General features: G+C 39.9%; 1 protein-coding gene and 1 pseudogene across 2 annotated transcripts; one reads left to right on the top strand and one right to left on the bottom strand.

Moving 5' to 3' along the window:
- The first annotated feature begins 5,138 nt into the window (after positions 1-5,138).
- On the top strand, positions 5,139-5,942 carry LOC148037655 (uncharacterized; annotated as a pseudogene).
- Positions 5,943-11,697: 5,755 nt separating this feature from the next.
- LOC148037654 (serine/threonine-protein phosphatase PP2A-2 catalytic subunit) lies at positions 11,698-27,297 on the bottom strand. Of its 2 annotated transcripts, none has more exons than XM_087676599.1 (12): positions 26,922-27,297; positions 24,972-25,038; positions 24,522-24,605; positions 17,622-17,693; positions 17,163-17,234; positions 17,029-17,069; positions 14,248-14,314; positions 13,475-13,666; positions 13,286-13,375; positions 12,676-12,727; positions 12,240-12,295; positions 11,698-12,155 (listed from the first exon to the last, which is right to left on the bottom strand). In XM_087676599.1, the coding sequence occupies exons 1-12, from the start codon at positions 26,981-26,983 to the stop codon at positions 12,090-12,092; spliced, it is 921 nt and encodes a 306-aa protein (XP_087532725.1). In that variant the 5' UTR covers positions 26,984-27,297; the 3' UTR covers positions 11,698-12,089. The 2 variants fall into 2 exon arrangements, with proteins under 2 accessions (XP_087532725.1, XP_087532724.1); XM_087676598.1 differs by having other exon boundaries at positions 24,972-25,028; positions 26,922-27,294.
- Between the last annotated feature and the right edge of the window lie 34,817 nt (positions 27,298-62,114).

The raw sequence follows: 62,114 nt of genomic DNA, 5'->3' as shown, positions 1-62,114 counted from the left end.
CACTTTGCTTCCATGATCATTTTTTGTTCTTTCAAAGTCCTCTTTGCAAATAGTGCCTTCCCCTCTTGTAGTCTTTGAGGATTTCAAGGGGCATTTATGCAAACATATAAGAGAAGTTGCCAATCTTCAGTTATGGTTACCATTGTCTCTTGTAACCAAATTGGCTTAGCCTCATCTTGATTATGCTTGCTTGTTGTGCCTTGTGGCTCCCATGATTCTTATGCATTTGGTTCCACGTCAATCCAACTAGTAAAACCACTTCTTTTCTATTGCCTTGAACCTCTTCTAGTCCTTATGCATGGGTGCCACTCCATCTTGATGGGGAGAGCCAAATACTTTGGACTAAAGAGGAGTTGCCATCTCTCGTTGGCTTAGGTAACCACTTGAATTCCTTCGAGGTACTCTACTAGCTCTTTAGGAGCGTCTTGATTGTAGGTGAGGTATGTTTAGTATCCAATATTCGCCACAAGCACATCTTCCCACTTTAGACCGTCACTTTTACACTTTAATTTGATGTGCTTTAGTCATTCGATATCTTTAAAACATTTCAATTGCCTTCTCCTTCATTGCTCTACTTTTAATCTTACATTTTTCACAAGCAGCCCTAAGAGATAATGTGCCATTTTGAGGTATTAGTGTATCTACAAACTTCACATTTCTTTTCCAACATCTCCCAATTGGATTTTAGTCAAGGTATTGTGACATGATGTTGTGTATTGTGATTGCACTTAACTTTACAATCCTCTCATGCAAGCTAACAAGGAGCTTTTGTTAGGAAGCAATTTTAGCCTCCACGTTTCCAAGTAGCTAGTTGAACTTTTGTTTGTTGGCAAGCACTATCCCATGGGGCATCCAAGGTAGCAAAAAACTTGGCCAATTGATTGAACTTGAAGTTGTATTGCATGCTGCAACAATCTTTATTATGGAGGGAGAGATAGAAGAGCTTTATTTTCTTTGTGTTGATAGATGAACTTGAAACAAAACAAAATTTTATCATAGATTTTTAGAAGACTATCTAGATTCTTTTTGCTAGCTTCAAGTTTGCATTTCATTTGTTAATGTTTGCATATAGAATGTTGATCCATTTGGCATCGACAAGCCTTTCAAAGATTCATGCTACACTTTAAAGTCAGTTATCCTAAGAAGTGGATATGCAGTTAATGCCAACAATAAATGATTCTTTTTGCTAGCTTCAAGTAAGTTTGCATTTCATTTGTTAATGTTTGCATGTACAAACCTAATCCATTTGGCATAGGCAAGCCTTCCAAAGATCCGTGCTAGACTTTAAAGTCAATCATCCTAAGAAGTGGATATGCAATTATTGCCAACAATAAATGTTAGTGAACACCCTTACCTTATTGATCTTCTGAGTTAGAAGCTTTGTAATGTGAAGCCATTAAATTAAAACTAGCACTATGGTGCTGGTCAATAGCCTTGTAATCATATTGGCACATGTTGACTAGATTTTACTTAATGGACAATGAGTCCTAGGATGTTCATTCTTTTGTTGCACATGATTTTCACTAAATGAGAGCAACCTCCCTCACATTGATCAAATTTATGTGTTCTTAATATCACATTGACCAACCTTGCTCATCCTTGCACTTGACCTTAGGCCATTATGCATCTTTGATCAGCATTAGGCCCCCCCTTTTCCTCTTCAGTATGTTGTTATGAAGCATGAAATTTAGGAAATACCTTTTGCTTTCAATCATCTTACTAAATTTTGATTTCTTGCAAGGCCATAACGTATGGCTCTCTCCTCCGTAACCTTTTGCATGTTGACTTCTTTGTGTTTGAGCATACACCACACACATTCCATGAGATCATGGACAACTTCACAATATTATTCATAGGAAAACCTATTAGTATCTTCAAATTCATCATCACCATGGAGCACAACATAGCATTTCAATCCATAAGAGGTAGTCTAGCCATGTTTTTTAGGGATGATTTCCCATTACCTTTTCTACAATGTGGGGGGGATTTTTCCTTCCATTTCTTCTCTTTTGTACTAGACATCTGCGGTTTTGGGGACTTCTCATTGGGCTCCTTACACTTCTCATGTTTGTTAGAGGATGCAGATCCATCTAGTCTGCCATGTTTGTCCCCTTGAGAAATATTATTCTCATCACTTGTAGCTTCATTGAGGTCCACGCTACTTGTTCTCTCTCTCTCTCTCTCTCTCCCCCCCATTTTGTGCCTCATGTTATTCGAGCTTCTTTTTGAATATCCATCGTGGATAGTCATTGGTGAAACGCCCCTCCTCATGGGAGAGGTAGCACAAATCACAGAAGAAGGAAAACTTGACTTTGAGCATGACCTCCATACCATGGGGATTACATACTTTAAGAAACATTGGGGTATCTTTGCGTTTCTTCCATAGGATACAACTTTGATGATGTTGTGGGAGGGGACTTGTGCCAAGGCCCAAGTTCTTTATCTATCCAATCAGGCAAGCCTAGGAATGAGATCCTAACTAGGCAACCATGGGCCAAAGTGTCTATAGGAGAGAAAAGAGGAGACCACAGTAATAAATACAAGCATAGGAATGAGAACCAAATTGGACACTCATGGTCTAGAGTGTCTAATGAGACCATGATAATACATACACGAAGCTACCTCTATACCCCATTGTAGATGTTAAAATCCAATCCAAGTAAAGGCCCCACTCAATAAAAAAACATGGTTGTAGAGAGGCTCTCACACTATAGGTCGATAGAAACCATTTTCCAAATTCATCGTCGGTGGGGATTCTCCCCATAAAAGGAAGAAGATGCTTGCAAATGAAATATTTTTGTACATTTGTTTAAGATGTTGAAGAGAGAATGCCACTAGTGCTTGGATAACCTTCTTTTGATATTGGACTTGGCTTTTCCTCTTCAAAGAGAAAGCCTTGATCTCTCCTCTAACCTCTCTCTCAATTTCCTCCATGTTGATCATGTCACACTTCAGAATAGAGAGATAATCCAATTCCATTGGTTGTCCATGCTTGCATACCTTTCTAGCGGCCTGCTCATCTTGCTACTTGCCATCTCCCATCACTCTCTTTGCACCATTGAAGGCTTGCATGGGAAGGTATCCACGTGGCACCTCTCCCAATCTTGGGTATCAAAACTCTTAATGACTTAAAATATATTAATTATGTTATTGGTAGTCACAATTTTAATGGGCCCTTAAATTCTCTCTCTTTGTGTCTTCTCTATTCCTGAAGGAATTTTAACTTGCAGTAAAGAGCCCTTTCTTTATCAAGGGTAGGGCACAATAATTTCCTATAAAATTCAATTTGATCAAAGAAATCCATTTTGATAATACACTCGATCAAAGAAACCTATGATGATGATATGGTTTGAAAGCCACAATTGGATAAGGATTAAGTAGGTACAATATACTTGGGATGATTTCTATGAGTCATTGGAATTTCATAATCTTTTTTGTATTTAGCAATTCAGAACTTGTGCAAAACATATAAATTTGTGAGCTTATCCACTTAATGATAATGGATGTGTGGAAACAACATATAAGAGGGTGGTAAATTGACCACCTACACAAATTCTTAATTTCCAAGGTGATAAAAGCTCCTTGGCACTAACACATTGAGGGCTTGCAATCAAATTGCTCAAGTTGTAACAAGAGCCATCTTATGTAATAATCCCATTACATTGTGATAAGTTTTCTTGCCACATCCATTTGCATCATAAAAAAGAACCTATTTTAAAACATATTGAATAGCAATGAGAAATGTGGTATGATATCAATTACCCATCATTCAAATAAACCCCTCTTTATGTTGTAGATGAATGAGCCTAAGATGAATGCATAAACATGTGGAGGTGCTACATGAAGATACAATAGTGTGTAATTCTACCTAAAATGAAAATGTAGCTGGGAGTATCTTACTCTACCTTAGGAAGCTATTCTCCTTAAGAATTCTTCCACAAGAATGCAAGGTTAGAGCGAGACATCAAATACATGAAAATGTGGCATGTTTTATAGTTCAAGCATATTTAACAATGTGTTGGATAGAGGACATTGGAGTAACAAAAAGTGAATGGAATGTTCAAAAGATGCTATCCACAAATAATTTTTAAAATCTACATCCATCTATGGTGGAGATGGTGGCCATAACTTTGTCCAAAAATGTTATAGGGTGAACAACTACTTTCTTTTATCATATTTAATTGTAACCGTAATCTTGCAATTTTATTAGTTATGAGCAAATGTACTTTCAACTCCATGCAGATGCAAGGAATGTTAGTCTACATTATTGTGGCAGTTGTACAAGATGCCATGAAGTTGCAATGCAAAAAAAGTAAAGTTTTCATGCTCCCATACACCAACTATGTGCCCTTCACTTCTTCTTTCCCCATGCATTAAAGTTGAACATTAGTATTTTTCTCTCCTCTTTTCTCTCTCCCCCAACACACACACACACACACATACACACACTCTCCCCCAACATTAGAGTTGAACATTAGTATTTTCTCTCCTCTTTTCTCTCTCCCCCAACACACACACACACTCTCTCTTTCTCTCTCTCTCTCTCTCACGCTAGAGTAACGAACTCTCTGACGTTGGCGTGACGAACTCTCTGATGCTGGCGTGATGAATGTTTTTGGCGTGACGAAGCTCTCTAATTTTGGCATCCGACCTGCCTCGTCTCTCGCCCCGTCACTGCCTCGTCACCCCCCGTCACTGCCCCGTCTGACCTACCGGTCTGCCCCCTCTCTCTCTCTTGTCACTGCTAGCCAGCCCCATCACGTGCGCCCAGCCCCGTCACTGCCGGCCATCCCTGTCACTGCCGGCCAACCCCGTCACGTCAAACATGCGCCTAGCCCCGTCACTGCCGACCAGCCCCGTCACTATCCCGTTGATCACTACGCATGCCGCCTATTACTGCTGTCACTGCCCTGTCACGGTCTCCCCACCCACCACCTCTGCAGCCCCAGTTCCCTGCTGCCATCTCCTAGTCCCACAATCCCTCCTGTTGCAGACACTAAGCTTGTCATGAAATGGCTATTCCTCACATACATTGAAATGGTTATCCTCTGTTCTCTACTTTGCATTGAGCTCCCCCACAGGCCCAACACAACAAGACGGAGTTTGCCCCTAAAATGGAGAAGGTCTAGATAGAGCAGATGATTACCAATGCCATCAACAAAGTCAAGGAGTATGACAACAGACTGAGCATAGTGAACAAGCAGCTGAACGATAAGATTAAAAAATTGGAATTGAATATAGAAGCCCAAGATGGGGAGATTCAATCACTTAGGTAGCTATTGACTAACATTCAACTCAACCCCAAGCTAGAGGAAGGAGAAATTCAACCTAGCATGACCGAGGAGCTTACCCACATCAAAGAGGAAGTAGAACAATTCCAAAAAAAGGAGGAGATGACGAAGGAGGCTGTTTCTTAGGCAAAGATGCTCAAGAAAACCCAACAGCAAATAGAGGAGGCGGAGCAATGGATTCAAATTGCAAAGAAGGGAAAACACCTAGCACACGCACCTACAACAACCATAATCAATGACACATTGGAGGAGGAACAAAAAAGGAAAATGAGAGCACTCCATGTTCGGGTAATGGGGCTGAAGATGCATGAAAAAGTGGATGAGGACACCAAGGTGCTATACACGTTAATGAATATTAAGAAAGACACGTATGTCTCCACTTGGAGAGTGGGCAAGAAAAGCACAGAAGGGGAGAGCTCAAAAGAGCGTGCACTCATTCTCTGCTTCCCCACCATGGAGGCTAGGAGAGACTTCCTAGCTCAACGTCGTACATTGAAGGGGACCGGTGTGTTTTTAGGTGACGATCTCACACCAACCCAACTAGCCCACATGAGAGAGTGCATGCCAAAAATTAAGGCAGCCAGGGAGGAGGGCAAACTCGCCTTCTACAGAGGAGGGAAAGTGGTAATCATGGAGAGGTGCCACAAATGACGGTGTGAGACCTATGGGATCAGCCTTGTAGTGGAAGTTTGGAATTGTAATGGAGCCCTCCGATTGGATGTGGGAGCTTTTGAGGAGACATTCAGAGGGAGAGATATAGTGTTCTTCTCCAAGACACATCAGGGACCACATACTACACTTCCACAAGTGACATGCTCTAGGTGGGAGTCAGCTTGCAGAAAGGAGACACACACTATTGTGCCTATCCTCAAGTCAGGGGCCCCTAGTTGGGCATACATTGGCTAAGTTATATGTTTCCATCCTTGAGCATGAGTTAAGTAGGTGGGCAGAGATGTGGGGTCTTAGAGCACAGGGACAGGCTGGCTTTAGGAGAGGCTTATCCACATTGGATCACATCCTCACACTCCGAGCGATCATTGAGAAGGGAAGGGCCCATGGTTGACGGACCTACTGCTGCTTTGTGAACCTACGCAAAGCCTTTAACACAATACCGAGCGACATGCCGATACATAGATTACATGACATGGGAGTACCGAAAGAGCTCAGTTGGGGTATTTTGGCACTGTATGAGAGAGTTGTGGGCAGAGTCTGGACACCTGAGGGCCTTTCAACACCTACTTACTCCACCATTGGCGTGAAGTAGGGATGCCCCCCCTCTCTGACATTATTTGGCCTATACATTTCACAAGAAGAAGATAGAGGAGCTCCACTAGTTGGCTCTTGGATACCTCTCCTATTTTATGCGGATGACATTGTATTGATAGCTGACTCTCCTGAGGGTTTACAAAGACACTTGGATGCATTACACTCCTATACTTTGGACAATGGGCTTTTAGTGAACCTTGGTAAAACCAAGGTGATGGTATATTTAATACTACACCACAATGGGTTAGGAGATCAGCACTTAAATTCACATATGGATCTAAGGAGCTGGAGCATGTGGATTCTTATAGATACCTGAGAGTCTTATTCATAGGGCCCACCTTTTCTATGTGAGAGGCAGCAGACTAGACTGACTCGCGGGTACACAACACTAGGTGGTTTGGAGAGGATGTGCTCACAGGTGCAATTCCAAGAACCCCGCACCAAGCTATGGCTCTTCGATACACTGGTCACATCCACACTACTTTATGGAGTATAGATATGGAGGCCCAGTCTTGACCACCGTAGTAAATCAGGGCGCACTTATGACAGATGGAGGTCGATGGAGAAACCCCTAGCGTCCATGATATCTAGGATGATCAGATGTAAGGCCTTAGTGCCACATGAGATCATCAGAGCCGAGCTAGCAACTACACCGATTGTGGTAGAGGCCCTCACTTGATCGGTCGCATACATACATAGCCTATGGGACTTACCCAGACACAGATATGCACGGTTGGCCCTTGAGTCCTCCAGGCAGCTTGCCAGATAAGGGGATACTTCATGTTGGTATGCATAGATGTCGGCCTGGTTTGAGCTGCATGGCTTTAGCATGGACAAGTTACCCCCCTTCCGGTACTTCCTTGATGCACCATCTCTTGATCTGAGCAGGCTACAAATTCGCAAGATCATCAAGATGGATCTTACCCAGTTGGATATTAGGTAGACATGGTTGATGCCAGAGTAGAAGCTAGGGACAAAGATGGCTTTCTACCGCGAGCATTTCCTTCATACCGCAGATGATGGATTTATTGTTCGCCCGAGATACATGGACACCCATCTTTCCCATGGGATCAGATATACTATTGGCCAGTTGCGCACCTCCTCACATCAGCTAGAAATTGTGACTTGCAAATATAGATCCATCCCACCAAAGGAGCGCGTATGCCAAATATGCCAATTAGAGCCAGAGATAGAGGAGCATTATATCTAGCATTGCCCAGCATATTATGAGGTCCATGGTCGTTTCCACTGTCTCTTTAGAGACGGATTTGGAACCACTATCCAGAGTCATGGATTTTACCGATCAGCGATGCCTTGGCCTCTTTCTTCTCGAGATACGACAGCTTCATGACATGCACCTTAGGAGTACAGCTGCTCCAAGACACCGAGGCCCTTCATAGAGGCAGCTCATAGACTTCTTTGCAAAGGAGACTCAAAAGACTTCAATACAGTTACAACCACAATCCACACGAGAGCCTCTCTCACCGCCACAGTCCACACACAAACAAGGAGTATTGAGTAATCGGGTCGTTCAGCTTAGCCGATCCAGACGTCCTGGGCCTTGACACAAACATCGACGACACCTTCATAGGCGGATACAGGGGATTATTGCTCAGGCTAGAGCTAGGCCCTCCATACCCACATGAAATTGTACCATTTTGGAGCTCATTGTTACTAGATAGAGCTCTATGTTTTACACATAGTCATAGTTAGTTTCCTTTCTTATTCTGCTTGTGCTACATATTTTGCCCAGACAGTTGTACCATCATACACATGATTGTAACTCGTTTAAGGAGACGAGGAAGCCAAAGATACTAAGAACCAAAAGCTAATTGAACAAGAGTCATAAAATTCTACTCCTATGTAAGTAAAACCCTTGTCAGATGTTTAGAAGTTAGTCTCAATGATGCCAACAGGGGGGGGGGGGGGGGGGGGGGGGGGGGGGCGGGATTTTTGCTCTATATGCAAATTACAACACCATAAAAAGGATTCTACTCCTATGCAAGTAAAACCTTTGTCATATGTTTAGAAGTTAGTCTCCATGATGCCAAACATCCAAGAAGAGGTGCTGCTCTATATGTACCATTCATTCAACTCCATAGAAGCTATTCAACCATGGGTTTCACTCCTATTGCCTCAAGCACGGGTGGAGGGGGGGACTTTCCCCATACAATGAAATTGATCAACACAAACTACCCTTGAGGGGAGTTTTGATAGTGATAAAGGGTGACTAGAACTTGCCATGTGTAGTTCAAAATCAATAGAATCTTAATTCAAGAGCACTATTGATTAGTAGACTAGTGGCACATGCAATGATGTAATATATAAGAGCAATTTAGTCTTGACAAGACTCCAAGAACCCACCAAGAGGTGGAAAATTTTAAGAGGTCCATTCATCCATTTAGAAGGTAAGCATTTGATTGTGTGTTGACCCATGGAAGTCTTCGATATACCTTAAACTATCATGTATCAAGCTTATTTAAAGGCATCTACCCCTAATGAGAAGAATGAATTACATCTCTCTCTCTCTCTCTCTCTCTCTCTCTCTCTCTCTCTCTCTCTCTCTCTCATATGGCTCATTTCTCTCATGGCACTCACTAAAATCCAATTATGCTCTTACTCTTGCAACAAAAAGGCGTTTTGTTTTATTTCATCACTATCCATGTGTTCGTATCATCTTCTTTTTTTTTCATTTATGTTTTCTTCTTGTGCATAAGTTCTTACTTTTCATAATTCACACTTTTACCTGAGCTATTTATTGCCAAATTTTACATTTTTTAATCTAGAGAACATGTCTAGATTGTACGCTTGGGTTTCAATTATGCCTACTTTTCAAGCTTCAACACCCTAATTCTCACATGTAAACCCTTTGAGTCCTTGCATTGGTTTGAAATAGTATTTCACTCGTGAAACTTGTCTTTTTCTCATCTAACATACAACATGCATGAATTAGCTGCTTCTAGGTGCTCTTGGCATCACTTCCTGCTCAATCTATAAGGATGCCACAAACACCATCATATTGCTTTGCATCAAGGTGCTTGACCTTTCAAATCAACTCTTAGAGGCACCAGTATCAACCTAATCTAAAAGCAAAACTCTTGAAGGCTTCTAAAAGTTAGAAGCACAAACATATCATTTTACATGCTTCATATAATGGACTTCATAATTCCTTATAATACAAGAGATTAGTTTTCACATCCACCTTAGCACATATATACATGCCTCATCCCTGATCATCATTGTTGTGGGAGTAATCACATCCATCAACATTTTACATTGCTTTTTTGCCTTATGCATGACAATTTCTTGAACTTAGCTTCTAGTTCACAACTCAAGATGGTCGAATCATGCGAGACTTTTACCCAAAAGAGAGGAGGTCCACAATACCATTGCTGTCTTCTATCATCCAATTTCGCAAGAGGGAAGCAACCATAGTTCAAACACTTGCTGATAAGGCTCTAGTGCGATGCTCATAAGGAGTACCCTTGGCTTTCACCCAAGTTGGCTATCTATCTCATGCCACTTGTAGTGATTATCCTTCTAGTAATTATAGTTGTTTGGTTTGTAATACCAACCCTAGATTTGGCAAGGCCATTTATGTAAATCTTGATCCAACCAATACTATCAAACATCGACTTAAAACACTAAACAAGTAATTGCAGCAACAATCAGAATAGCGACACTAAACAAGTAATTGCAGCAACAATCAGAATAGCACCATGCATTGGCAATAGCATCATAAACACACCATGCAATGCATGCAAGAGCACACACAAGCCCATACTAGACTATTCACCATAACCTACTAATCCATTAAGTTAAAATTGTACATCCTAAACCACAAAATAGCTCTATTTTTTCTCAACTTAATCATAGAGGATATATAGGATGAGTGGAGACGTCTTAAGAAAGAAATGAGATGAAACTGATTTAAGGATTTAAAGTTAAACTTGTTAGGTGTTGAAAGGCTAGGATTTCAAATGCATTGGACTACATGTGGATATTCCCAAAATTGGTTTTGCCCTTTAGCAAGAGGCTAGAGCCTCAAGAGTGAGCTGTGATTGAAACAGCTAACTTAGCTACAGTCTAAATAACTTTTCACACCTTTGAGAGCAACCTTTTTCTTTCAGTTTATGTTTGTATGATCACAACCTAATTACATGTTAAGAACATCCTTTGGCCATTCAACATTCTTGATATATCCCAAATGACCGCACATGATACTACATAGTTCACCTTATCAGAATTGCAAGTCAAGTTTGCTCATATCCGGGTCCATGTGTTCAACTCATAGAACAAAACACCAGGAACCAGTATTTGCTGTGATATTAGGCCCCTCATTTGCGTCCTTTTTAATCCTATGTCTTTTGTCCTTACACAACCTCAAGTTCTGTTTTTTTAAAGAACTGAATTTTTCTTTCTTTAGTTAACAATGGAGGTGCTTGTATGAGCCTCCCTTTTCAAAAAACCAAGAGGCTTGCTAATAACTGTTTTGCATGGGCTCTATAATGGACAGGGTACCGTGTAAGCTGCTGAAAAACTTACAACTCTCTCTCTCTCTCTCTCTCTCTCTCTCTCTCTCTCTCTCTCTCTCTGCCTCGTGTATTTCAATACCTCAAATTTAACGTTTAGCATCACATTAACTCAAAAAGATAAGTTGACAACAATAGTGACTAAATACCCTTTGGTAGCCAAAATAATGTGGCAAAGCTACCACATATATTACCGAGAAATTCTACCAAGAGCTGAGTTAACCAAAAGGTAGAATGCACCCTCCCTCCCTCCTCCAGTGGACCATCGAGATCTTTTAATAAAGAATGCTTGAATGGTAAGCCCCAAAATAGTGAATCAAAAATAAATGTAAAGAGCGTAGCATTTGAGATTTCTCCCCTTCAACCACAGCATATGAAATTAATATTCCTAGGGTACTCAAATCCAAACTCTGAAGATTATTCTCCTCGTACAACATTTAAAGCTATCAAGCGATAGCTAATCACAGTTCATAACTATTTATGGAACGAAAACCCATTGCAGAAGTTGCCTCTCAGCACCAGAAGTTGCACTCCATTGTCAGGAATGCAATGGTGGCAAACAATTCACAGATTAGGATGGGCTATCAGTGTAAAATTCTGCCTCCAAATGATACCGGCAAATAGAAACTGAATTTAAATAGAAAGTTTGGCATAAAGCTCTCTTATAGTCCAGTGATGTGAAACAAGAGAGATTGGACCGGAACCATCTATAGTACATTACTTGGAAAATGGAATTGTAAGCTAAGAGAATGCAAGATCAAGTGTTGCTACAAACCAGATTGTGAAAGGCTCTCTCTCTCTCCCTCTCCCTCTCCCTCCGCCCCCCCCCCCCCTCTCTCCGGACAGCCATTCAAACCAATTAAAGGTACCAGTTATCTGCTGGTAAATCATTTCATCAGGACTCATCGATTGCACAAGCACTTGATCTAGCAGGCATGCTGGAAAAACTGAAATCATCACTGATCAGCCATGCAAGTGTGCCAAGGAAACAGTACAATCACTACAAGAAATAATCAGGAGTTCTTCTTGTTACGTCAGGTTCTCCCCGTCTTGGAGCTGGTTCAAACTGTCCAACAAACAACACAGTATTTAAGTTCAACAATACAATTTTCTTTCAAAAATCTCCATGGTTTCTGAAACGACTTCCAACCTGTATAAATGTGTGCCCCATGTTGTCATCAACCTCTAAAATGGAAGCCATATTTCCTGTCAAAGTCAAGGATACAAACTAAGTCTATACGCACCCAAACAGAAAAATCCCAACACCAGATGTACATTTGTTGAAATCAAAGCATCCATGAAACTTAACTGCAATACATCATCTTTTTGCTATCCAAACAGAATATACACACACGCACAGGATGTCCAGAGTACAAACAGTGCAGATTACAGAAATTTCTAGTCATGAACAGTAATGGATCCAGTCACCATGAAAATGCCAACTCCAATGATATTTCACTGCCACTTGGTTTGACTAATCACGACATAATCATCATGACACATGACACAAAATGGCCTCAAAGAAAAAGAGTGCATACATGAAGGCACACTTTGTCACCATGTCCCAAATAACAGATGAGACTTACCACATCGATAACAGTAATTTGGTGCACTGAATATCGTGACCACCTTTTGTTCCTGTACCCAGAAAACATTATTAGTTATGATTTGGTTAAACAAATTCAAAAGCACTTCAAACCTCTGAAAAAACAGCTTTCTGTTGAGCCTCAAAGCAGTCTCATACTGGTGTCAATTACATGAGTAATTACAAGTTTTGAGACATGGTTGCCACTCACCAGCCCCTATTGCAGCACAAAGCAACCTACCTTAGCAACATCTACTTTCGCAACAATTTCCCTTATCTTTTTTTAGCTGAGTCACGTCTTTTTTGGGCAATTTCATTGAGAAATTAGTTTTTCAGATTTTGAAGAGTTCAAAGTTAATTGGATCTGAATTTCAGTGTTTATCAAGGTAGATACTACCTTGATAAACAAATTTCTAAAAAGTGTGCTGTGAAGAGCCTTTTGTATGTAAACACGAAAGACAAAAAGTGGCTTGTTTTCTACAAGACTATTGTCCAACCTCAAAAGTTGAAAGACAATGGAAATGAAAGGTACCTACAAAATTTTCAATGGTACAACACAGTAGCATTGGCAAAGGTACAATCTCGAGTAACAGTGCATCAGAAAGACTTACATGCCCCCAATTGAATCCTTCCATTACTAGTTGATGAGCTCTGGCTATGAGCTTCAAATTGTTAGTGTGGTTGAACTGTGCTGATATATCCTGCAATCAATGGCAAAGTACTCATGTAAGTTTCAGAGTTGAGTACAGAAATGAAACTTGGATTATAAACATGTACAAGACTGAAATAGGAAATAATACTTGTCCAAACGTATAGCCAGCACCACGAGGCGAAATACCCCATCCACAACGATCATCTGGATCAGACCACAGCAAGTCGCACATGGGCCCTTCATGTGGCACTTCTTGTACACGGTCGAGTTTCCGAACATTGTCAAGTGTATCTATAGATGGTGACAGGCCCCCATGTAGACAAAAAATCTCTGATTCAACCTACCGGAGATTCGGACAAAAAGAAGACAATTCAGAAGGTCAAAAAAGAGTACAGAGCAGAAAAGCCACAACTTTGCATTATGCAGGACAACATGTACATATTGTGGATAGATGCAAAACCCTCGAATATCAACATCATAGGACCAACCAGATAGTCTGACAACCACAAGTTAAGACCATTGTAATTTCAATTCTATGAGACTTCTATACTGACGACAGGCAGAATTGTTTTTGAAAGAAAACTATCACACAATCTAACTCACATCAAGTTTAGTAAGCTCTTAACTTCTCTGCAAGAAAGTGTCACTTGTAATTAAATTGCTAGTTCAGGCTCTATATTATACACATAGTTGTGCGAATCTTGGTCTCCTTTCTAGCTCACCAATAGGTAACATTAGAACAATACGATGGTATATCGAAGCATGCACATAAAAAGTACAACCATTTCCAATAAAACCAAAAATCTCATTAGCATATGCCCCCATTGAAACAAAGGAAAGGGAGCTATTGTACCTTTGAACTGTACACATCTGTCATATGCAACTTAAGGATATCAATGAAATTGAAGTTGAGAGACACACCAGTGCTGTTAATGGGAAGTAGTCAAACAAGTCTGTGAAGATTTTCCATACATTTGCATTCCCATACCTGCATTGAAAGATTTAAAAACTAGTTAGTTCCTTAGTAAGAAAATCAAATCAATTGCATGATTCTAATTTCTATCCTAGCAAAGTAAGCACATATAATCATGCATAAAGGTGTTCTAGTGTGTTCACTGCTGCTCAAAATAACAACAGTAGCATTTGTAAACTATAACAGAAGATGAAGAAACCAGTTCCTTGAGAAAGTATGACGACGGTCAGGCAGTAAAAAGAGAGAATCCTACTCACAAGGGAGGATAATGACAAGGAGTTCTTTAATGGAAACTTCCACACCTTTGGTGCCAAAATTAATGCTAGAGCCAACAATCCGGTTTGATAACCCAGATGCATCCATTTAAAAGACATGAGAAGAGGATGGGAGTGCCTAAACACCTTTGAGTAAGCTTTCTCATACGAATTGGCTCGTCTTAATATCAAGAATTCACCCCCATTACTCTCAGCATTGTCATTCTTACCAGCATCATGACCACAAGGAATTTTCATCTAAGAAAGTACACAACAAAATCAGCTTAACCTTTTTTAGAGAGCACACAATAAAAAGGTAGGAAGTATGATGTAATCAATAGATTTGATACTTTAGAAGTGATAACGAAAGCCTTCCACCATGTCCACAGGATGTCCAAAATAACTTTTGATCCCTAAGCTCAGAAAAAACCCCTTACGGATCTACAGACATGACCTCAAAAACATATGGTATAATTTATTACACACAAAATTTCCCTCCTCCTGTACACTGTCTTGAGAGGACAGCAACTGGCCAATTTTAACACACAAAATTAGCAAGCATTGGATAAATTTTCTCAATCAAATCTATTAGGCACAGTCAACACATGGAAGACATTATGCTAGCTCCCTTCCGGACAACAAGGAAACAGCGAACTAAGCTATGAAGATGCCTACTCTTCATCATTCATGTGGATATCATGATCTGGTCAGCAGCACCATAATCAAGCAAAGCACGTCCGAAGTACCATACAAATTTCGTCAAATCCACTGTAGGGACAGTCTTAACCATGGGACAAAAAATCTGTAAATGCTTGGGTTAAGAAGGTAAATGTGCAAAGACTCAGGCTCAAGCAGGAATTCAACCAGACCTAATACTCATTTTATTTGGATAGATTGGTTATACCACTGGTTTGAGTACACATGCTTAAACTGAACTAGAGTCTAGGATTGAATGGGGATGAGAATATCTTCAGCTTGAGTGGCTGTAGGTCTGTGAAGGGATGTGTTCTCAAAATGCCACTTGATATTTAAGCTTTTGAGTGTAGTTTCAAGATACACATGTTGCCTGAACTTCTTGTCAGCTTGAATCAAGACCAAGTGGCTCAAGAGTGTCCCTTAAACAGAGCCATGCATTCACATTTTCACTCTAGCATTTAACACAAATGCAAAAGCTGGTACAGGGTAGAAAAGTGAAGAAGGAAAAGGGAGAAACTTAAAACTGAAATTTCAAAGAAAAACACAGCCTTCCCTAATTATAAGGAGGATGCACGTCTTCAGTTGGAGCATCCTACTCCTGCCAGAAAGCCCCAAATGAATGCACGACTAGTGCTCTAATCTTTACATATGGAAGCCCTTAGTTCATAGCCCTGTGCTTGCTTTCTCGTTCTGATATCATCTGGGCCCAGTTTCACAAGGAAAAAACTGAGTTTTAGCTTTTTGGCCATTGACATCAAAAGCAAAGGCTGGGAAAGCAAACAGAAAGGGAAAAGTCAAGGGCAACACAAAAGAAACTCGTATGCTGAAATTAAGCAAAACCTGGCTTCTACTAGCCATAAAAAGCTCCCACTCCTTCCAAATTGTCGCCTTTACCTTCAAGTTCCCAAAGTTTTCCCGCTAACTCCTGCTGGCCCAAATGTCATCACAACCAATCTCTCCTTCCAGATTGGCATCACAATCAGCTCCATGTTCAACTGCAAAGCTTGTGTGAGGTGTTGGCAACAGAAGATTGAGTTGGCTGTACAAAGCCGACAGAATAACCACAACAATGTTATCTTGCTCTCATATGTGGGACTCCATGCTTGCAAGCCTAATGACTTGTATCACAGTTCCCTGGTCTCTAAGGGAGAAGGGCCTACGCCCTTTCACCACAAGGTATAGTGTATGTAGCCCCATTCCAATTTCTTTTTTAGAGTTGCTACTGTTTGAATCGTGAGACTTTTGTGAGCACAATCCGTTTCAGATCAAGCTATTCAAGCCTCAAGAGGGAACTATGTTGCAGACAGAGTCATCTTTCAAGCAAAGGAAATGGGCAAGCACCAGCACAAGGGTGATCATCGTAGGGGGTAATGGCCTTATTTATAGAAAGGAAACAACTAGAGCAGAGTTCCCAACTAAACTGATGTAATTTGAGCATATGCCAACCCTAGCCATGTGGATCAAGGAACAAGAGAGCTTCCTCAAATAACTCAAGCATACCAGTCCACAAATAAGAGTATCTATTGCAATATCCAACACATAATTCCAATTAGGACCTTCTGGGAAAAAGTTTTCCAAAATGGCATATTGTATTCAGAGATTGTGTGAAGCCAAACAAGAAGAAAGATCATCAACTCCTATAACTCCATCAGATAAAGTATATGTCAAGCAAGAACAAAAGTCTGCAGCCCATGTAGAAATTTAAGTTTCAACCGTGAGAAAGTCAAATAAAACGCCTGAAATACTATAACAGGACATGAAAAAGGTTAAGATACTTACTTCCTCAAACATTCATCATAGAAACCATATACCTGTGTAATCTGTTCAGACCCCAAAACAGGCCACATTTGTTAGAAAAAACAGTTTACAGTATCACAGGCAACCAATGCTCTATTCTCAACAAATTCACCAACCTGTCGACTTTCATGATTGCCCCGAAGTATTGTAATTCTATCTGGGTAGCGAACTTTCAAAGCAACCAAAAGCTGTCCATAAGAGAAGTCATTAAGCATCACGGACAACAAATGCAAAACCAACCAATGCAGTGATGACCTCATGAACTTTCACTTACAAGCAAACAATCATCAGTCCCAAATCAAAGGCCTTTGAAGCTTTTTGGTGTTTTCGCTAGCAAGAGATTTATCTAAAGATTCATATCAATGCCATCAGAACAGCACTGACACTAAGGTAATGCTCTCAGTAGTTCACTAACCTATAAGGTCCGATAGTACAATTTTTTGTGAGGAGTAAGCTCCTGTCAGAGGCTTCACATGAGCTTCTCCGAAAAGGAAACAGGATGTTACAAGGATCAAAACTAAGCCCTCTTTAGATGGCAACATCACGATGAATTACTACTTTGGGAGAAGACTTACTGTCGCTGTTTCCACTGAGTAATAACCCCGGTCCACATAGTCTCCCATGAATAGATAATTTGTATCTGGACACTGCAGCCCACCACACATTCCAACAGAATTATTCTGACAATTGTTTATAGAAGAGCAAACAGCAGTCAGACTGCAGCAAGAAACAAAAAGGTATCAAAAAGAAAGCAGACACCATAAGCACACACCTGAGCAGCTAATGAGCAGACTCAAACCAACACACCACAGAAAAATCAACCACATACAGCATGTCATTCATATTACAATCACTTCCAAAATTACTGCAGTTGCTTCCCAGAGAAATCAATCGTCATATGCAATTTTTTGGATCAAGTCCGGAAAAATTTTCTTGTGTGAGAGTGTCACACCTTATTTACACTGATCACTTGGACAACAACATGCTTCTCCTCTTTGAGAGGTCAAGGGAGTGCTCTATTGTAATTGAGAGTGCTCTTGAAATTTGCAGATTACAATTTGCTTATATCTCTTAGGAAAATATTACACTCTTACACTTGCACACCAAGGTAAACACCTAACATTTCACTCCAAAAACATTGTGTTTCACCCTGAAATGACTCACCCCTAGGGAAGGTTCCAAGTGGAATATGAAGCGAGAAGGCAAAATACCACATATGTGACAGTTTTTATAAACTGTGAGTTACATCTTACACATATTACAATCAAGTTGTGTCCATGGTTGCTCTAACTTAGGGATCCACAATAGGTCAATGATAAGGGACTATGACAAACTTTCCTAGGTCAAATGTATCGAGGATACACTCAACTTTGCATAACTAGAGCAAGAAATTCGACAATACTCAACCCAAATAGGAAAACCATAAAGAAAAGACAAATGTCAAGATACTTGTCAATCACAGAAGCTTCCAAATGTCCGACCACTTGTCACACCTCATAAAATATGGTTGGACACTTATCTTGAGCTACTCTGGATGCTGCAAATGGAAATCAAAATAGGAATTAATGGAATACAATGAGCTTAATGGGTTTGGTATCTGAGTGTGTGGGTGTATTGATTCAAGCCTTACGTATCCTCTCAAGACATCTTTCAAATTTCAAACCTTTCTCACAAAAATAAAATAATGACCATCATTCAAATATTAACAGCCATGGAAATATGAAAGTCATGGAGATAGATTGAGGGTTGAAGATGGACAAACCTTCTCGAAGGAATAAATAGACAACCCTTCTAGAAAAAATAAATTCTACTCAATCCAAGACATTTCACTTGTGAAAACAGTCAATACATCTTGCTAAAATTTGATAAAAGCAAGCTAAAACAAGGTTCCAATCAGAATTCCTCTTTTCCAAAGCTCTCCAACAAATACTTTGAACCCTTCAAAGTGATTGACAAAATAAATGATGACTTTTTTTAAATCAACATGAACTTCTTGCTTATTGAAAAATAGATAATGCTTTCTGTGTAAATTCGCTAAAGCCTTACACAAGAACAAAACCCAAAAAACCCATTATTGAACATCTGCAAAAAGTTGAAGAAATGTACTGGTCTTGGAGTGTGAATAGGTCTTATTTCAAAAGGATTTAACCACAAGAATTGACCTTGTGATACGAAAATTCTTATTGAGATTTAAAGGTTTACCCACAACAGATACATAATGGATAGATGAAAATTTATGAAGAATAAGCCAGACATTTTTCAGCCCTATGAAGAAACTTTTCAACTCATGCCAACTATAAAGACAAAAGGTCTATCACAACACAACAAAAAATGAATTTGTATCCTTTTGATTAATTTATATATTTATTTACTTATCAAATCTGTTTCATTTGTAATTACTAGATATCTAGAAAAGCGCATTAAAGCTAGCCATTGATAAGCAATCACAAGTTATGGTAAACCGATGTATTTGAGTAGAGAAAAGATAGTGCACACTTCCACGAGTATAATCTGATTCGGTACCTATAACCAAAACTCAAGCATATCAAAGTCCAACAAACCTAAAGTTGGCCCCATCCATCTCCATGATCATCCTCCACTCAATGATCATCAAGTATCTCCATATTTCCTCTTCTTTTGCTATTCTTTTACAAGATGATAAACCTATAAATTCATTATAGAATCTCCTTCTCAAGCTCAAAAGCAAGAGGCAAGCCATATCGATGTATTGCAAATCAACAACGGAGAACAATTGATTTTCCCTCTTTCTACTTTCATCTAGTAAAGAAATCAATTGTTTTTTTTCATCGAAAGTGATGCATGTGTGAACGTAATCCCTTACATGATCTTGCAAGAGTGAAAATTACTTCTTCACACTCTTAGATTAACTATAACAAAGCTTTTTCCTCAAGGACTTGGATTGAGCAAACATACATTACTTCTACGAGAAGAGGGTGTTAGCAAATATATCAACTCATGTGTGAGTCTGTATATGCTTTAGGGCTGGGCATTATTTAGGATATTTTAGGTATTTTTTATGGTCTTCATATAGGTCATATTTAGCATTTATTGCTAACCAACCAGCATTAAATGCTGGCCGACCTTATCATATTGAGTACATATTTTTGTCCTATTTATTCAAGCTCATCCTCCTCAGTCAGTCAGTCACTCATCATCACACTTGTGGATCTTTTGCTAGGGAGAGGAGCCAGTATTGATGCCCAAAGCCAACGAGTCACCATTGTATGCGACTGTCTCGTGTTGGATATATAGGTTCCATCTCCTGAGCATACATCTGAGTTATTATCTGTATTGTGTTCTTCAGTGTTCCTTCTTTCCTTTCTCTTTTGTCTTGTGTTCCAACAATTTATTACAGCACATGTTTATGCTTCCATTGCTGCATCCACTTCTAATAAAAGGGAGGAGAATTTTGCTCATCTTCCAACCCTCAATCTTATCTCCATTACTTTTACGTTTCCATGGCTATAAATTTTTAAATGATTGTTATATTCAATTTTAAGTTTTTTTTTATTTCTTAAAATGTTAAGTCTTAAAAACATGTGAATATTATAATTGTTGAATATACTATGTTGTTCAAGACACTTACATCTACCTTCTAAGTCTGTCAAAGAAAATCGTTGATGTTACTAGAGATGACTTGTACAATCATTAATTACTAGATATCTAGAAAAGTGTATTAGAGCTAACCACTAATAAGTAATCACAAGTTACAATAGACCCGCCCAGTAGATTAGAGAAAAGATAGTGCATACTTCCACCTATATGATCTGATTCAAACCCTATAATCAAAACTCAAGCATATCAAGGTCAAACTCACCTAAAGTTAGCCCTATCCATCTCCATCATCATTCTCCACTCTATTGTCATCGAGTACCTCCATATTTTTTCTTCTTTTGCTACTGTTTTACAAGACATGAAATCTATAAATTCATTACAACATCTCCTGTTTTAGCTCTTTTTTCATTTCCAAAACAAAAAGCAAGCCATAACAATGTATTGTAGATTAACAATGAAAAATGATTGATGCTATTGTAGATGACCTATATAGTAATGACATCAACCTACAATATGTTCTACCTACATGTTATACACAACAAATTTGATTATATTAGCAATCAAGACAAGAAGGAGATAGAGCAAATTGTCCAAACACTGTTGTTACGAGATGTCAAAAGCAAAAGCGAAAGCGATTGTCACTATATTTTGATATTGATGTGTGTGAACATACTCACGAACACCAAGACACTTTTTTCCCTCTTTAGGAGGTTTTTTTTTCACCTTGTATATATGTCTATTCACTTTTAGGGCATACTTAGTCTAGTAAATCTTCTTTATTGATACTTCTCAATACATTGAGTCGTACTCTCTGAAGCTTTTTTTTCTCCAAGCTATATACTTGCATTCCTGCAATCCTAAATCCAACAATTGGTATCAAAGTAGACTTCCACCACTATGGCAAAATCCTCAACCCTAAATTTGCACAATTGCCAATACTGCACAAGCTATTTCATCCTTTTGTGTAGAATTTTCAATATCAATCATAAGAGCCCTTACAGTCTCCTCTATATTGTGCTACATAGCACAGGTAGGCTTTGTGCATATTTTCCTTTGTGCATATTTTCCTTTATACAGGAAACTTTTGCATTAAGTACAATCAATGTCTATGGTTGAAAACAATGATGTATTCCGTATGTTTGTTGTTAAGGACAAGTTGAATAGAACCAACTATCAATTGTGGACTTACATGATGCTTGTCAACTGTGGACTTACATGATGCTTCATGTATTGGTTGCCAAGGGACTTTGGAACATTGTATATGGAGAGTAATTAACATCTACATTTCGTAGTCTTTTGTCACAAAATAACCTTGAAATTTTTCATGAACCAAAGAAAAGCTAAAAAGTAACCATCTTAAAAAGACGATTCTAAAAGAAGATAGCATAGCCCTTTTTTCTTCTCCAATTTTAGTGTTCGTGTAATGACTCTTCGAATCTATACTATAGCAAATTTTATAACTCCTTTTTTTGTAGGTATCATTGCAATAGCACCTTTATCTTGTGACTTGCCTCAATGTCAAGACTCTTTATCTATCATATTGCAAATTCTACATCATGTTATCTTAGTGTATTGCTAGCATCAAAGAACCTCACAAGGTAAGTAAATGTCCACTGTGTTAAAAAAATTCTTTCAAACCTTGAAGTGTAAAAGTCAACTCTCAAAAAAATTCTCTATCACACAATACAACTAGACATACATTTCCATTCAATGCCATCAATAGATGAATGCCAAAAAGCCAATCCCTAGCTAAGGTATCTAAGAAACATAGCATAGCATTTATTAAAGCTAAAAACTCCAAAATGAAAATATTAAAAGCGAGGATAATCAAGTGAATATAACTCCACAGCTAAACAATCACACCATGGATGGAGAATCTCGAAGGTTGGAAGCAATTAATAATTTAAAGTGATCAAGTGACAACCACCATGCTTGCTACCACCTTTGATGACAATAAGCAACAACAACTAATTCTTCTAAAAAAGGATGAAGGTGTTAAAACTTAAGGGAGCGTATAGCCATATCTACTCTACTAAATCGACGTTGTGCATTTCTGTCTTAAGTTAGCCAAGTTATGATAACCTCATAGGAAGTACCATGAGCTTGTAATTGGAAAACTAACATGATAACCTAAAAGAACCAGAAAGCGAGAACCTTCAAAAGCCTCAACTCTTTAGACCATCCAAGGGATTAAAATCGGATGTCTCAATGAAAGGTTCAAAATTAGCAATCTCCAACTCAAAGATCAATCTCTCTTCTGAAGGTGATAAGACACACATGAAAGCAATCTAGTTGGGATTATATTTTCCTTATAAATTCAAATAGAAGCAGCCCCAACTTTTGTTGCAATCTTAAAGAATGACTTGCATGCTGCTAAAAAAGAGTGATTATAGCAAAACGCGTCATGAATAAAAGTTCAAAATGCACTCCAATGAGCATTCAAGTAGGTATCATTCTAAGCTCTAGCATCAAGATATCTTCACATTTGCACCTTGCAAACCTTGGGATTTGTATTTCAATTGCAATTGAGGTCGTCTCAACATGTCAACTAACATGTCATATTTGTATTTGGCAAGTCCTCAATTTCAGCTATTACAACACCAACAAGCAATCCTTTCCAAAAAATCCATGTTTCACAACATGTACTGATGTTGTGGGCAAGGTAATCAAGAATATTTCACCCTCGAAACATCACCCCTAAAACATTGCATTTCACCCTAAGCTATCTCACCTCTGGGCAAGTCCCAAATGAAACATCAAGTAAATTGATAATACAACATATACAAGATGGATATCACAAACTATGAGTTACGGCTTACACATATGATACAATCCAAATCCTCTCATCTCAACAAATACATCTTTTTTCGAGTACATGCAAACATGCTACACGTGCACATTGAAATAGAGTAGAGACTACATATATGCATTAAGCATTAGAGTATAAGGTTCTTAAGGTTCAAAAATGTAAGGTTATAACAATTTTACTATTTTCTTGGCAATGTATCTACGAGAGTGAGGTTTCGCCTTTTATCTTTAATTTATATCAAAGGTTCCAATTCAAGCTGGTGGAATATCACCATTAATAAGGGTTGAAAAGGTTTAAAAACAAGGCAATATCGTACCCTCATAAATAACAAAAGATAAATAAGCATGACATGGTATAACTAGTATGCATGCAAATTCCACCAGAAATTTTGAACTTTTGAAATTTGTCATTTAACAATCATGTGTCAGCAAGCTGTTTCGCTCAGGGTTTTCATGTTTCAGTGAAACATTTCAGCCAGCCATTTCAGGGAGATGTTTCAGCCAACTGTTTCACTCAGGGCATTTCACGTTTCAATGAAATGTTTCAAGTGTTTTAGGCGTTCCACGTTTCAGGGCTAGCAACACATTTCAGGGTTACCTTGGTTATGGGTGTACCATCAACAACAAATGTGAGAAGGGAAGGCATCCCATGCACACCCTAATTTCTCAGCAAGTGGACATCCTAATCGGACAAAAGCCTGCCTTTAGACCCACCATGACATCCATAGACACTTGAACTATTTAAGCTGCACATGAATGTCTACTTTGGGATCTTGGATCTGTAAAATTCCGAGTAAGGAATCTTGATTAACCATAGAAATAGCTGTCCTACATAGTAAATACATGGTTCATGTTGTGTGGTACATACACGATTAAGCACCACGACACTTCACTTATAAATTTAAAGGAATAATTTTCATTTGCAACGAGGATCTAACACCATTCTCAATACACTCTTACATAATATAAAGGATGCATTCTCTTACACTAAAGGATACATCACAAAGAAAATTAAAATAGCACAAACGCACCCTGTTTGTCTAATCCTAATCACACACATGCACTTCCTTCTAGAGATAAAGAAGATATACCTTTCCACCTATCCGAAAAAGCTCTGCAAGGTCATGAAATTGTCCATGAATGTCACCACAAATTGTGACAGGGCATTTAACGGGCTGCACGCATTTCAAAAGATCGGTTGATCAGTCAGGAAACCAAAACCCTGGCAAAATCTGACTGGTTGCCAGTCAAAGCAGAACATTAAGCATCTCAAACCTTAAACAAACAGCAAATAGACCAAGATTTGGATACCCACAGCCAACTCACAGACAATTCTTGAAGAATGTGCAAGTGAATGGCAAAGAAATGAAGACTGAGCAATGATTTCTACATTCCCAATGTCGAAGAAATAAGAGAAGAAGCCAATACTGAGAAGAATCTCTATAAGGTCCAGTATAGTGCAGGTAAATAGGATAAGAAAAATGGGGTAATTTCACACTACTAAGAACATTTCCCATTCAACTCGTAGCTTCCAAACTTACCTGCACATTGTTCTCTTCCATCAAAATTTCTTTGGCCTTCTCACACAAATTCCGTACCTGCATTAACCTTCAGACAGTCAGAGTTGATGTTTATCAATATTTCAGCTACATATAAATATCCAAATGAAGCAGCCCGGTATGCACAAGAATATTATACACCTTTTTATGACACAAATATTAACCAGCAGAACAAGGTATGTATATGAAAAAAATGCCTGTACTAAACAGAGCCATCCTCTACAAATGAAAACCACTCTGCACTCCAAAAAGTTGCAGGGGAACTGATTGTTAGGGTACACCTTTCCAGGCACTAAGTGCATAAGGCGAGCAATTTAGTAAGCCTGCTCCACCTTGAAAATTATACATCCCCTCCGTACAAAAAGTGAAAATGGCTTATAATGCAGTACCTCATTTTTACATTTTCATAACCAAAATACATGCTTGATGGAGTTTGCACCATCTAAACATCCATTTTCTGCCAAAACTGTAAGCTTTATGTTTAACAGCGCATCAAAAATGTGTTGAGATGTTCTACTGTATACATGTTTGATCAAAGTACAAGCATCATGGTAAAATCAAAGGACTCATGAAGAAGGAAGTAAAAAGCAGGGAGAGCATCTGAAAGACAGCAAACTAAGCTTACAAGTTCCAAGTGTTAAAACCAATTCGCACATAGATGGAATGTATACTGAGTTCTAAAGACCAGACAAGGACAAACAAGGTCTAGATATGTTAAAGTCACCTCAACAACCAAACTTACTGCTCATTGCCCTTATAGCAGTAATGTACAAGCATAAGAGAGTATATGAAAAGGGAGCCAAAGAAAGTGGATGATAAACTATACACCTGATCCTTCTCGTGTTCACAGTTGAAACAACTAAAACCTGCCAGCTACGGTCACTCGACATCATGACATGTGATCCTGTGACAATGTCATTTCATACAGGCTTAGCTGTAACCTATGAGTACGCCAAGAAAACCAAAATACTATGAAGCTAACTCAAGAATGATGGATAGACAAGAGAGAAAGCATTACAGAATCCCTTTATAAGCCAAACAATAAAGTGTCAAATGTTGCCAAGTTTTGCTTGATCAAAGCTAATAATGAGCTTTGCAGAAGCAAACCAAGAACCTGCCAACTGTGGGACTTCAGTCTCCAATTGTTTTAGCATAGATCTGATTGGCATTGAGCCCATCAAGCAACTAAGTGTCATTGTCACAAAACATTCGCATTGACAAACAGGTCTGCAGAGAAATCTAATTGTGGTCACACAGTATCTACCACAATAATAGCTGTTTCTGAGCAACTCTTCCTATTGCAGGCTGTACAGCTCAGTATTTTGTTGAATCCGACAGCATTTATGGAGGCTGTTTTGCAAGCATCTCCATGTGCAATTGTCGCATGCACTGTATCTTTTTTAAAAAGCAAATTCAACAAATTGCCTTACGGCATATCAGCGACCTGCAAGACCATCCTGTGGTTAAAATCATTCAAATATGCGCTCCTCTAGTCCTTCTATCAATATGTCAATAACTCTCTGTCAAAAATCTTTGAAAGTACGCCTTAAGCAAAAGCGGGAGCAAATTTCACAAAGACTCGATTAGGTCTTTGCCCTATCTGATGCACAGATGCTCGTCTCATTCGTCAGAGTCGCTTCAAAATGTTAGATTCCCTCGATGGAATCTACAAGAGCTAAGATTTACGCTGATGTGACCAATCGAACACGTTGCTTCATGTTTAACGTTCTGGACTTCTGTCATCCACGCCTCCCTTAGAGGGAAATTTTTACGATGCGGACCGGGAGCACACACTATTCCGCAGCTAACGCTGTTTCTTCAAACACATCGAGATGGCAGGACCGTGATGCCGAAGGACGAGGCAGAAAACAGGCGGCCCTGGGTCAACACAAAGAACAGGAAAAAAAAAAGGGGGGCAAAGATTGCACAAACCTCGACTTCCTGGAGAGGCTTGCATTGCAGGAGCTGAGCGATCTGCGCGTCCAGTTGGCCATTCCTCTCCACGATGGCAGGTGCTACGCTCATGACTCCAGTGCTGGGAGATGCAATGCAGACGCAGGCGCTCGATTGGTTAGGGTTTGGAGATCTGCGACAGGGAGGAAGAAGAAAGGCACACACAGAGGAAAAGGAGAGATGCACAGAGAGAGAGAGAGAGAGAAGGGGGAGTGGAGATCACTACCCCTTGATCTAAGAAGAGAGGGGGGGCGATGGCAAATGGAAGAAGAGATCACTCTCACAATCCCCTAGGAGAGTTCAACCAAAAGGAAGAACTTCCTCCGGAGACCTCTCTCTCTATGCCAAAAGGAGTATCAACAAACACAATTTTACAACAAAGGTACAAAAAAGGAAAATATTTGCAAATTTCATTAGATGCCTCTACAAGGATCACATGGTGCACCTCTCACAACCCTTGTCCTTACTAAGCAAGTTCACAATGACCTTTCAATGAGATATTCAAGCTTCTCCACTCGGTCATCGCAAGACAAATTCTCACTCTAGTCTTATCATGATCTGTTCTTTGTGGTTGCACCTATAATGCTAACCTTATTGCCTTTGCTTATGAGTACTCCTATGATAATGGAACCATTGAGTGGATGTGGAACCTTATTAAGCAAGCTCACAATAACCTTTCTATGTGCTACTAGAGCTTCTCGACTTCTAGCAAGAAAAATTTCCAGGTTGGTCTTATGAATGTGCCTTTGCTTGTGATCATGGACAATGGGAAACTAAGTGGATGTAGGCATTCATTATGTTGTTTCAATGCTTATTCAATGAAGGATATATTGAATAAAGTAAAGTTTTACATTGCTACATAATCTACACCCATCGAGCTAGAAGCATCATCTTGTAAGTTTTGTGCAACATGGGGTGTATTTTTGTGTATCCTAAACTTCCCACCAACCACTTCAAGTTTTTAGGTCACATGATGTGTAAGTTGTTTGCTAGTAGAAGAAAGTTTGAGGATCTCAACAAATAGATGGACTAAGATGAACTAGAACATCAACCAAAGCCCCCATCCATGTAGGAGATTGTGCTTGTTCTCCTTTATACTCATATACATGATCAAATTGGCTTCTAAGTCAATCATATTTTGAAGATATTTTGATTTCCTCTCTCGTACAAATCTAATTTGCACTGTGTAGAGTAAAGACTAAAGACATTAAGATTGGCAATAAAGTGACCAATCTATAACTTCCATTATTACCATGTGCTACTTATTGTCATAAACAATTCACAATAAGCTTCAAAAAGGAGAGATCAGTAGTTGCACTTGTGTAGGCACATCAATTCTTATGTGGACAAATAATGACTTGCTCAACGATTGAAAATGTCATTGGAGTATAAGAGACACAAAAGATATGTGACTTTTTTACCAATATGAAAATGTATAGAAGCAACCATTGAATGCCTAAAATTGTAAAATAGATTTCCTTTTCCCAAATTAAAACTTTGTGCTCATAGATGTGAATTGTATTTGTCCCCTCTTTGAGTTAGAAATGAAGTTCCTAGAAACAGGGTTGTAATTATGAAGATCGTTTCCTCAACATAAATCAATTTTTGCAATCGATGAATGAGTTAAGGCCTTTCATTGAATTTTATAGTAGGAGCAAACTTCTTGAAGCACATATAACCTTGAGCTTTCATAAAGCACTTGGAGCACAATGTGTTAAAGCTTCTTTAACTTGTTTGTGACCTAACGTATTTGCTTTATCTAGCCTACTCTACAAAATCATTCATTGCATCATATGGCATGAAGACATGTCAAAAATTATGTCCTCCTTTTACCCTACCTTTTTGACACCTATTCCTCCCTAGTACGCTATTATTCCATACCTTATATAATTAAATAGTACAAGTAAGTTTGCTAAAATTTATTATCATCAATTCTTTGAAGGATTGTTTGCACTATAAGCAAGATGGGGCATAATGTTGCTCCAAAAGAATTGCTAAAGAGGCCAATATCTCAAAAGGTGTTCATCGTAATCTCTGACATGCAATATGTGAGAAATCATACATTGGAGTGAAAGTCCTATGGAATGTATTCCCATTTCCTTTTCTCGCACAATGTCTTGTTGCAATGAATCCACTTATGTCGAATGAACTAGAAAGTGAAAGAGAAGGGAGAGATGCAAGATGGACTTAAGCAAGTCTACCTTACACTCTCCCTAACTAGAAGCAACAAAGCATTACGATCCAATGGAGAACTGCCTATCTAATACCGTTCAAGCTTATCTATTGAAACAATTGAAAAGATAAGCTCTAACATACTACTTTAACACTAGTCTAAACTCACCCACGATCCTCTAGAGCCTTGTTATTGGTAGATCGTGTATCCATGTATAATAAAGGACTCTCAGTGAGTCAAATATTATTATCTTCACTCCATGTTGCTTTGTAAATGCTTTTAGAATCTTGATCTATTGGCATAGTGATTGTTTGGATTGCTTGAAAGGATTATGGTTATGCAAGTGCTCTCTTCTCACTTCTCTTGTGAAGTGAGCCTAATTATGTTGCTCTAATGCTTCCAAGGCCCAAAGTCACACCCGTCCAAATGCTAATATGCAACATATAGGTGGTAAGAACGGAAGAGACACGACAACTCAAATCAAGAAAATACAATACAAGGGAAGGGGATAATTCAGCAATGGTGTCAATTGCCTTTGATATTTGAAGTCATCACTTAGATAAAGTTCACCATGGCATATGCAATGCAATATTCAAACTTTTTAATTGTTAGAGTAGGGGTGGAGGGCAGGGAGCATCACTTAGGCAACAATTGGACCATCGTAGATTGTGTTGTTCAAGCAATAACTTTTTTACTATGGCTTATGCAATGCATATGTGTCACTTGAGCATCCACTTTTTTTGCATGGACTATGAGTCATATATGCATCATTTAAGCAAGAACTTCTTTAGCATGGCTCATGTAGTGCACGTGTTACTTATTGGCACTTGAGTCAGAATATGTTTAGTGTAGCTTATGCAATGCAGATAGCCATGTATGTGCTTGTGTCGTTTAAGCAGTGTTGAGATGTCAAGCTCGACACGTACTAACACTCACATACCTGGATGATCGTTTTTGCATTCATATCACTAACATGGTTGGTACCTATATTGGCATATCATCGATACTTTATAGTTGGACATCAATTAGTCCACTTACCTAAGGTACATGATATCTATCTAGTCATCTTTCTAATTAGCATTTTCACACTCTAGACCACTTGTATATTATGTATGTTGTACTCTCTCAAATTCTTGTTAGACTCGTATAGTGCAGAAGAAGATGAAGAAGAAAGACCAAGGGTTTCAACTTCCTATCTTGTGTGTGCATTCACATTGTGTATCTTGTGTCCTACAAGATCTCTCTCTCTCTCTCTCTCTCTCTCTCTCTCTCTCTCTCTCTCTCTCTCTCTCTCTCTCTCTCTCTCTCTCTCTCTCTCTCTCTCTCTCTCTCTCTCTCTCTCTCTCTCTCTCTCTCTCTCTCTCTCCCATGGTATTAGAGCATTGTTCAAGTAAGGAGCTGTGAGTGGCAAGCACAAGAGTCTACAATGAAATCCTACTATGGAGTATACCTATGGAGATTTATCTAATATGATCTCCAATTAACGAGTCATCTTTGCAAGCTTGAAGTGCTCAAGGGAGTGTTGTAGACCTTTTGTTTATGGTTGTATAGTTGGATTTGCGTTTTGGGCATGTTTCAGCATTTATTCAAGAGTTTGAGGTTGCTCATATACGAATCCAATAAGATTCACGAACTATGCAAGCCTCATCATTTCGCAAACAAGTTGCAGGTGTTAGGTGTGGCAAATATATTTGGACACTGTTAAACATTATAGGTATTGCTCAAGGTATGCTTATGTATTGAGTTCAGTATGAGAGACAATTTACATGAATTAGCATGTTGTTGTTTATAAAGGCAGATTTGTGGGTTTTGCTGCACAATGTCTGAGGAACTTAATCAAATTGTCTCAACGATGCTTGGAAGTTTCGATTGACCAATTTCCTTATAGGTAAAGGTTATTAGAACTACATCAAAGAAGATAATGCTAAGGCTCTGGAGTTACTGAAGGAAAATACCATGCTTGAGGAGACTAAGGCATTTAATGAATGGAACCAAGGTGCTCGAAAACTTATGTTTTGGCTTTCCATCAATGTTTCAAACAATAATTGGGCATATATAGGATGCAAGTAGTCCTACAAAAGCATAGAATAACCTAGTCAAACAGTTTGGTACAAATACCAAAGCTAGAAAGTTATAGTTGAAGTCTAAGTTAAGCAATATCAAGCATGGCAATCTGTCTATTAGTGACTATGCATTAAAGATTAAGAGCATTGTTGAAGCTCTTGGATCTATTAAAGTGCAAGTTGATGATGATGATATAGTGGCTGCATGTTTGGATGGCTTGGGCGAGGAGTACAAGCAGTTTTGAACCTTCATTAATATAAGAGACACCATATCTGATTTTGCAATTCTAAATCTATGTTGATACTAAAAGAGAAAATTTTGAGTCTTGCTACATCTTCGTCACAAAGCAAGAACAATTCAGAACAAGTGTTCTACTCTAACACAAGTAGAGGCAGAGGTCACAGTGGTAGAGGCTGTGATGGTGGCCCTTATATCAACAAAGTCAGGGGCAATCTCATGACTCATTGGAGTAGTCACGTATAGGTGGTAGAGGCTAGTCTCAAGGCAAGGGGAGCCATGGAGGACATGGTAGACAAAATTGTGGTAAAAAAGGTCATATTTCATATGACTGTTTGGAAAAGAGAAGAGGTGGAAATAACATAGATGGGAGAAGACAACATAATAATTATGCATCTACCAGTAATCAGGTTAATAATGAGAAGAGCCGGAAACAACACAGATGGGAGAAGACAGCATAATAATTATGCATCTACCAGTAATCAGGTTAATAATGAGAAGTTGTTTGTTATGTAGCATATGATGAATGTAGTAAGTCTAGATGCATCAGCAATAATGATTGATAATGTATGGTATGTGGATTCAAGTGCCTCTAACCATATGATATCTCATGGAGAATAGTTCAGAGAAATGAGAAGTCCTAAAATGCTTGGTTTTGTGGAAACATGTAACAATTTAGCATATCCTATTGCTCATGTTGGGAGTGTCACATTGGTTGTGCATGATGGACAAGTTAAGGATTTGATTGATGTACTACATGTGCCTAACATCACAAAGAACTTGGTTTCTATGAGGCAAATGGTTGAGTAGGGATTGCAAGTCAAAGTTCAATGAGAATAGCTGCTTTGTATAAGATTTCAAGAATGAATTTAAACTAGTTGCAAAAGGCAAGATGTGGGAAGGATGTTTACCTTGGATGCAAATGTACTGATCGAGCTGAAGGCTGCTATGTTTGCACAAGGTGCATGATTTGTGGCTGACATTGACATTTGACGTAAATGTATTGGCCATTGAAAAATATGCAATCACATGAATTTGTGACGAGCTTGCCGCCTCAATTCAAAGTGACTAATATGTAGAAAGTGTGTAGTTAACCTCAATTCGAGATAGCGAAAAAATAAAGGAAAAAGTGAAAAAAGGATCGAAAAAGAGCAAAGGCGGCCCCTAAAGCTATGATGAGGCAAAAAGTGCAATTTTAAATGAAAGGCGCCTCAAAAAACTCTAAACACTCTTGTAAAAGAGCTCTAGGCTCCCTCTTGTGCCATTTGTAAAAGAATAGATGGGTATAGGCTTAGGGCATGAAGCAAGAAGAGGGAATTAGAAAAAGGGACCTTGCCACAATGGCCGATCATGTAAAAAGGAATGGGTGCCCATGGGATTTTAGGGCTTGTATATAAAGTTCAAAAAGTAAATGGAAGCTCATTCTTTGGTGTGTGGCTAACAAGAGTCCTCTCTTCTTCTCTTCTGCTCTTCTCCTTGCTTGTGCGTGTGCTCTTGAGAGAGGGAGTGTGAGAGTGTGAGGGAGTGAGTGAGTGTGTGGGAGTGAGGGATGAAGAGGGTGAACCTCTTCACCATCTCCTCTTCTCTATTCTTCTCTCTTCTTCTCTCTTCTCTTCTCTTCTCTTTTCTCGTGCACGTGGCTATGGTGGATGGAGCTTGGATATGGAGGAGGCTTGAGGATGCTTGAGCTAGCATCTAGGATCGTGGAGCTACCGAGGTGTGCAAGAGAGCACGCAACTCATTTCGGCATCAAGGTAAGCTCACTACACCCCGAGAGGATCGGCCAGGTAAGAGATAGCCATGAGAGCTCACTTGAAACACTTGAAACAATAAGCGGTCCGTCGGTCTTGGTGGTTGAGGGTGAGCTCCCACTACATTTGGTTCCATTGCCAGGACCAACGAATTCAAGCTTGAGCACTTGCGCGCCTCATATCGAGCATCAAAGTAAGGGATTCATCCCCGAAACGGAGCTTGAGATAGGTAGGAAGTTTGGGTTTTTTGATATTCGAAACAAGTAAGTATTTTGGGTTTTTTTGTTGGTTTCATGATTGGAAAAGATGGAGAAATCATTTCACTTTTTTGCCTTCGATCTTTGTTGCATTTAGTGTAGGTTAGGATTAGAAAATTGGATCGAAAAAGCGTAGGGTTTGCTACTATAAAACAGGGAAAAACAAGGCACAAATCATGCAAAAATGGAAAAAAAGAGTGCTTGGAATGTTTAATGTCGGCAAATGAGTGATTGGAGACATCAAAACCTTACCCGAGAAGGGGGTTTAAGAGCAAAGAGGTCAAGGAAGAGCTCATTTCATACCTTGACATTGAGAGAGAGAGAGAGAGAGAGAGAGAGAGAGAGAGAGAGAGAGAGAGAGAGAGAGAGAGAGAGAGAGAGAGAGAGAGAGAGAGAGAGAGAGAGAGAGAGAGAGAGAGAGAGAGAGACTCTTGGAGATTCGACTCGATCTTGCCGCTAGGGAGTCTACTGCGCATTCCAGGTATATCAAGCCCTTCTCCTTATGCCTTAGTACTCATCTGGAAGCTCTTGTGTGATATGATTGCATGTGTCGCAAGATTTGAGCAAATTAGTGCCTTCACCGTCGTCGTCACGCACCGTTTGGCCCGTCCGAGTGGCTAGTTCCTGGGCCGTTCTTGGGCCGAGTCCCAAAATCAACCCTCGATCCACTTACTCTCGGCCAACTCAGCCCACTAGTCAATTTGGCCTGTCCAAGCATATCACTCAACCTACTCGCAACTTGACCCTCGGCCAATCTACCTCATTCGGCCCTCGGCCCATCTGAACGAACCAACTCGGCCAAAAGTTCACTTGGCCATATCGAAACTCGACCCTTGGCCCGCATGCCTCAGCCCATCCGAATAGACCCCCTTGACTAGTCCGAGTGAATCTCCTCAGCCCGTTCGAATCACCCTGTCCGAGCTTCCCATTCGGCCCTCGGCCACAACAACTCGGCCCACAATTTCCATTCGGCCCTTGACATCCGAATCCATCACTCAGCCCTTGCAATTCGAAATCCATCACTCTAGTCAAGATTTTTCCAAATTTTTAGAAAATTAGACCAGACTTGACTAGAGTTTCGGCCGCGTAAACCTTCGTGAGTCCTCTCGACGTGCAGAACTTGATTCTAGCGCTGGGAATAGGAAAATTCGTAGGACACAACCACTTAGCAGCTCGAGTAGACTATTGCGAGACCCAGAGTCCTAGCGACAGCCAGCTAAGCCAAAGACCCTGAACAAACCTAAAACGGGTAAGACACCGCATCGAGAAACCCTAAAACTTGACAAGATGGCTAGAAGTGGGTCAACAAGCCTATTAGGCCTAAAACGAAGCGAGAGTGCGTAAGCCACTTAGATACTTGTTTTCTGCACTCACCTTGAATTTACACACTTGAAGTACACTTAAGGACAACTGAAAGACTGATTGAGCACAAGTGCATGGGAAAGAACACACACACACTGAGTAGAGATAAATTGAGGATTGGATGCAATAAGTCAAGGAACTCGCTCAGATAAACATCTCAAGGAACCCACCAATAGGAGAAGATCCTAAGACATAGACGGACGACCAAAGCACAGAGTAGGACCAAGCAAGCGGCGCTAGAGAAGTGGATCTAACCAACTTGCTCAACCTGATCAACAGCTTGGTGGAGCACGTGAACGTGATCGTGATAAAGGAAAGCTCAGATTGCAGGCCGAACGAGAAACTCGACTTAGGAGTTTTTCCAAAGGCATGCGCATGCTCGATATGAGCACTGTGGCAAAACGATAGAGGCCATCATAAGAGACTTGGAAGAGGAACGAAAGCTAGCCCACAAGGCACTGCAAGGCCTAGTGAAATACAACTAAGACTAGCGTGCTAGGAGCTTAAGGCAAAACACAAAATTGCGTGAGGTACAGCGGGTGCTGAACCTAGCAAATGAGAATTGGATTGATCATGAGAGAGCCCTGGAAGGAGACTTGACATTGAGTGAGCTTCTCATGAAGTGACTGCTCAACAACACAACAGCAGAGTAGAGTGCTGCAGCACTAGCAACATCGTTACTAGCAGGATTAGGAGCAAACCAAGGCTTTAAGGGCAGTCTAAAATCCCAATTTTTACAAAGCAACTTGATAAGTACCAAACTCATGATGATCCATATAGCTTTGTAGAGCAATTCGAGCAAGTCTGCGAGGCCAACGACCTCACCGACTTGACTCAACGCTATCAAGCATTCGAGCTTTGGTTAGGCAACAAAGGTAGGACTTGGTACACGAGTCTAGATGCCAAAGAACGAGTGGACTTTAACGGCCTCAAAAACCACTTCTCATCAAGAGATTCTCCGAGCTCGAATACTCTAATAATTTGCTAGTAAGACCGATGAATGTCAAGCAGAAAGAGAAAGAGGACATCCATGACTATGTCACCCACATGAGGAGTCTCTTCAAGAGAATCTCCATGGGTGAATGATCTACCGAAAGAGCGGTGTCTACCGTGTTTATCAGTGGAATACGGAGTGGAGCTGTATAAGGCCTTGGCAGGCAACTCGAGCTTGTAGTGTGACTCGCTAGCTAGGGTGTTTGAAGAGGCCATTTGAGTAGATGACCAGCTGAAAGAGCGGAGCTCCAGGAGCTCAAATTCAGAAGAGACCAACTCGCAGAGTTCAGAGAGAGCGTTAGCCTCTAGTGAACGATCAGGTCCAATGGCCCAGGATAAAGGGAAAGCCATTGAGACAAACCAAGACTTGGTTGAGGTAAAAATGGAGATAGCCAAACTGCAGGATATGTTGAGACAACCAACATGCCCACACGTCCAATGCATATATTGTAGCAAAAACCACTTGTCGGCCAAGTGTCGAGACCCTAGGTCATGATCTTGCGCTAATTATGGTAGATTTGGTCATGAGGTCACACATTGCAGATTACCGAGAAGACTTTCGTACTCACAAACATACGGCCAGCCATATCTAGCAAGCAGACCCCAACAATTCTTCGAAAGGGGAGCCCCATTGGCCCTTCCTATGCCTAACAACATTAAATCGGTTGTTCCTAGAATGGACATAAACCCTAGACCGCCTGGTCCCTACGTGACCCATCCACCGAGTGACACCCTAGTCCACTACGTGGAGGAGCCAAATGAGGAAGAGACTTACGTATACCCATACGTCTCGCACGACGACGAGGGCAACACAGTCCTTATGGACTATCGACCAGTATCGGTGATGGCGTTAGGAAGAGGTCGAGGTAGAGGCCTAGGAGGACAGACGCAGGATCCAATCATATGTTGGACTTGTGGTCATCCACGGCACGTCTCATCACGTTGTCCTGAAAGGAAGCAACCAAATAGAGACAAGGCAGACCTAAGGTGCCCTGATTGCGAAATCACTCATCTCTTTATTGAGTGTCCCAAGCGAAAACCATCCTCAAGTTCAACCAATGTGCTATCTGTCCCATTGGGGTTGTTCAGTGTCGAGAACCTCGATGGGGAGGCCACACCTATCCCATTGCGTGTCATGACCCGAGCATAGATAAAGCAGGCTGGCATATCATTGCCAGGTCCTAGCAACCTCGATGCAGCCTCGATTGGGAAGAAGAGCCGTAGACGGAGAAAGAAGAAATGCGAAGCTAAGATCATGTTGAAAACTAAGAGTGCCACGACTCTGCCTGCTGGAAAGAAGGTCACTGACGCAGAGGCAGAAACTCAGCTCCTAAGACGGTTGAAAAGGGAAGTGCTAAGGTAGGGGAATACCCGCATCCAAAGCACCAACTAGAGGCTATCGAGAAAGTGAAGGAATGGGTAAAAGAGGCCTAAGAGCACCTAAAAGATGCTGAACCCATCCTAGAGGACTAGATCAAAGATCTCTCCAGCATAAGCATGCCAATCTCACCCCCTCGACCAAAATCGAGAGATGCGACTGCGCCGCAAGTGGTACCGCTTAGGCACAGGCTTGACACTACATGCCAGCAAATTAGTCATGGCCATTGGCTAGGACAATCTAGAATAAGAGAAAGACAAGCAGCCAACGACCTCCTTACCACGCTAGTGACCACCCCTGTGATGCTGAGCCTAGGACACATGCTTAGGCAGCATTCCACCCTATGGCAAGACCTGAAGTAGTGGGTTGAAGGATCACAAGAGTAAGCTGCTGTCTGCAGACCTGCACGACCATGATACAGAGACGCAAATACCGAGTCTGACGATGCACTCTGTGCCTAAGTCCTTGCACGTTAATGCTTTCTGGGAAGGCACCGAGATGCATGCAGTCTTACATGTCTTAGCCCTAGGCGACACAACGAGAAAGGGGATTGTAGACATAGGAGCGGGGGTTAGTGTATTGAGCCACCCAGTGCTTCAGACTTGGGGAAACCCACTTGTTGAGACCGCCAGGTTCAATGTCACACTAGCAAATGATATGAGAGTGAAACCATTCGAGGTACTTAAAAACTGGCCGATGAAAATCGCAGGTGTCCAATTCTTGATTGACTTTATAGTCATGAAGGAAGTGGACTAGGATATCCTATTAGGCCCACCCTGGATGCGCAATGCCAGAGTCATCGAAGATTGGGGTAACGGCTTAATCTTCATTGGCAATAGAACGGAAGCTGTGAGGATAGAGATGGACACTTGGAAGACCTCACCAGTCGACTTGGATGCCATCTCCGCGATGCTTAAAGGTAACGCTCAAGTCAAGAAGTCCTATGGGCCCTTGACCAAGTATATCCCATGCCCCAAGGATGAGCGAGACTAGATGCATGTCCTTGCTACAATCGACTTGCCATTCTCGAATCATGAGGCATACGAGCAAGCCATCAAGACAGTTGGCAAGTCAAAAGACACACCCTCCGTACTAGTCTGCATGATGGCAAGAACCCTTTGTGGGCGACCTAAACCTGTCACATTCCAAGTGCCAAATAACAAGAAGGAACTCCAAGGGATTTTGGAGTATTTGACTGGCAAGCTAGCTGGCAATCCAGTAGCAAACTTCAAGCCACTCCAAGATCTGTTAGACGAAGCAAGGTTGCAATGGACCAACGTGCATGACTTAAATCTCATGTATAATTGGGCCCTAGTCCCCGATCAGAGATAAGAGATAAACCAAAACCTAGGAGACGTCGGACGAAGATGACTCCAATGACGAGTACGAAGACTATCGTTCTTTCAATGAAGAAAATGAGGGTGAGATAGACACGGTGGAATATGACACCGAGAGACGAGAAATAGAACATATACGAGCGGACTCCAAGCCATAAAAAAAAGAGTGCCTTTAAGATAGAGCGAGGGGTCATGCACATGGATTGTGACCCCGCTTGGTTGGAACACATAAGAGCCATAGATTTCGAACAAGCAAGCCTAACCCAACCAAGTACAACACCTGTGCTTAGGACAGAGTCACCCTCTGAGCTACAATCGCCAAGAGAAACCACATCTTCTAGCGAAAACGGCGAGTTCGATTCTGAGTCTTAGATAGCGACTCAGAAATACCTAAACCATCCAAGACTAGACGCACCAAGGGGGACCTACCTGTCCACCTGAGGCACAGACAATTGAAGAAAGAAAGGGCAAAACAGCCTAGAGATGTGCAAATGAAAGAGCAAAGAAAGCCGCAGGATCTCCGAAGAGATTTACAAAATTCAAGAAGGGTGACAAGGTAGTAATCCTGTTGGGTGCCAAATGCTAAGGGCAAACGAGTGAACCCATCGAGGGACCAGCCAAGGTCAAGGAGGTGAACCTAGCACAGGAAGGGGAGATACCCCGACTAGTCTTTATTGCCGATGATTTGACTGAGGAAGAGGAGATGAGTCTTGTTTCTCTCTTGCGAGAGTATATAGACGTGTTTGCTTGGTCCTTGAAGAGCTTAAGGGGGTAGATCCGAGTGTAGTGACTCATAATATACCCATGACACCAGACGCAATGCCAGTGAAGCAGCAACCGTACCCGATGAATCCAAAACATGCTCATGCAATCAAAGAGGAGATTGACAAGTTGATGAGAGCAGGATTCATTTACGAAATTGAGCACACAGAGTGGGTGTCACCCATAGTCATAGTGATGAAGAAAAACGAAAAGATTAGAATCTGTATCAATTACAAGAAGGTGAACGCTGCCACTAAGAGAGACAACTATCCATTTCCGTACACCTAGCACATGCTTGAAAGAGTGGCGAGCAAAGAGGCCTACAGATTTTTGGACGGCTTCTCTGGATACAATTAGGTGCAAGTGCATCTTGTCGACAAGCATAAGACTATGTTCGCCACTGAGTGGGCATCTTTGCTTACATAGTCATGCCCTTCGGGTTGACTAATGCCCCAACCACCTTTCAATGCCTCATGTTCACCATATTTAAAGACATGCTTCGCAAGGAATTGGAAGTCTTCATGGATGACTTGTGTGTTCACTCAACCTGGAAAGAACGCTTAGACAAACTCCGAGCAGTCTTTGAGCGGTGTCGCCTATATTGTCTCTCCCTGAACCCCTTAAAGTGCCAGTTCTGGGTGAAACATGGATGTATCCTAGGGAACGTGGTGTCAAAGAACGACATTGCCATAGACTTCTTGAAAGTCAGGGTTATTGTTGATCTTCCGCCCCCAATCAACTATAAGGGAGTTCAATGCTTCTTAGGCCATACGGGATACTATCGACGGTTTGTGCTGAACTATGCATTGATTGCCAGACCTTTGTACAAGTTGTTGATCGTCTTTGAGTGGATTGAAGCATGCCAATGAGTGTATGAGAAATTGAAAAAGGCTTTGACTACTGCACTGATTCTACGAGCCCTAGATTGGACCATTACCTTCCACGTGCATATTGATGCTTCGAAATTTGTCGTGGGGGCAGTGTTGTGCCAACCTAGTGAACACAACCTCAACTATCCAGTGAGCTTTGCTAGCGGACAACTCACTGAGACTGAAATGAATTACTCGATGTCTGAGAGAGAGGGTTTAGCCATGGTATTTGTTGTAAAGAAGTTTCGACATTATTTGTTGGCTACGCCTTTTACTTTCTTTGTGGACCATCAAGCCTTGCTATATTTAGTAAACAAACCCTGCGCTACAGGACGTATAGCTCGATGGCTCCTTCTGCTTTTAGAATTTGACTTCTCCATTGTTGTATGGAAGGAAAAATAGCACTACATGGTTGACCACATGTCACGTATCCCCACGAGAGAGGCTGTTGAACAAGGCATTGCCAATGAATTGCCAGACGCCCATCTATTTAACCTTTCTAGTGAGAGAGATTTTTACAAGGCTGATCTAATGCCATATTGGGCAGATGATATCGTCCAAGTGCTAGAGCACGGACTGCCTAAGTGATTGATAGAAAAAGCTTAACTTAGGCGACTTATCCTCAAAATCCAACCCTATTAGTTGATAGCAACCCTATTAGTTGATAGCAGGCCAACTATATAGGCTAGGGCAAGAGGCTAGGGCAAGATGGGTTGTTGTGTAGATGCGTATGCAAGCATGAGATGCACAATGTGCTTGCAGAGGTGCATAGTGGAATTGCTGGAGGGCACTTTAGCAGAGACACAACAGCTCGCAAGGTAATGCAGTCTCAATTGTGGTGGCCCATGCTTTTTCGCGACGTAGCATGATTTGTCAAGCATTGTGACGAGTGTCAGTGGGACAAAGGTCCCGATTTGCAATGATAAAATGGAGTTGACCCCAATCATTGCACGACAACCCTTTGAAAAATGGGGGATCGACTTTATAGGACCCATTAATCATGAGGCACTATATTGGCATGCCAAATGTATCACTGTGGCCACAGACTACCTAATGAAATGGGCAGAAGCGAGAGCGACACGAAAGAATGATGCTAGAACGACTGCCAAGTTCTTATGGGAGTAGGTGATCTTACGATTCGACTGCCCCCTCGAACTAGTTAGTGACCAAGGCACGCACTTCATCAATGAAGTGATAGCGCATCTTCTATCCACCTTTCTAATTATCCATCGAAAATCCTCTCCATACTACCCTTAGGCAAACGGGCAGGTAGAATCCAAAAATAAGATCCTTGTAAACGTCCTGACCAAAGTAGTCTCTGCTTCATGCAGCGACTAGGATAACAAGTTGATGGCAGCCTTGTGGGCTTACCATACAGCTTATAAAACGGCTGTCGGCCAAACTCCCTTTAGGTTGACCTATGGGACTGAGGCAATTCTACCAGTAGAGTTCTTCGTACCTAGCCTGAGAATAGTGTTTCAAGAACGATGGGAAGGGAAGGATGCATGGATGCAATGCCTGGTTGAACTTGAATGCCTTTTGGAAACTCGCCTTCTAGCCACTCATGTGCTCATATGCGAGAAGGCACGACGTAAGAGCTGGTTTGACAAGAATGTCAAACAATACGACTTTGAACAGGGCGACTTAGTGCTCCTGTACTCAGTTAAAGGACACAAACAGAAAATGAAGTTTAGAGGTGTTGGGCTTTTCAAATTTCATGCAATCAGCCGAACTGGCAATGTTGAGCTCGAGACTCTAGACAGCGAGGGCATAGGCTTCTTCAATGGCAATCGCATTAAGAAGTACTACCCTTCCATGCATCCACTGTATGAGCCACCAATGTTAGAATCCCCTGTCAAAGTACGAGTCTCCTTGATGATGAGGATGAGGAAGCTGTAGAACTCGCATACCTTCACATCACGGTCATTGCCAGGCAAACATGCGCTTTCAATGCTTGATCGATGAGGGAGTAGACTTCAATGTCTTAACTCACGATCATTGGACCCAACTTGGTAAACCATCACTACAGCCCACTAATGCCAAATTAAGCCCATATGGGGTTGCTCAGATGCACTTCTCGACAAGTGCAAGGCCGCTATTGCTATTGAGTATGAGACTGTACCAATGATCTTTTACGTGTTGCGAAACACTAAAGATGCAGGCACGGAGTCGCTGTTAGGGTGAACCTTTAAGAAGCAAACTCACTGCAATGTCGATTATGAGTTGCAGCGCATCTACCTCGCCATAGGCAACGCCCGCATTGTTACAACCTTTAGCAAGGGCTGCACGACCTCATCAAAGTCCGCAAGGCCACCGGCAGAAATACTCACAGCCAAGTCTATGGAGGGGGGTAGTGCTTGGCCACCATCCACCGAATCTCACGAGCCGCCGCTCACAATAGCAAAAGCTAAGGTCCAACAGCCTAAGTTTCAATGGAAGCCTAAACAACTGTAACCCCGCCTAGGAGTAGACGCTCATGTCCTCGTAACACAAGAAACTCTAAACCTAGGAGACCAAGACACGGTTACAGAAATCGAAGCATGATCAAGCCAAGATGGGTTCCTAAAGCCCTCTTGCACGCACAAGGCTACTATGAGGAAAATGCTTGGATATGGATCCCTAAGGCCCGAATGGCCCAAGGCACTACTCACACGCCGCCCTCAAGCTTGATCACCTTGAGATCCATAGAACCTCAAAACCAAAAGCCGCAACTCTTCCAGGACTGGCCTCCCACAAGCTCAGCCACGCATAAGCCTAGAATAGTTGAGCAAGCCTATCGGTCCAAACCACAAAAGCCTTTACACACTTCAACCCCTGCTAGTGTCAATAAGACTTGCCAAACCCAATCCGAGTGTAGCATCCCATCCATAGTAGCTACTACTCCGATGCTCATTCATGAGGCTCAACCACTGCCTCATGGGCAACTGCCACCATCTGCCGCCAAGCCTTTTATTCCCATCAAACCCCAGCCACCTACAGGCCTTAAACCCTCCTACGAGCGAAAATCATTCTTAACTCTGGCCACAGACCTAGCCGAAGACACAGGGGATGATGTTATTGCTTGTCTTAGATGCTTAGATGCCATGTTCATGTCACTGGCTCTAAGTTATGACCGCTTGGACTTAGGCCTACTATTGCAAGAGCCTTTAGCAATTGAATTTCGCACGATGCATTGTTCCTAGGAAACATTCGAATTCGCATTTGTCAAAGCACCTCACTCAGCTTGTCGAGTTGCTACGCACTGAGATATTAAGAGAACAAGCCATCAAACAACGCCTCATTACGTCCTATGGTAAGCGCGTGGCTTCTTCCATCACTGACAAAGAAGTCGAGGAGTTGAAAGCGTTAGCTGACACTGACTTATGAAACTGATACACTTTGCGATTGCAGTGGAAACTCGAAGGATGTCAAATCATGACCAAAGTTGAGCAGTGCCATGCAATCAAGACATCGAAGTATGCCCCAACCTATGTCACACCCACCTCATATAGAGTGTTAACCACTCTTTGTGGCCGACCCATGGAAGAGCATGTCAAAGGACACCCATATCTTGATTGTCTCTTGACCGAAGAAGAGCTACACATCGCTAGCCATGTCGATTCTGGCGATTTTCTAACGGATGTCCTCACTTACATCACACATGTAAATATTCGACCCTTCGATCTGAACCGTGAGGCTCAGCTAGAGTATAACCCAGAATTCTATACTCGGCTCATGTGCAAGTAACCCTTATATCTGAATGTTGAATGCCCTTGACCTCCTAACCTTCAATCCTAGGAAGGATTCTTCTCAATCTGGAAGGGGAGGGGGTAAGGTGAATCAAATTAAAACCAATCAAGATCAAGCAAACACATAAACACATAAGAAACTGGTGATGTAGGAGGAATGTAACAAAAGCTTTGAAATAAAATGCAAAAAGTCTGAAGGGAAGAATCTATGTTGGATCTTAACGCTTTCATTCAACAAACATAAAGTCTTTCTTTTCAGCAAATTATTATTTTTAAAAGCACTAATGGAAATTATGGTTCATGACAGGAATGAAAGATGTCGCAACAAGACCATGCTCACCGACTCCCCTTCACGGAAGAGGAGAGGATCCAGTACGGCATCTCCTATAAAGCCATACCTACAACCAACTAAAATTTCAAACCATCCATAACATCGATGAAGTAGTGGCTAAGGAGAAAGCAACTAAGAGGGTTGTAGAGTAGTGCAACCTCGCTAAGTACCTCGAGAAGTTTGCACAAGAGCCTGACCACACAAAGTGTGTGAAATTCCTCAAAACTTACAACCCAGATCAGGAATGTGGGACTGTAACAGTGGGAAGGGGGAGAAGGCCAAATAGGTATAGGTACCCTTGAACCCAGCCTTGGTGGAGAAGGCATTGGGGTTAGAGCCTAAGGTAGAGAAGAAGCAGAAAAGAGACGTCTATGCCATGCTTAAGATGAAGAGGGAAGAGATACTGACCAACGACGGCATCAATATCCAGGATATCCCTGATGTTGAAGCCCACATGCAGGCAAAACTAGTGCACTCACTGTTCTCCAGCCAGCGCTACAATTCCCTCATGCACCAGATCAACATGCCTGTGCTGGAGAACGTGGCAGCTCGCACCCTGGATGAGGTTGACTAGAATGGCTATTTTTGCCTAGTTGTAGTGCATTCCCTTTGGTGCAAATTGCAACTATGCCTAGTAGTCATAAAGGTACTATTACTTGTACCTTCACTTCTACTTTGGCAATTTTTGGTATTCAATTTTAGCCTTTGGTCTCTTATGCATTTGCTACAGTTTAAGTCCATAATCCATCACAACCACCTTCCTTGGAGATATTCATCATAGAATTGGGCTTTCTTTGGTCAAAGTACAACCTTAATTTCTTATTATTATTATTCTTCTTCTTCCATAAAGGAATAATGACTTTATTCCATCTTACCCCTTGGATATTCTATCATAGTTTGATAGAACCACGGCTCACTATTTTTATCAAATATAGATTTCTTGATCATTATAAGATCATGCTGAAGCAACATCTAGTGCTTGCTTCCATGTTATTCTTCCCCAACTCAATAAAGAATGTCGCTAGTCATGTTATGACTAGGTTAAATCACTAGATAGGCACAAAAATCCAAGTAGTAACCAAGAACTAGTTTGTTCTCAAGGCATCAATTATTTGTAGCAATAATAATGCCCCCCTTTCATAATACACAATGGTTGTTTTTGCTAATGCCATATCGATGCCTAATATGTTTCATAATTCAAGGAAATTGGGCCCCATATTGGTGAATCATCCTACGACTTGCTACGATTCATAATTGTTCTCATAAATATCAATGCCTCATGCATTAGAGATCAGGCCTCTGGCTCTATTAATGATGCTTTGAGATATAACAGATCAAGGATTAGCTTTGCTATTGGAAGCTCAAATCAAGCTATCTTTGTACATATGGTCAAATAACTCCAAACTCTTGAGAGATAGAATGTCCCTACTCTATGGTTGAACTTTAGATACTCCACGTATGATATGACCTTCAAGGCCCTCAACCATCATACTCATATGCAACAACATACCTATGTCTGTCACAATTTCTATGGATAGCTAATTTGATTGTGGAATATAAGATTATGGTGTGTGCTCCTATTATCCTTAATATAAGCTGACCACCATAGGGTATATTGCACTCCAACTTACCAAAGCGACTTTGGCAAGACTTTGAGAAATGATTCACACTACTTAGGCTATAATGCCCTTTAGATGTCATCAAACCCTTAATGATGGTAGCAAGTTGCAAGTCAAAGTTGCCATATAGCTTTATTGGTTGGAGGCTATATCCCTAATGAATTAGTCTTCAAGCTCATTTGAATCTATACCATTTGTAATATACATCATGAATGGTGTGTACCATGGGGCTACCTCTATTGGGAGGTGGTCCCCTTTGGTTCCACCTCCCCTAGATGCAAATCCCTCATACTAATGGTGTAGGACATGTGGTGGGGTTGCCCTTTTTGCTTGTATTGGGGTTTAGCCTGAATATGCAATTAAATGCTCTCCTTGAGTGCTCAGCTAAAAATATTTTCCACACAATTTCACAATGCAAACTAGCATTTTATTGGTTGGAATGCTCACAATCTAGCCTTGGAAAATGGAGTAATTATTAGTTCTTATAAAAGTCCTTATGTTAAGCATGCATATCCTATAATCATGGTACTAACAATAACCATGCAACATGCTCCTATTGCCTATTGAAGATATGGATTCCTTCTATAACGTACAATATGTTCCATGTACGAGTAACCTATTGTTCTATCCTAGCTGGCATATGATGATGACCCATCAACTAGAGCCTCAAATAAGTGAATATGTGGATGATTAATAGCATGTTAATTTGTGAGGTTCAATACCACAAATGATGGCAATATTCAAAGATTGTTGCTCTCTTAGCCATTGCATTCCAATGGCCCCTTCATACACTTTGATGGATAGTAATGTGGCATGGGATATGGACTATACCAATTGCTATTGGTGCCAATTTCTTTTGTGCCTTGTGTAGCAAGGTTTCCTCTATCCTCCCATGCCTTTATCTAGCATCTGCCCCATATTCTATAATTCCATACTCCATGTATATATGCATAACTATGCTCAAGGATTGCCAAATTGAGCTAATCCAAATGGTTGCTTTATCCAAATGTACAATGCAAGCTAGTGGGCAAGTGGTTTGTCAATCTTACTGTATGCATGATATGATGGCATATTATGCATCTACATATTGATTATGGTACCCATATCCCCTGTTGTTAGGTATGCAACATAGGTACACTATTTGATGATCACAACTCTAATCTCATATGTGCCAGATTGGCCACTATTGATATGGAGACACATAGGTTCTCTTCATTTTTTAGCCAAGCTTTTTTGTTAGGGTGTCAATATACTCAAAATAACATGGAACATGAATGGGTATGATTAGCATTTGGTTTTGCATTGTATAAACTCCATGGAGCTTGTCTAAGACTAGCATGCTTGTGTATCTCTTCTACATTCCAAAAGGACTTGTTATTCATGCACCATATAGGCCACCAACAATATTTCTAAGATATAGTTTCTCATGTTCCATTTTCCTAGTGCATGGATGATCATTGATAGACACCAAATTTTGTATGTGTAGACAAGGATGTTAGAAACTCGGATCTGGGACATGACTATGACAGAAGCTATGGAGGTTGAAATGGAAAGTAGAGACTCATAAAGACATTGACACTGACAAGCCAAATTGTCACACAAGTGAATCAGGTTCCAAGATTGAAACTTGGACTTATAAACACAATCTTGTGTATTGACAGTGACAATGACACTTTACTATAAAGAAAAGAGTACTATCATTGCATTAGAAAAGAGTGCAAGTACAATGCTTTATAGGAATTGAATGGTAGCACTTTTCCTATTGTGCATATGGGATTTTGGTCCTCTTGAGCCCTCACTACTCCTTGCAAAGGGACTGAAGTAGGTGTGATTGCAAATATCTCAACACCCCTCAATCACAACCAGAAGTACAAAGTGTGTAGAGGCTTTAGTGAGAACAACTCCTGCAAAGTGTGGGCACACCATAAACATAGCAAAACTCCAGAGGCTGTCTCACAGAAATGCTAAGTGTGGGTACCACAAACATGATGGACATCCAAAGGTTGTAGCATGGGCCTCACAAAGTGTACAGAGGCTGTAGTACAAGGCTACATGAGGAGTTTATAAGTTTATGTCCAAAGCATTAGGGCTAGGAAATACAAAGCTGTAAAATTCTATCTGAATAGAAGGACTGATGATGTTTGTCCTTCTCTTGGTGGTCTTCTTCTTCTTCTTCTTCTTCTTCCTTTGTTCCGTTTTCTTCTTCTTCTTTAACTGCAACTAGATAGGCCTTTTGGGACTTTTTTTTGACGTGGCAGAACTTCTTAGTGTGTGTGGACCTTTTGCAGAAGTCACAGAAGAGCTGGTCCTTCTTGCCTTCGTACTTGTTGCCAACATACAATGCATGTTCATCTCTAGATGTGCTTGGTTCTTCCTTAGTTTTTAGCTTCTTTTCCTCCTCTAACAGTGATGCCTGGATATCAAAAAGTTCAAGGTTTGGCATATTGATTAGGGTTGTTGATACATTATTATATTCAAGAGGCAAACTTTTAAGTAGAACATCGATGCAAACATCTTCTTCCATTTCAATGTTGATTCCTACAAGTTGGGTTAGAAGTCCTTCCATGTAATTTAGATGTGTGGCAAGTGATGTGCTGGACTTCATTTCAAGCTTGAAAAACTCAATCAAGAGACCATACTTTGATGATTTAGACTGTGCACCAAACAAGGTGTCAAGTCTCTTCCATGTATCCTGTGAAGTATCACAGTTATCCACATGGTGGATATATCTATCGTTTAGCTCCAGTTTGATAATGGCTTGAGCCTTATCATCATTCATTTGCCAAGTGATTGCAAGGTCCTCATCACGAGGCTTCTTCTCTTTGCCACTTATGATGGCCTAGAGAACCTTCTTCATTAGGATAAGCTTGATGCGAGTCTGCCAAGTGTGAAACATGACCCTCTTAAAGTAGACTATCGGAGAGTCCTTGCCCATGTTAGACTTGCAGGAATGACAACAAATCAGCTCCAAAATTCTCAGATTTCCATAGTAGAAGAACTGATCTTGAATGTGCTAACAAGCACAAGTGCCCAATAAACACTGAGTGACTAGTATCAAGAGATACTTGTGGAACTAGATGCTTGAGAGTTCTTCAAATTTTCATAGAGTCTTCAAGAACCGATCTTCAAGATTGTATTCCCCTCCTTGATTTGATGCTAGTAGTAGCCAAAAAATCTCAAACCTGATGTGAGACAAAATTGATATAGGTGACAGGGAGGAGCTCCAAGAGCAGAGCTACACTTCTCCAAAAGAAGGCATGTCAAGATCTCTTCTAGCTGAAGAGATCTAAGGGCTTGAAGCAGGATAGGTGCAAGGTGGCTACGGCTGCCACAAGGTCAAATGGAGAAGAAGGAGTGGGAGATGAGCTCCTAGACTTAACTTGAGCTGACTAAGAGCTAGATGAGAGTAGAATGGAGCTGGAGGAGCAGTGCCATGCCCGATTGGGCTCTGATACCATGTTAGAAACTCGGATCTAGGACATGGCTATGACAGAAGCTATGGAGGTTGAAATGGAAAGTAGAGACTCTTAAAGACATTGACACTAACAAGTCAAATTGTCACACAAGTGAATTAGGTTCCAAGATTGAAACTTGGACTCATAAACACAATCTTGTGTATTGACAGTGACAAGGACACAATACTGTAAAGAAAAGAGTACAATCATTGCATTAGAAAAGAGTGCAACTACAATGCTTTATAGGAATTGAATGGTAGCACTTCTCCTATTGTGCATATGGGATTCTGGTCCTGAGCCCTCACTGCTCCTTACAAAGGGACTGAAGAAGGTGTGATTGCAAATATCTCAGCAAAGGATTTATGGTTGGAATGACTTATGGCATCAACCCTCATGATATGAGCAAGGTATATATTTAGATATGGTGAAGGGGATGGTGACTAGGTTGTGCTCGTAGCACTTGTAATACACATTAGTGGACTGGTTCTAGCCTTTTCCTTTTGTACAGGTGTGAGTATCACGCACAACTTCTCCATATTTTTGTGTATCATGTTCATGCAACATCTTTCTAATTATTTGGATCCTAACTCTTGAGCTTGCTTGCAAAGCATTGTAATACCCAATTATTTGGGTCCTAACTTTTGAGCTTGCTTGCAAAGCATTGTAATACCCAATTATTTGGGTCCTAACTTTTGAGCTTGCTTGCAAAGCATTGTAATACCCAATTCTTTAAGAGAAAATAATGTAGACATGGACCTCATTTTTCAATATGAATCTCTTGCAAAGTCTTATTGAAAAAATCTTTTTATAAAACTAGTTTTTGGTTGTGATTGTAGTTCTTGATTAGTGCTTGTCCACTAGTGCTCTACATGTGCATCCCTCTTAGTTAGCTTCTTAATCCACTTAGGTTAAATCATACTATCATTTTGAATAAATTCTTGGTATTCGATCTCAAGTTAAGTCTCACTATTATTTTTAGTAAATCTATCACTTAGTTTAGCAAAAATATTGATATTGAAGAGTAGACCACTCTCATCATCTTTTTTTAAAAATTGTTATTGATCTTAAAGAGTGTTCTATTTGGATCATTAGTGGATTAGCCATGTGAATCTTTTTCTTCCTTTCCTTTAAGAAAAACATATTGTTTCTTAGGCCACATTGTGCACCTATTGGAAGCAAATAGCTTGGGAAATGATTATGATGACTTATCTCAAGTTTGTGCTGGCTACTTATGTCAAGTTTAATCTTCACTCATTCTTTGAATGATTTCTTAACCCTTTTTTTCAACCATATTCATTCCTTGTGATTTGCATGATTCATATCCATGATTGTGGTCATTTAAGTATCAATCATGGCATCATGCTATCATCCTCAATTATGGTGATTTCCTCTAAGACAAGACAATAAGTGTAACCATTAATGATGATAGCAAGTTGGTATATGATTGTTTATTAAACCCCTTAGTTTCCACTTTGTCCTTATTTGTATCCTCACTCCTAAATCGATATTTATTATTAACACTATTTATGGTCCCATATTTATCCTTCATGATGATTATGAGCCTACCAACTCTAATTTTCCTATGTCATTGAATCTTGTCACCAAATGCCCCTCAATTCAATAATAGCCAATCATGGATAATGTAACATTTCTACCTCCCCTCTTTTCTAGCAAGATGCTTGTTTACTAAGTCTTTCCATATCTCCACTTTAACATATTTCAATGAGAAACTTGGTTATCAAGCCTCTTAAAATCTCTACCTCAAGGTTTTCATTTTTGAATATCCATGGGATGTATCTACCACCCATATTCAACTATCTATTAAATAGTAGTTGTGTTTGATTCTTCACCTTATATTCAGGTTTCTCTCGTTTCATCCTCTTTACATTGAAACTTTGTAACTTAAATTGTCATCTTAACTCCCACTTGATCATAGGAATTTTGTACTTGTTCACCCTTGGTATCAACCTCTTCATCACCCTTGTCTACTTTTATTGAAAGTCAATCCTTGATATATTTGATCTCAAACATTAGTCAATCCTTGATATATTTGATCTCAAATATTAGTCACAAATAATAACAACATTGCTTGCAAAACTAGTGCAAGATTAGCAACAAGTTTGTTTGATGGGATGCGAGTAGATACCTCTCAAACATTAGTCACAAATAATAACAATGTTGCTTGCAAAACTAGTGCAAGATTAGCAACAAGTTTGTTTAATGGGATGCGAGTAGATACCACTTCAAAGAAGAGAGCTAAAATCTCGTTGGTAGCTATGTGTATAAATCAAGTGACAATCCCTACATCTTCATAGAACAATTCAAGTAAGTTTGTTAGGCTATGGCACCATAGTTATAGAGAAATGAGCACAAGCCTTTGGTCCATGCCAAGGAGAGAAATGTGGGACTAGTGCACTACCTCACACTTAGCTATGAAAGGAAGCTTTTCCGCACTTCAAAATCTCTTCATAAAGTGATTCTTAGATGCTAGGTATGAGAATTTCCTCATAGCGACGCTCATGCATTCAAATCAAGGAAAAGAATAAATAATTTACAATTTAGTGTGTAGGTTTGAGGTTGGTGTAGAATAACCTAGAATCAAGTAGCACCATCCAAGATATGGGATGGGTTAGATCCTTGTACTTTTTTAGTAGTCTAATTTTGAAGGAGATTATGTATCTCTAGGTAAAGGGTTAGAAGTAACAAATAAACTTGGTTAGGTAATAATGTAGGACCCATAATATCAAGGACTATTTCTTATTAAGCAACAAAGAGCTATGTTTGGGCCAAAAGTGAAGGGAGACAAAATCCCTTGCCTAAAAGATGTGCCGATAACTTTTTTGGGAAGTAGGATCCATACTATTGAAGACTCTCTTTCTTACACTCATCAAGTGATAGAGAGCTATACTTTGGTAAAAGGAAAAAAAGGAAGACCATGTCTTCTTCCTAAAAATGTGTTCATAACTTCTTTGGGCAACATGATACTTTTACCCAATCAAGCTAAGATGTGACATATAATTCTAAGCATAAATTGCATTGAAGAGATCCATTTGGGCTGATTTGTTAAAAAATGTAGTTATATTCAATATTCATAAGGAACTAGATGTTGTCTAAAATCAAGATTCATTTCATAGTGTAAGATTCAAAAGATGTAGACCTCTTTTCGTATGACCATCGGCTTTTAGATGATAGGGGTGCTAAATTATGGTTGATGAGTCTTAATGGCTTGTTAGAAGGTTGTCCAAAAGTTCAAGTTGAACTCTAGGTCATAGGTGTTGAATATCCTTTCGGGAAGATGATCCTTTTGAGTCTCAATGGCTTGTTAGAAGATTGCCGAACTCTAGGTCACAATTGTTGACACCCTTTTTGGGATTATGATCCAGACAAACATTTTAACTGAGGAAATTCTTAGCAGTATTTTTGAAGGTATGCTTGATTAGAACTTGTGCTACTTTGGGTAGTCAATCCAACCACCTTGAATTATGGGAGAGCCATGATGGAATGCATATTGATGCTTTTCAAGTTTGGTTGTGCGATATTAAATGGCAATTTCATAGGAGTTTGTGTTTTTATGCCTTATTGTTTGAAATGGAAAATATTGAGTAAAATATCTTAGTAGTCCATATTTAGATCAAACCAAAGGAAACTTTGGCAAATCAATCAAATCTTTTAGCTTAAGCAAGTACCTTGCAACTAATGGGGTTTTAGATTGGTGGGCCATAACCATAAGTCAAAACAATCAAGCTAGAATTTTAGTTCCTCTTATCTTATACATTCCTTCAAAAATTAAAATGACTAAAATCCAAATAGTTTTTAAAGGTAACTTGATTTGTTTATGTATTTTTTGGAACAATGAATGTATCTTATTAAACATTTACCAAATTGGTTGAATTCTTTGATATCTCCACAAGCAAATTCAATAAATAAGCATCAATACTAGCTCAACTTGATTTTTAGGTCATCCCTCTTAGTTATCTTGAATTGTTCGAGTACACGGTCGAGGTTGATTTGTCAAGTATAGTCATGAGCGACATAGAATTGATTAAATGTTCCTAATGCTTAGATGCAAGGTAAAAATTATGTCATTGTAATTGAGCCTATAGCACGAGACTATGCATCATATTGACAATAGTTGTAGCATTTCTACTCTTCCAAGAGTGGACTACCTCATATGAGGACCAATGGGGGTTAGGCTGGGGTTTCAAACTGTGAAGAAGGTCCACACAAATCTTGTGAGTCTAAAAAATGACACATTAGATTGGAGCAAGTTGTGAATTACATTACGTGTCAACAAGTCTTGTCATCCGTAAATGCATGCTTGGTCATGAATGAAAGGAAGAGGGATGTACGCTAAATGTGTTTGATGGTTAAGCGGCACTAAATAAGCTTGTGGTTGACTAGGGGTAACATGTGGGACCAAAGTGTATACATGATGCTCTAGGTGTCTTCCCCAAAGAAGGTATTTGTCTAGTACAATATACATGTGCCAAAATGGTGTAGGATGGTCCACTATGCATTGGCATATTAGCAAGTTGTGTGGCTACTTAGTGATTAGAGGGATTGATACGTGTAGGTTTGGTACCAATGCATGTAGGTCCCCATAGGTGATTGGTCTTAGAGTGGAACTCCTACCATAATTACACCTGCACTACTTGATCAAGGGACATAGCTGAAACCTAAGGGATATGTGCATAATGTACCGGTACCCCCAATGTGGTGAATTGTGGAACAAGTGTGTGTATTTATGCAATAGATGAGGGTTGAACATTTGGAATGGGTGGCATCTATGGAAATTAAATTTATGGAGCTTATCACTACTCAACCTTTGGCCATTTTCTTGAGTAGTGCCCTTTTGGGATTTATCATTGCCTTACTAGTGGCATGGCTTGTGGAGTTGGGGTGGTTGCACTAGATTATAATCTCTCATCATCTAATTTGTCCAAAAGGTTAGGACCAAGTGAGAAGTCCCCTTAGGAGGAATCTTTTAGTTATCACAGGTAAGTTTCAAGGAATAGTCTATCCAAAGTATAAAAATTTGTCCTTCCATGGCATTTATTCAACTTATTGAATTGTCAAATCCCATAATCCAATCGAGATGCAATCTTTGGATTCACAAATCCAAATTTATTATATGACATATCTTCCTTACTGAATGTAAGCAACATTATTGTTTAGTCACCAAGACATGAGTGTGCACTTGGTTATCGATCTCAACTAACTACTTTCTGAAGGGTCTTCCAATAATCTTAAGGTACCCTCTTGTACCCAAATCTTTCATTTGATATAGTAAAGTTTGGGGTAAGGGGCATAGTTTAGGGAATCCTTTGTCAATATGCTCCTACTATGAGTTCACCTTAATTTAGGAAGCTCATAGGCTTAGGGATTCATGTACTTCCAAGAGTTTGGAATCTTGTGATCATGTACTTTGAAGAGTTTGGAATCTTGTGATCAAGGGCAACAAAGGTCCTCTTGTATGTGGGCAAGGGCCCTTGAGGTCCTCCCATAACACATAGGTGTGACATTCTTTCATCCATACATGCATTGATAATCAATGTGTTGCTATTTCAAACATAAGAGTTTATTTCTTTTTCTGGGACTCCTATCCCCCATGCCACCCACACATTCTTCACAAGGTGTAATGCTAGGATGGCCATGTAGTCTATAGAGGACCCTAACACCACTAAATGAACTGACTCCTACAGGTAGTCACAATGCATTATGCTAGGATGCATGTGTAGTCATATTTACTTTTGTTCTTTATGTTTTACAAGATTTTCTAACTTACTAAACATATTGTTTGTCATTACAAGACAAATACAGAGGCCCCTATTGTCCCCTATTAGAATTGAGCATACCCCTATTACACTTTGCATTGGTGACCTTGGCATTACATGTGACATCGATGCAAAGTGATATGTAGTTTCCATTGGTGACTGTGTCATCTTTCAATGATGCTCAAGGGATGTGATAGATCTATACATGCCATACATGCATGTGTATTCTTGGTTTAGTGTCTCTAATAATACTCTTTTAGAACTAAATGTAGGGATGCAAGAAGTATCTGCCATGCCATTAGAGAAAGAGTTTGGGCATGATTACAGCCACAAGACCATGTTTATTATTCCATTGGTGTAATAATTCATGATAAAGTCACTTACTCGATAAAGTAAAAATGCTTGTTCACTGTTCTTTTAGTTATTAATATACTATGAATTATGTTTCGTTTTCACTAGGATAATGTGAGCTATGAATTGTGTGCTAAATCTATAAGTCCCATACTCCAAATTGTAAGAACCAAAATCTTATAAGGCAAAACTAGTATGCACAAGAATATAAACACTAAACATTAGGATACAAGCCTTGAATATAACACTAAAGTCTATAAAGAGCTCGTGGTAAGAATATCTACATACGATTCCATGTCATTGTTATCCTTGTTTGCTTCCTATGGAACATACATAAATACACATTATTTGTCATATATGGATCTAAAGCGTGATTAGATTATCATAGAGAAAGACGAAGATACAATACTTACCAAAGGGATGATGCTTTGGTATTGGTGTGTGAGCATAGAGGCCAAAAGAGATCTCATGGGAATGATACTATCATCATGCCTGTTGATGCACACCTCAATATCTGCCACATCATAGTAGGCCTTAGTCTCCTGCTATACCCTAGAGTGCTAAACAAGTAGAGAATGAATGCCCTCCATGAAAGGTAGAGCCCAAGTGAAAGCACACAAGCGAAGTAAGAGAAAAGTAAGAGCTATGGTGGATGGAGAAATAAAGCAAGAGAGTGAGACACCGTATGTGGAAACTCCAATAGTTATAATGTGTGAATGACATTCCCTTATTCAATAGTCATTGAAAGAATAAAAAATAAAGTGATAATGATGGGCACCCACTCCCTATAGTGTATATGTGTACGGGTATAGTGTATATGTGTGTAGGTATAGTGTACAAGGAGTAAATGTGGGCAGCTAGGCACATGTGTCTTTATCCCCATCAACCTCCCACTTAAAGGTGAATGTGCCTTATTAAGGAGTAAAAGAAAAGAAAGAGAAAAGTACAACATGTACCTAGAGTACAACAGGATGAGAAAAGACATCATCTCATCCTATGCCCATCAATCTCCTAAGGAAGGCAAAATATTCAACTGAGAGACTTTTACTGAGTACAACAGGATGAGAAAAGACATCATCTCATCCTATGCCTATCAATCTCCTAAGGAAGGCAAAATATTCAACTGAGAGACTTTTACTAAGTAGATATGCAAGATTCTCATTAGTTAAAACCTTGATAAGCTCAACAAACTTGTTCTCTACCACCTCTTTAATGAAGTGATAACACACCTCAATGTGCTTAGTCTTCACATATGGAAGGATGGATTACAAGCCAACTGAATGGCACTCGTAGAATTTGAATGTAGTGTAGGAACAATGGTAATACCAAGGTCTGCCACCACCATACGGCCTCCTTGTAAGCGTCAATGGTTACAATATACTCTACCTCATTAATAGATAAGACCATGCATTTCTGCACCCTGGACATCCAAGAAATAGTATCTTTAACAAAGGTAAAGACATATCTAGAGATGGACTTCCTATTGTCTACATGTCTTACATAATATGAGTGAGAGTAGCCCATGAATCATGTATCTTGGCTACCATAGCAAATGCATATATTTATTGTGTCTTTCATGTATCTTGTGATACCCTTTACGTCATTCTAGTGTCACCTTCCCTCCCACTATAAATGCTATGTTAGGATGAGTGACTATCATGGCATACATCAAACAACCCACTATAGATGCATATGGAATCTTGGATATATCAAGACTCTCATCATCTAATTGCAAACAATTATCTTGATTGACCTTCACATGAGAAGGCAAAGGTACCATCCTGCTTGTGGAATCACTCAAGCACTTCGTGGATGTACTCCTTCCATGATAATTAGAGAAGTCACGTGGAGTGATTGTACGTAATGTGCATACCAAAGTATGTGAGAGGCATGCCCCATGTTCTTCATCTCAAAGCCCTTCTTAACCCGAGTCTTTAAAGTATCCATCTCAACATGAAGGCTCCCAACTGCTATAAGCATATCATCAACATAAAGCAAAAAGATAATAAGGCTACCATCACATGCCTTCTTCATGTATAAACATAGATCCATATCACTATGGGAATACCCCTATGAATGCATAAAATCATCAAACTTACGGTATACACTAGGTGTTCTCTACCTTTCTCCATAAATCCTTTAAGCTAATGTAAATAAATCTCATCATGTAAGTCCCCATGTAAAAAAGCCATCTTCACATCCATTTGACAAAGATCCAAATCCAAATGAGCAACCAAGGCCAAGACTAAGCATAGGGTAGTCATTTTGACTAACTGAGAAAATAAATCATTGAAGTCAACACCATGCTTTTGCTTAAAGACCTTTGCAACCAATCCCTTATATGATGGCTTAGGGTGACTAGGGGTACTCTTTAGGTTGTACATCCACTTGCATGGTAATGCTTATTTTCCCTCAAGCAAGGAAACTAAGTCCCCATGTATGGTTCTTCTGCAATGAATCAAATTCAGACCGCATAGCCATCTCCTAAGAATGAGAACCACCTTTACACATAGACTTTTCATACGTAAGTGGCTCAACAGAGTCTGTCACCATGACATAATCCATAGAGGGCTCATAGCGATCAAAAGGATGTGAAGCTCTAGCACAGATTGTCTCAAAGCTAGTTGTGGGGTCCATAAAGTACTTCACACCACCCAATGACTGACAGAGCATGGAACCACATTCATCGAAATGTAGAAGAGCCAAAGGCTTACCCATATGCAAAGAGCCAGACCTTTTATGAGTGTTACATTGTTAAAGTGAGCGGTGATTGAAGGCAAGCCTCTCTCACAACTCGAAAAACAAGATGTTAAGGAGTTAGGAATTAACTTTGTTAATGTTTGACACAAAACAAAAATTTTAAACATTCAACGAATACACTCAATAAACACATGAACCCAAACAACCACCTATACCCCCTGTAGCTTTAAAAAATCATCGACAATATACACTAGGTAGAGCATCAAGCACAAACTTCAAGAAAAAAACAATTGCAAATAATCCTCATACCCTGTCAAAAGTTGTTACAACATGTTGAAACCTTTGCATCCACAAACTCTTCAAATTATGAATTGTCATTTGCTGCAGCATTCGGCATGGCATGAGCACAAAATGTTGTTCATATAATCAGTCATGTTCATGAAGTAGATCTGAATGGAAGTAAATGATCAGAGACTTATTTCCAAACATTCATATGCCTTCACATTCTGTTGATGGCTTCCTGGTTAATCTGCTTGTAGTCTACCTAAGGCCTTTCAAGGCATCCAATGTTTGATTGATGACTGTCATCTTTGGGATGGTCTCAGTCTTTTACTACACTGACTTGTTGCAGCTAATGTAGTGGATTTGCTTAGCTATTATGGTTTGTGAGATCATTATTGGAGGGTTTCAATATCTCAAGAATGTACTAGGTGAAACAAAAATATGAAAGGGTGATGGACTGGAGATTTTCACGAATGATCAAAGGATGGCAAAACAAATAATGTAAAGCTAAAAGTTTTTTGAAAAAGCTTATAAGTCATAAAAGATCAAAGGCTTTTTCATTTTCCCAAAAATTAGAGTTTTTAAAAGCCTTATAAAAGTCTAAAATGATTAAGGCTTTTCAAAAAAAGCAAAAACTCAATGTGTGTAGAGATCAATTTAAGGAGGAGGGAGTGAAGAGCAAAGAGCCCTTGCCCTTCTCTTAGATTGAATTTTGATATTGTGAGATGAGAGTTATGGGTTTTCCACAAGAATAATGGTCTGACATTCTAGACAATTGACATTCTTAAGTTTGGATTGTCGAACCTCTTCAGCTGAATGTTTATTGCTTATGAAAAATTGTAGTAGAACACTTCTAAAATTATATAACATAATAAAAAATGTAGCATATAGTTTAATCGAGTAAAATGAATTGCAATTCTATCCACTGATTGAACCGTACACATGGTGTCTCAAACAAGGCTCATATGGCATTTTTATTCCAATCTTCTTGTGTGAAATTAATGTATTATAGCTTTAGATTACTCTTTACTATCTTTAGTTTTGTGTTAGTGGCCAAATTGATGTTTGTATAGCCTGAAATTTGATCTCGTTAAATCACAATTGTTGAAACGTCCCCCCACCATTACATATCATAGCAACACCAATCCTCTTATCTTTCAAGGCAAGACATGTGATGAGACTGATGATAGTACAAGCTCTTGTGGCACCAATAAGATATCCAAAAGACATTGCTTCATCACTATTATTAGCATAAACAAATGTCAATCCTTGACAAATTTTGATTAGCAAGGTCCACCTCTAAGAAAACTTCATCAAGCTAATTGATGACATTTACAAATTGCTGATGTAGCTAGACTTTCATAATGCTCTCTTCCTCTTTCTGCTTCTTGAATGATTGCTCTAGTTTTGAGATTCAGCTATCCTTGCATTGTCATCACTTCTCGCTTTTGATTTATGCAATGTGACCTAGTAGAAATATGCTTTGAAAATTTACACCGTGCTTAATCAAACATGATTTGAGAAGAAATGCAACATCGAATCTATGCTATACAAACAAACAAGTGATGCTCCACAAGAAGAATTATATGCACTAAAAAAAAGTGCCTAGCCTATCTACATGTGCTTGTGCATTATATAACATGCAAACACAGTTCCTTGATTAGATTAAATCCTTAACCTCACCTCTCATCACTCAGGAAGGAAATATTGTACTCCACTCCACCCACCCAAAAAATCTCACAATTACTCTCAACAAAAATATGGTTCTCATGATGTTGATCAAGAACAATAACCCATCTCACAACTGACAACGTCCTTCACACGACCCTCAAACTTAACCAACCACCTTTCCCACTCATCCAAAAATTCCTAACTCAACGATGATGAGAATCCCAACTCTTGTGCATGCAAGGAATAATGTATGCTCAATGTCAGGTGCTCTCTCAAGTGCATGTGTAACTAAAATTTATTGCATATAGCTGCAGAGCGGGTCTCATGCTATGCTAGTGCTCAATGATGGTGCAAACTGTGCATCAACCCAAACCATGGCATGGAAATGATTGATAAAATCAAGAGATAACCCCTGAGTGTAGTGTATTTGACAAGTGCAATGTGAAGTGCTCATGAACCCATAATCCCTGTGATGTGCAAGAGTCTCGACAACAAATCATACCTGTTATAAGATGTTTGGCAGTTATTAACAATCTTTAACTCCAACCTGTTAAAAAAAAACTCCAATCTCGACCAAGCCTATCAAGTTTCCAAGCTAAAAAATCCAAAGATAATCGACAAAAACAATTCCTAAACTAAACAAACATATAAAAATTCAACTACAAAACAACAAATCAAACAACCACGCAACATCTAAACTACAAAAAAACTTTCTACCTAAAGTTGTTTAAGGGGTTTTTAGTTTTTTGTGAAAATGCTTGACAATGTGTCTACTTGCCATAAAGTCAATGATCACATAAACCAAAATGGTAGAAGATACTAAAAATGAGTAAGTACTTTCATTCCTCTCAAAGATATGTTCCCAAGGCGATGATGCCATAAAGATACATGTGATAAATTGTTCACAATCAATAAATGGTAAGTACACCTAGATACAAACAAAGGATAGATGCCACTAGCCATGGTACCTTAAGCAAAAACAAGACAATCATGAGTAATCTTCCATGCAAAATCACCAAAAGTGACATGATATCATGTATCATCCAATTGTCCAATAGAGAGTAGGCTTTTGGTCAAATCCAATACGTGATGTATATTATACAAAACAAAAGAGCTACCTAAAGCGAATTACAATCTAACATCTCCAATGCCAAAGATCCAATGCAGTGCCATTTTCCAGCCTCATAGAATATGTAATGCTACGATAGATATGAAACGAATCTTGATGTAGGGTAACATGGAAAGTAGCCCCCAAATCAAGCAGCCAATACTGAGACTAAGTAGATGAAATATGAATCAAGCAAGTAGCATAAAAAGACAAAGTAGTTAAGATATAGTCATCATTAGACTCATGCTGCACTACATTTATCTATTTAATCTTCAAGCTAGACTTACTAGGGATAGTGCTACGACCATTAGACTTTGCATATTCTTTGGTTTTCCCTTGCCTTTCTCATTGCACCTATGATTGCACATTTTATGGCATTTTGGCCTAATATGAACTTATTGTCACAATAATGACATGTCAAAGAGGACTTATGCTTGTGGAACTTATTGCGAGATTGCCCATGAGACTAAGACTTGCCCCTGTTGGGATGCGAGTTTCCACCAAGTAATTAGTGCCATTGCCACCATTTTTGTCTCTAACAATCAATAAATGAGAAGTGTGAGTTGCATCAATGTTCTTCATATTTACCTATTCTATTTTTAGAGTACTCTCTACATTGTTACATTTAAAACACCCTCAGGGGGATGGGCATTCATAGTAGTATGAAAAGTATCCCATGCCTTAGATAGTGTAACAAGCAAGAACAAAGACTTGATATTATCTTCAAACTAAATGTCCTAAGATACATGTTGGCTAAAATAGAATGAAACTCATTCAAATGAGTAGACATAGTTGTATCCTTCTTCATGCGAATGTCCACCAGCTTCTTTAGCCAGTATAACTAAGATGAATAACTTTGCTTATCATAAAGATCACAAATCTTTTTCTGTAATGCATAAGCATGACCTTTAGTATCAATGATACTGAAATACACATGCTTTGAGAATGATAGTAGACTTACTTAGCTCAT

Source organism: Lygodium microphyllum, chromosome 4 (genome assembly GCF_053477565.2).
Source record: "Lygodium microphyllum isolate KBCC chromosome 4, Lygodium_microphyllum_v1.1.10, whole genome shotgun sequence".
NCBI classification, from domain to species: Eukaryota; Viridiplantae; Streptophyta; class Polypodiopsida; order Schizaeales; family Lygodiaceae; genus Lygodium; species Lygodium microphyllum.
This window is presented reverse-complemented; position numbering and strand designations above follow the sequence as displayed.

Coding starts and splice junctions, on each gene's coding strand:
- LOC148037654 (XM_087676598.1), bottom strand. CDS start 27,014: ATGAGCGTAGCACCTGCCATCGTGGAGAGGAATGGCCAACTGGACGCG. Junction 17,235..17,621: donor ACTCAGTGGAAACAGCGACA/GTAAGTCTTCTC, acceptor TCTTATGGACAG/CTTTTGGTTGCTTTGAAAGT. Junction 17,070..17,162: donor GCAATCATGAAAGTCGACAG/GTTGGTGAATTT, acceptor GGGTCTGAACAG/ATTACACAGGTATATGGTTT.